Raw genomic sequence first — 64,548 nt, forward strand, 5'->3', positions numbered from 1 at the left:
GGGGGTGTTTGGGAGGGGGGCTAAACTTTAGCCCCCTCCTTTTAGCCAGATTTTAGCCCTTCTCATCCAAACATTAGGGCTAAAATGGAGAGACTAAACTTTAGCCCCCCATAATCCATTAGCCCCTCTAAGGGTGCTAAAATGGACTAAAGGGGCTAAAAGTGGTCCCCCGGACCAATTCTCCCCCTTGCCCCCCTCCCATCTCTCTCCTCCATGTGCCTCTCGCACCCCCCTCTCGCCTCCACGCTGCCTCCGCCCGGCACCCGCTGCACTTCGCCTCCACCTCGCCGGCGCACCAGAGTCCGCACCACCTGCTTCACCTCCGCCGCTTCCGCGGACCCAGCCTTCGCGATTGCAGCACCCCCGCTGCCTCCGCCTCCTCCTCCTCCTCCTCTACGGTAGGATCCGGGCCTCCAACGACGACGACGGCGCCAAGGAGCGAGATCCGCCACCACCTCCACGTGCCTTCTCCGTTGCCTCCGCTCAGCCACGCCTCCTTCGCCCGGCCCAGCTGCTCCTTGGTCTTGACCGAAGCTCAACACCGCGTCGGCATCAACATCAAGAACGCCGCCAGCACGAGTCACGACGAAGCGGCAGCGGCGAGACGAGCACGGGCGGTTGGTGTTCATCCAGGAGGGTCGTACCCGGTTTGAGATCGAGATCCAGCGCGGCGTGTTCCCCCGACGGGTTGAAGGGGACGAACTTGGGCCCCGGGCATGCTTGAGAGAGAAGGGCACGTCGCCGCCACCGCCACCTTCACCCGCCCCCGCGGCCTCCGCCGGTTTCCCCACCGCCATGGCCGCCGCCGCAAGGGAGGGCCTGGATTCATGTGCCTTGGGCTTGGTCGTGGGTCATCAGCCCTGCGACCGCGCCTTCTCGACCTCCGGCACGGTGGTGGTGGTGGGCGACGTGGAGATCTGACTACGCGCGGTGGTGGACCCATGCTTCCTCTCTTACCCGGGCCTCCGCTTCCGCAGACGGCGGCGTGCGCCCTCCGAACGACACGCCTCCGCCGGCACCGCCGCCTCTGGTCGGCCCCGCGGCCTCCGCCCGACCCCGCCGCGTCCCTGAGCGCCGCCACGTCGCGCTCGTGCTCGTGAATAGGAAGATGACGAGGATGGGAAGCAGCACCATGTGCGTGGCCACGGCCGCGGAGGAAGAAGAGCTGCGGGAGAAGTAGCGGAACTTGCCCCTGACGCTAGCTAGGAGGAGGGAAATGAGGGGTATTGTTGTCTTTTGTCAAGCAAAGTGCTAAAGTTTAGCCCCCACCCAAATACCCTAAAGTGCTAAAGTTTAGCACTCCATTTGAGGAGGCTAAACTTTAGCCCAGGACTAAACTTTAGCCCCTTCCTTCCGGTCTAGAACAGTGAACTCGGTAAAAGACATGCCTTAGGAAACTGGACCGGTCGAGCAGTATAAAAACAAAAGACATGAAAGAACCGGTGTGTGAACCGGCGGCGCCTGCTGGCCGCCTCCTGAATATCCGTACGACTGGCAAATGAAGGCTGATTTCTGGGGAATCCGGAACCCGTAAGAAACAGCCCAAGCAGCCCACGACCGGCCCAATCTCATCAGAAACGCACGCGCACGTCGCCGTCGCGTCGCTGTAACCCTAGCCTAGCCGCCCCCGAAGCTTCTCGTCCTTCTCCTTCCGGCGGCCGCGGGCGGCGCGGCGAGTCGGCGGCAACCCCGCCCCCCTACTACTTGCATCCCCCCACCTTAACCCCCGCTCCCCGCCTCCTCCCCCTCAGCAACGCAGATCCTGTCCACCGCGTTCACGAGAGCCACTTCACCGGGCGCGGGATCTGATCGCAATCGGATCCCCTCCACCGCCTCCTCCTCCTCTGGAGGGGCCCCGGGCCCGACGACGACGGAGGCGAGGGTAGACGACGGAGGCGAGGAGGACGACGAGGCGGAGGACGAAGAGCCCATGCCGGCCGCCGGGGCCCGCCGCTCCACGCGCGTCTTCATGCCCAAGGCGCCCAAGCCGCTGCAGCCCCAGGACCAGGCCGACCCCGCCACCAGGGTCCTCCGCTCCGGCAAGCGCCTCGCCGCCGATCGGATCCGCTGGGACGCCAAGGACGCCGCTGCCTTCCACGTCGACGTCAACCAGGACCAGCAGCGCCAAAAAGAGGATCCCCTGAAGCCGGTACTGCCGCCTCTGACGAAATCCTTCGGAATCGTCTACACCAGGAAACGCCGCCGCCGGAGGCACCCCGCCGCCGAGGTTCTCGCCGAGGACGCGGACCGCAGCAGGAGGTTTGGGATAGTATACACCAGGAGGAGGGGCAAGCGACTGAAGGTCGCCCCTCGGCTCACACAGGAGCCGGACGTCTCCTCTGACCTTGCCGCGGCGATTCCATGCTCCTCCTCCCAGGAGTTTGCATCAAGAACTGGCTTCTTGGATGCCCATTTCTTGGCCCTGGATGGTGCTGCAGCTCGCTCTGGGGCTCTGACGCTCGTCGTCCTTGTTGATACATCTTGCTCCGGGAGCTCTCACCGGTTCCTGGGCCTTCTTCTACCTGTGCTGCGGTGGATGCGCTGCAGTCAGCAGCGGGGCAAGGTCTGGAACCTAGCCACTTTCGTCTTGTCTGCTGGTGTTGCTGCTGCTTTTGCATCGCAGGGGGTGCACTTTGTCAAGCTCCAGCGCCGGAGGGCTGTAAGCTTTCTTCAAGCCTTCATCTGGCTATTTTAGTTTCATGTACAATTGGTGTAACATTTATGTTTCTTCTTGCAGTCTGCATTGTTACATAGGCCTCTGGTGCAGTGTGGGTGGTGTGCACTTCATGGTGCCAAGAAATCTGAACCTCTGGTGTCGGTCATTTTCTCGGCACTTCCTTCATACTTTTGGAGCTTGCATTCTGCTGTAGCTCTTGATTCCATGTATCTGCCAGCTGTGATTCGGCAGAGCAGCCCACTGGTTGGGGGAGCTGAAGAAATCTATCCTCACACTCCTTTGTATGTGGATTATGGGGCTCAGAGCACTGGAATTGCCAAACCCACTGCTGACGTTGGCAGCGATGAACCTTGCAGAGCGGTCCAGGACTACGTGCCCCTTGTACAAGTTGCTGGACTAGTGGTGCATGATCTGAGGCTAAAGAAGCATCAAAGGAAGAGGAGATCAATGAGGCATCCCCGAAATCGACGGCGGATTACATCAAAATTACCTGACAATGGAATTGGGATGAAGCAGAGCACAGCTGCCATCCAAACAGAAGTAAAGCTGCCATCAAGTAGGCAAGAACCTCCTGTGGAGCCTGTCCAACCTAAAGCAGCATTAGAAATTTCTCTTGATTTGCTTGAAAACATGGACGAAAGTGATGTTTCGACTCCCATGGGATCAACTAGGAGAAAGAGATCTTCTGTGAAGAGTCCTGTTGACAGAATGAATGAAAGGCTGGCCTTGGCTGAGGTGAGACAGAACATAGATTCTGTTCACAGCAAAGCAAACCTTTTAATCATTCAAGCTGATAGATGCTGGAGGGAAGAAGGTGCTGAAGTTATGCTAGAACTATCAGATACCAATAAGTGGTGTATAGTTGTGAAGATACAAGGTGTTACTAGATACTCCCTTAAGCCTTCAGATTCGAGGTTACATGTCATTAATCGTCATACTCAAGCCTACATTTGGGCAGTTGACGATGCATGGAAGCTTGAGTTCACTGATAAGTGGGATTGGCTGTTATTCAAAGAATTGCATGTTGTAGGCCAAGAGCGCAATTCCCAGGGAAAGACAATCCCAATTCCTGGTGTACATGAGGTTTCTGTTGACATGGAAGGAATTGTGGCAGATCCTTTCTCACGCCCTGTGCCGGACTACATCAGGGTGGTGGATGATGAAGTTGTGCGAGCTCTCTCTCGGGATTCTATCTATGACATGGACTCAGAGGATGAACGGTGGCTCATCCAGTTGAATCATGCAGATTTCAATCAAAATAGCTCTCAACGGAATCATATCTCTTATGAAGATTTTGAGATGATAATAAGCATATTTGAAAAGGATGCCTATAATAATCCCCAAGGAACAAACGATTTGGGTGAGCTTCTTTCCAGATATCCTGCTTTAGGAAAGGATGACAACGTGCATGATGTATATGAATATTGGACAAATAAGAGGTCTAAGCGAGCTGCACCATTGCTGAGGATATTTCAGGTAATTTTGGGGACCAAGTTTAGTTCTCTTATCACTGCTTTCTCATTTGTATTGTCTAGCCTTGACTATATCATCTAATTAATACCATTTACCTATTACCAAGCTTAATTCTTTTTATAGCTTGTTCTTCTTTCTGTCAAGTTTTACTTGTATCATCTAATTGACTAATTGATAAACTGTTTCATTATTCCTTAGGGTGTGCCCTTAAGGCGAGGACATCTATCACAAAAAACTGCCATGAAGAGAAAGAGATCTTTGAAGAGACAAAGAAGCCAAGCTGGCCGTGGAAAGCCTGAAGCTTTATTGCAAGGTAATTACTACTCCCTCTGGACTCTTTTGTTAGGCGCAATGAGCCTCAGCCCAGCTACAAAGACGCGCATCGGGTAGGTTTAATTATGTGCCGGGTGCCACGCTGGAATCACTAATGCTGCGTTCTTTCCAACCCCCATTGGCCCCCATCCCGCGATGCCTTGCACGTGATTGGCCAACGCTAGTCTGCATGGATCCCTCACGATGCAAAACTGCTTCATATTCTCTCCACATGAGTTAATCCATGACTTGATACCTGTATGTGCCCTGCATATCAATCTTTTTGGAAAACCGTAACACACCTAATAAAAGGATCTGGAGGGAGTACTGCATAAGAAACCTACTGTTAGATGTCATTAACAATAAATGTACATCTAATAATGAAATCCAACCAGGAGAGAACTGTTAAATCTCTGCCCTGTATTCTTGTGCTGCCATTTTTCTTCAAAAAACACATTTCTGGTTCATACTGAAAAGTGAACAATATTTCTCTCCCTTTTGTTTTGACATTTGAGACCAATAGCAGCAAGACCTTTCTATCCACTTGACACAAAAGGGAAACCTTGCTCTGCCTAAATAGGATAGGACTTAGAGAACTGGTTAAATGATTTATCATTTTTCACATGATGACTAAGCTTCTATTGAGGAATAATAATCTTGTTTCATCTTTTTGCGCATCATTGTTGACAGACCATGCTGAAGAGGAGGCGGCCTTGCAGAGAGTTGTGCAAGCTGAACGTGCAGCAAAACATGCTGTAGAAACAGCTATTCGTCAGCGCAATAGAGCCCAGTCTCTCATGGCTAATGCAGAACTCGCAACATACAAATCCATCATGGCTCTCAGGATTGCTGAGGCTGCTAGGATATCTGACTCTTCTCGAGATATTGTTTGTACTATCCTTGACTAAAGAAGAATATTGGCTGTTCATTGATTTGTGTGGAGGGCATGGGCAATACTCTCCTTTTTTTTACTTTGGTTAATCGCCCATGGTATTGGCTTTTCGATAAGCTGTGGAGCTATTTTTTCCCCTCCTCTCCTGTTAACTTTGTCAAGCCAATTTTGAGGCGAATGCTGAACTCAAAAACTGTAATTTCTTGTATAAATGGAAGTAGCTAGTTAGAATCTGTATCTTATTTGTACTAATGTTCTGTAGAGATGATGAAAGAAAAAGTAAAAAAGAAAATGTTGCAAGAGATGAAGGGAAATCAAGCATCTGGTTGCATCCCTTTTTGTCTTCAGTGACATGCTGTCTATAATATGTCTTTTCTCCATTTTATCACAATGTGCCATGTTGTGTTACTTCCTGAGTTTATTTACTTTGTTTTGTAAATAAGATTTTACCACACCCTATTGCAATTGAGCCATTGCAATTTGTGCCCATCATTTTGGAAGCAGCAAAGTCACTCAAAGGTGATTGTTTCTGTTGACCATCACTCATCTTGTGCTTGATTGACTTGTTTTCTTGCCTTGGTCCATGTGCTATGTTAAGATCTGTTTCAACCTCATCAGTCATCTTCATTTTTTTTATTGTATTTGCAGTGTGTTCTATGTTTTTAGTAACTACTGGTGGTGGATCTGTAGTTTTTACTGACTAAATGGAGTAAGATGATGCGGAAATTGGTGGAACAGTTGGCAACGGAATCATAGAATCATTGGAGTTGGAGAAGAGACCACAGTAAGGCCTTTCTTTGTCATTCCTGTTTGAGCAACATCTTCACACAATCCATCATTGATTTGATTTCATATGTGTTTACCATTATATTGGTATATTTATATTCTGTTTTGTCTCATGTTCTTGTTTACACTGGGAAGGAAGGCAGTAGGAAATTTTCAGTTATGCTAACGTGCCACTGCACAGCATTAGGTTTTTTCTTTCTTTCTTTTTTTCTGGAATACGCAGGAGAGCATTTAGGTATTTCCTGAAATGTACCCCACATTATGTACCCTGTTAGAAGTAAAGATTATTAAGTGTTATTTGTCTGCTCAATGGTCACAAGCAAATGTTTGGTGTGTTATTAATTCGAAGCTAACTTGCGTGTTTGCTACATTATTTGACTTTGTGCTTTTGTATCCATGTGTTTTTCTGTTGGTACTTTGTTGCATGTAACTCGACGAGCATGCATGTGTATATATATATATTCTGCAAGTTAGCCATTTGAGTTGTAAGGTAATTTGTGAAACCAGTATACTGGTAACTTTTGTACTGTCTTTGTTGATTGTAGTGTTATTGCTGCTTGTTCTAGGTAGTCGGCTCTTCTTTCTAGGTAATCGTCCCCTAGATTAAACTAAACATGTTCAATATTTGGGTCTTCCTGTAGAAATGTGCTGAAGATTTGTTGGAGGACAATTGCACGGCACAGGTCTGAACCCAGGCAGTACAAAAATCTTAGTCTTGAGAATCATCCGACATCTCCCTTCACCCAGAATAGTTTTGCAAAGGTAATGGAGATGCCATAATTGTTGCTATGAACAATCTAGATGGAATTGTTTATCGGCAGACCAAAGGGTGGCCTCCTGATGGTATGTTCTGGCCAGACCAATGGTTACAGGTTTACAGCATATTGTTCTAGATGCGGGTAGTGCACATTAGTGTGGGCTGTGGTCTGCTCCGGACGGCTGGAGACATGCCCCGAAGTAAGGCAGGCATCTCTGTGGCAACTAAGGTGATCTCTTTTGCTCTCGCTCTCCCGCCCTATCTCCCTCCCTCTCCCTCTCTCTGTGTGTGTTTTGACACGAAGGTGGTCTCTCTTGGTACTACTACCTGTTGGTTTTTTGCCATCCGACTTCAAATTTGTTTGAGCTGGGCAATTTACCTGGTATTTGGTCTTTCTGGGTCCTGGAACCGGGAGGCAACTGCAGTGTGCAGTGTCTGAGCACTGAGCTCATGCTGTGATGTCGTCTGTCAGCAGCAGTTCGGCTGCCGCGAAACCTAGGCCTTGTTTAGTTACTAAAGTTTGGAGGTGCTAAATTACTGTTACAACACTGTAGCACACTGTAGCGTTTCGTTTGTATTTGTGAATTATTATCCAAACATTGACTAATTAGGCTCAAAAGATTCGTCTCGCAAAATATAATAAAACTGTGCAATTAGTTTTTAATTTCATCTACATTTAATACTCCATGCATGTACCGCAAGTTTGATGTGATGGGAAATCTTTTTTTTTGCATAGTGCAAAGTTGGAAGTTGGGAGTGAACTAAACAAGGCTGTAGTATGCGTGTACGCAGCGAAAAGTTTACTTGCGTTGAATCTATCATTGTCAGCTGCTGCAGCAGCACTGGATGAGCTTAGGCCTTGGTTCTTTTTTTTTCTCCTTTTTTTTTTCGACACGGCACTGTGTTGAGAAAATTTGAAGTTAGTATCTTTGCGCTGGTGGTTCGGATTGTAGCTCCTGTTTCTTGCATTGTGTCAGTCTCGTCGATCCAAGGAGTTGGGGGGCAAGCACCAACTGGGCCCTTATTGGCGAATTGGGCCTGTGTGTCACGACGGTACGCACAAAGGCCACGATCTGTCACTGGTGCTGAAGAAAAATGTTATTTTCATCATGTAGATCTTTTGGTTGCAAACCTGCCAATAAGCATCCAAAACTAACGTTACACACGAACAAATATCTGTTTTCTTGAGATTTGCTTATCTTCTTGGCATTTACTTTTCTGCCAGCCATACAAAGTTACGGAGTGTCGATCGCAATTTTATACCAGCATGACGTATCCCTCGTAATGATGATGGATTCAATTTCTCGTAACTAAACAGTGTCTTAACCCAAAAACTGTCATATAGAGAAGAAGCAATGATATTTTCATAAATACGAGCGCCATGCTAATTTCATTGCAAGATAAGATCAGTATTACGCTTTGAAATTTTAATCGATTAGTATTAAGGATTTTCAAATACCCAACGGTACTGGGTAGCTCAGTTGGTAAGGTTACTCGTGGTGGAATCTACCCACCAGGGTTTGAGTCATCGACTCGAGTTGGTGCTCGTATTTTTTTTGGATTTAATCAGTGCTATTCTTTTAGTGGTAGGTGATGTGTCCCTTGATAGCGAGACGCTAATGCTATTCTTCCGGTGGTAGGTGACGTGTCCCTTGACAGCGAGACGTCAATGGTGATTTCGTCAATCTTGAGGATTTGCTAGCTCAGTCTTTCGAAAGTCCTCATAGGAGTAGGGTTGTGTACGTGTGTTTGTATGAGCGAGTGTGCATACGTATACGTATATGTGAGCTTCTGTAATTCATTACAGATGCAAAAAAAACCAGTATCCATTCCAAAACATGATAAAGACCAATTTGGAAGGCTCGTTTTCAACCCAAAACCAGTGTAAATAGTAAAATACAGGTCCGAAACCCAAAACTAGTGTAAAATAGAGGTCCGAAAATTGCACCAGTTTTGGATTACAACTAGAAAAATTAAAACATCCTAGCGGGCCACACTTTTTTCCTTGATAACTATCGGGCTGCTCCCTTCCTCTCCATCTCTCCCATGTGTCTTCATGTCGCTTGTTTATTCCTCACGAGATCTCGCGGCGGAGCGGCACCAACCCCTTCCTGATCACCGCCTCTCCCACACTGCCATCTACTGCCACCAGCTCACCATCTTCTATTGTTCTGGTGACCCTCAGTGACGCAGGTCGCCTTCAGTTCGTAATATCCTATCCTCTCCAGGTTGGTTATCGCCGCCTTGTTAGGAGAAAATGTTTATATGACTTTTTTTCACAAGATATTACGAACAGAAGCTAAACTACAGGTGAATTAAATTACAAGGTAAAATAAGTTGCTGGACACCCTTCAAGTGTGGCTTTTGCCACGGACCATTAATAAAAGTTTGGATAAAAAACAATCTTCAAATGGTGGTAGTTTGCTGCAGGGCACTACACCCATCATAATATTCGATTTTAATACAAAGTCATTCAAATTGCATACTCTACCCTTAGCTTCGCAACCCATCATGACTTAACAAGGCATTGACGGCGTTCAGAGCACCCGCTGTGCAGCAACCAGGAGCACCTTCAGTAGCACATTCAACACGTGGAGGACCACCTCAACCCACGCTACTAGTCCAACGCCTCCACTTCCACATTTGAAGAGTGTCCGGTAGCCAATTTTGCCAAATTACAAAGCTATCAAACATGGCTTTAGAGCTGCTTGGTTCGCTTCCAACTTTTGCCCAACCAAAATTGTGACATGCCAAAATTAGAGCTAGTCAATACTAAGGCATGTCAAAGTTAGCCTATAAAATTTAGGTATTCACTTGTGCCAAAATATGACAACCAATACGTTTTCCTCCCGTGAGCTTTAACAAATTTTTAGTGACTTGCCATTATTTTGGTTATAAATATTGATGTGCCGATTTTTTTAATAATGAACTGAATACTGAATACTAGCAAAAATGTGCAGGTGTACTCTAAATTTAGTTGGGCAAATATTGAAAAGGTAATGCTAAGAGCAGAACGTTCGGAATCTTAAAAAAAAATCAGACGCTCCGACATATGTTGCAATAGTTAAATATCGATGTTGTAACTATAGTTCCCACATATTTCACAGTGACATATTGTTTATGTTATGGTGGAAATTTTCTATCCCAAAGTTAAATGATGTAATCATTTTTTTCATATACGTTTTAATAATTCGACTATAGATTTTGATATTTTGTCGCAATTTCCGTCGGACGTCCTTGCGCGTGCCGATATTGAAATCCAACAGGCTCAATTCCGCTCTCCATCCATTTCCCACTACAGCACAGACCCCCAGGAAGAGGAACCCTAAACCCCAGGAATGGCGGATTCCCCCTCGTTCCGCCGCCACCCGCTCGCCTCCTCGGTCGACCTCGTCCGTTGGCTCCCCTCCTCCGCCGCCTCCCCATTCGAACGCCTCCTCGCCGCCGCCATCTACGACCCCTCCTCGGGCCCGGCCGCCTCCAGCATCCGCCTCCTCCCGCTCTCCGACCCCACCTCCCCGCTCGCCTCCCTCCCCCTCCCGTCCCGCGCCACCGCGCTCCGCTGCTCCCCCTCCACGCTCGCCGCCGCCACCTCCTCGGGCTCGCTCCACCTCCTCCCGTCCTCGTTCAACTCCGACGCGGCGGCGGCCGTCCCCGGCGGCGCGGCGTTCCACGTGGGCCCGGTCCGGGGCCTCGACTTCGGAGGCGAGGAGTGGGTCACGGCGGGGGAGGACGGAAGAGTGCATGTTGTCGGTGGGGGAGGGGATGGGAGGTTGGTGGCGAGGAGGGTGTGGGACGGGAAGGGGATGTCAGGGTACGAGGCCGCCAGGTGGGCGTCGCCGGCGGAGTTCGCCACGGGCGGTGCCGGGTGCGGCGTGCAGTGGTGGGATCGGAGGAAGGGGGATGGCGTGGCGGTGCAGTGCAATGGCATCTGGTGAGTGTAAGAAAACCTGGACCTTCAGTGTTTCTGGTTTATCTTCCTGTTAATGATACGTTTCTGGTAGCAGTAGGATTAAAGAATCTTGGTTACTGTGGTTTTCTTGTGGATTAGAACATTGTGGCTTCACCTCTGTATGTCATTACTCATTACCTTTCCAAATATTGGCACATACAGACATTGCTTTGATAACCATATGTTTCAAGCATTTGAGTTAATCAGGCATTAAGAGTAGTAGATAGATTGTTGGTCATCTATATCTTCCACTTGAAAATCCTGGCTCAATGCTAAACATTTCTATTAAATGTTCCATAGCTATGGATAATCTCTGGTGCAGAATTTGATAAAATTATGCGTTTCTTTCAACTTGGTTTTTTGATATGCACTTATGCAGTAGTAAAAGGGACTTTCTGTGATGGTTTGGTGCATGGTGCACGCCTGTTAATTCTGTTTGGTAAATAGAACTGTCATTTAATTTAACTATAGTTGTTTAACAAATTCCCAACAGAACGTTTGTTTTTCTCTCTCATTTGAAATGCTTTTACATGAGTACATTTATAGACATGGTGGTATTTGTGAATTGCAGGTAAAAGTCAAAATCTGGTGTCCCGAAAACATGCTTATCCAACAAAGCATTGCCACGCATTAGACAATTATTACTGGTACTTTAGCAGAAAGTTAGTTACATTGATGTGAACATTATGATTGGATAGTTTACTTTCAAGTTTCAACCAGTGGCTGAAACGTATATTCTAACAAGACCTATGTAACTTTGGTATCTTGATTGAAAAATCTAGATTTTCTGCTACTGCTGCATCTAGTCCGTAGTTGAAATGTGATCTGACCTTTGGCCTCCTGTAGCTGCCCTCTTCAAGACAAGCTGTGGGCAACATTTGCTAGCATATGTAGTAAAATAGATGAACTGCCCTCTCCAAACAATCTTTGCTAGCATATTTCCATTGTATGTATTAACGAAGCACTGTTATCATGCTGACAATGAATGAACTTACGGGTGCAGGGGTCGTGGTATTGTTACTGGCATGGTGCATTCCATTGACATTCATTCATCAAGAAAGCATATCTGTGTGGTAAGAACAATGATTTAATATCATAGCAGAAGGATGTTTACTTCAATTGATAAAGCGTTATTTTAAATGGTAAATGGGGATCTAGCCTCTAGGATAATAAATCATCCATTGCAGCAATAAGGCTGCAAGTTGAAATATGGAATTCAGTCAGGCAGAATATCAAGCAATGGTTTGTTTCTCCTCCAAAATTCCTTTAGATTCGTATATCCCAATTAGGCCTGGATTTAGTTCAATAAGAAGAAACCTACATCAGTGCAAAATTTAGAGCTATCTCGCAAGAGAATTTTAGACAAATGGGAAAAGATCCATATCACTTTGTTGTTTGTCAGTTTCAGTTGTGTTCCTTTCTCACTTCCTCCTAATCATTTGGTTTTGCTTGTATTAAAGCTGCTTCAGAGTTAATGGTAACTAATGCTGTTGTTACAAGTTGGATGCTTTGCTGATCCACATCACCCCTCTTATGAACATGATTACATGAATATATGATAAGCAGAAGCTTACCTTGTGCATAATCCAAAATATTAAAATGGGAAATACAAGACTGACCTATGTACATTGTGAAGTCATTAACTTTTGATTGTTCTGAAGAAGTTTTGCTTTCTGTGCTTTCCTTACATGATGATGCTCTTAATGGAACAGCTTTTTCGTGCAAACAATATTTTGCTTACCTAGTTTTCCGAAACTGATTTGTTATTTTATTCTGAGAGTTGCTTTGTCCTATAAAATCTCTTTGTTTATCTAAATATTTAGTTAAATTGAGATTATTTGGTTAGTGTACCAGTGGCCATCTGCTATAGTGTACATTCTTGCATGTGCCACATACCTAAAAAGTGAGCCTGAGAACTGTGGGATAATGGGCCTAGAGGACTCTGGTGTGATATAGTCCAATGGCAAGGTGATTGGGGGCAGTGGACAGCATTTATTGTGTTAAAACTGGTATACAGGTCACTTCATTGCTGCCGATGAGTGGCACATAGCTCATGTTATGTCTAGTTGTGGTGTGAAGACCCTTGATGGTCTTGCTGTTGGTCCACCCCTGTTGAGTCACTCTAGATGAGTTTTATGGATGTGTTTAGATGAGTCATGAATGCAGTATGAATCACCTCTGAATGTTTGTAGGTTGGAGGCTCCTCTGGGACAATATTTGCCTGGGATCTGCGGTGGCCACAGCAGCCTATACCACTCTCTGGCGTAGGCCTTAATGGAACAGCCGAGCCAGTGTGTGAAAGTGAGGTTTGGGAGGTTCATTTTGACACCTACACCCAGTCTTCCGATATCATCTCATCTGCATCCTCAAAAATATTGCCAGTGATGATGTGCTCAGAGGATGGGATCCTTGCAGTTGTCAAACAAGGTAAGCGAGCAACATGTACCACCATTTTGGTTGTTTGTATTTATGGAAATTGCTTGACATAGCTCTTTTATTTTCACAGATGAAAGACCTCTTGAACTGCTTGCTGAAGCCTGTGCTATCAACTCCTTTGACATAGATCCTCAGAACCCTTCTGTAAGTTCATGTCTTCACCGAATGAGCAAGGTTTTTTTTCTACTTGAAAAATGATATGCCAATACTACTGTGCATTTTGCATAGGATGTGGTTTGCGCACTGGAATGGGAATCGATTGGTGTCCTAACACGCGACAGAGATACATTGGTGGAAGAATGAAAATTTTCTCCATTCAAGGGTCTCCTGTGAGGTGTCCAGCCCTCTGGTTGCAGGAACTTCTATGTCAGAATAAGAATCTTCTGACTTATGGGGGCTCCCCTATTCAGAGAGAGAGTTCTACTTGTGATCCTGGGCCAACCATTGGAGGAAAAAAGCGTGCTTGGCGCACACTGACTCTGCATACTTGACAATGTGTTGTGCCGTTGGAAGCCTTAGGAGCTTCTGTTGTCATGGGTACCTGCTGATTGTGAGGATATTTTTTGGTCTAGCTCCTAGCTGTGTAATTTGGCAATGTTGTATGCTCACTGCTAACAGTTTGATGGAGCAGCAACGCAATTTGGTTGCTTTTCGTTCGGTGTTGGTGGATGTGAGCTGTAACTATTTCGTATGGTCTGCATTGACCCTTGCATTTTAATCGGCCGATGAACATTTTTGCCGCAGCCCAGCTGATCCTGAAATAACGATAGTGTTCGATTTGGGGCGCAGACGTACAGTTTTAAGCCAAGGGAAGATAGCTATTTGCAGTTTGCACCCTCGGCGTACCCAAAATTTGAAATATCACCTTTTAGATCTCAATTAACAGCAGACAAGTCCGAGTGTAATGTCCAGCAGCTGATTACGCCGTAATACAAACAGCATCCTGCTAATGACACTCAGCAACGGGCCCCAGATGGTCGGCGAGGAGTATCATCGCCGTGGAGCGTGCGTCCCGTCCTTCCATCACAAGGAACTGCCCCCTCCGGGCCCACCTGTCACCGGCTGCAAAGCCCGGCGGAAACCCAACTCCTTCCATCACAAGGAACTGCTCCCTCCGGGTCCACCTGTCACTGGCCACGGAGCCCGGGAAGAACTGGTCTTCTTTCTTTTATTTATTACCTTCCTCGCGTATGTATAAGATCGAATCCATTCTTTTTCGAAATTCTTTTTCGAATTTCGAAAAAGAAGAGCTGAGGGTATGGAAGAATTGGTTGAAGCGAAGCTCGGTATTCTTAAAAAAAGAGGGGAAGCAGAACATGGTATGGGTTACGTACTTCAGCGCCGTAGCGCCTGGTATGAGCCTTGTGGAGAAGTAATGACTAGTTCACGGGGCTCATTGGATGGGGGAATCTAATTGACAGCCTTGACTCGTATGATCATTACCCTTCAACTGGGTTATTCTATTCCACTTCTAGTGCACTGGAACTCGTGGTTATGGACCTGAATCCTTTAGTATGGAACATTGTCTTTTCCAAGTAAAACAGACGTAGCTGCCTTCTTTTTGGGCGTGAAGCAAAATCCGGTATTCAAGGAGTTGAACCAGGATTTCTAAATGGATTTCTAAATGGATAGGGACTTCCATTTATTTGTTGAATAGACAGTCTCGCACGGCTCCTAAGTGATAAAAGAAAGAAGAACCGGTCTTCTTTCTTTTTTGATTACCTTCCTCCCTCGCGTATAGGTATTCCCTTCTTAAACTATGAATCTATTCTTTTGGAAAAAGGATTATCTGGAATCATGCATGAATTGGGCGCGGATCCTACTCTGGAAGCAGAAATACCCATATTAATAGCAGGTTGAATTCCGGCATTAAATAGATCCACGGATAAGAATATTTGTTCATCTGTAATTGAGATTACATTAGTAGGAATATAGGCAGAAACGTCTCCAGATTGAGTCTCCACTATTGGTAAAGCGGTCGTACTCCCTTCGCCTAAAAGTCAATTTAATTTAGTGGCTCTTTCTAAAAGGCGTGAATGCAAATAAAAACCAACTTTGTTGACCTTCCGGCAATGGGCAGGCATCAGCTCCTGGTCCGATATGGAATGAACTTATAATCTGATCGCAAATAAAAGCGCTAGTGCCACAACCAGTCCCTCGCGAGATCGCGACCCTTTATCCCGCCCATTGTAGATGAGAATTCAATGAATCTTATGCTACTCATTAAATAGATGATTTCTTTTTATTCAATTCTTTATTCTTACATTAAAGAACTCATTTATATGGGAATTTTGGATAACATTGGATAATATAGGTAGAGGTTGTATGTCCTATTGCAAGAATAGTTTACTCGTCTATTCTCTAATTCACCTTCTATAATTCACCCGATCCGATAGTAACCAACGATCAAAACGTTGGTTCAAAATTCTATTGCTTCCAAAATATCTTTTCTTGGATTCCAGTTTACAAGGGAATTTAGAAAATTCAAATTCTGAAAAAGAATAAGTAGTGATATAACGCAAGGTCTTCAAAAGTAGAACAAATCTTCTCCCCGGCAGAAACCGTCTTTGATGCGGTGCCCTCTTGCCTCCTTTCGCCCTTCAAAAAACTCCCCCCTTCCGCCCCACATATCTTTCGCGATCCCACGCCCGTTCCGTCTCCCGTTCGCTGCCGCGGCATCGGAAAATTCCACCTAGACGGCTAGACCCCGCTGCCGCTAGCGTGCCGGAGGAAGGGACCGGCGAGGATGTTCTACTCGCACACGATCCTCGCGTGGAAGAGCCCGCTGGGCACAGTGTGGATCGCCGCACACCTCGAGCGCAAGATCAAGAAGCCGCAGATCGACGGCATTGACATTCCCACCTACGCAGGTCCGTCGGCCCCGTCCCCCCCGCTCGCTCGGTGATGGTGCGTTGCGCAGAAATCTTGTCCCCGATCAGCATTTGCAATTTGAAGGGGAGAAAAAAAATGCCTTGGTTGGGTTTTGTTTAAATATTTCTTCTTGTCGTAGGGTTTTGCTGAAGATAAAAAGTTCTTTTCTTTCGGTTGGGCTATTCTTGTTTAGATTATTTGCTCCCTGTTAACGGCGTTCAGTTACTGGATGAAGTTTAGTGTAAAGATTTGTTCTTGTCTTAGCATTGTTGCAGAAAAATTGAAAGAAGGTTATTTGATTGGGTTCTGGGAAAGAACAAAATGTCAGGGACTCAGAACTCAGTAAAGTAGCAATTGCATATAGGCTGTTTGTGCAGATGTTTGGGCTTGTTATGCCCAAAGATGTTATCTTTTGAACCAAGCATGCACATTTGAGATTAATGGTGAATTCAATCTGCCAGTTAGATTTTTTATGAAAATTTGAAAAAAGAGGAAGTAATTAGTATTGTCAGAATAGTTCATTGTTTTGAAGTTGTTGACAATCCTTGCCTGCGTAATACTAGTGATTTACTTTCCTTAGATTACTAGCTATGTTTAGGAAAATTAGCTGTAGTGTAATCGGCCTGATTGGAGGCCATTTCTTCTTGCCATATAATTGTCCATTTAAGCAAAGGAATAGACACAGGAAAAGCTGCCAATTCAGTAGCACCAAAATAAGATCGTGTCCAGAGTGTTCGCGTGAGTATTCTTGGGCTTGTGTGTTTGGCCGTGATCCTGCCGGCAACGTGTGCGTTGTCTCTCCGGCGAGGTTCTAACAAGTTTACGGCGCAGCATCTGTGCCGGAAGTTTGATCTCACCACGTTCGAAGACGGCGAGTCTGTAGAGGACTATGCGCTGCGCCTTAACAACATGGCGGCACATCTCGCCGCACTGGATGAAGAATTGAAGGATGCTGATATCGTCGCGAAGATGCTCCGCAGCCTCCCACCCCGTTTCAAGCAGATCACGATCGCCATTAAGACACTCCTCGATGTGTCGACGATGTCGGTCGCCGATCTGACGAGCAGGCTGAAGGAGGCGGAGGAGGCATTCGAGGAAGTGCCGGCGTCGTTGCAGCACGAGGGAAAGCTATACCTCACGGAGGAGGAATGGGACGTACGGCGGAAGAAGCGCGAGGCGGAGAACCACTCCGGCGGCGGCGCAAGAGGTGGTGGTGGCAGCATGAACAGAGGAGGAGGAAGACGCTGGCGCAGTCGTGGGTGTGGTGGCTCGGGTGGGCCGTCAAACTCAGGCCAGCCCACTGGCGACGAATGCAGGCGCTGTGGGAAAATAGGCCATTGGGCCCGTGAGTGCAGGTCGAAGCCCAGAAGAGAGCAGGCTCACGTCGTACAAGAAGACGAGGAGGCCTCACTTCTACTCGTGAAGTTGTCCCCAACTCTGACCTCAACACCGCCGCCGCAATCCACCAGCACACCACCGGCCGGGTCGCTGGCGCCTCCCCCATCGATGGCCGCTCCACTTCCCAGGGTCAATCCGGCGTTGCAAGGAGCCGGCCATGTCGGGCATGCACCCCAGGCCCATGAGTAGACCTTGGACGGCCCATTGAGGGGCGTACTCGGACACGATCAGGACAAGGGATAGGCGTATCCCACTCGAACTAGTCAAGTATGTATATAGAAAACTACTCGGGTCTTACCGAGTAGAGCTCTGTAATAGTACTCGACTAGGACTCGGACTTGTAACCCTGCCCTCCCGTGTATGTAAGGGCGGGCAGGGACCCCCCTCAACATCAACTCTAGTTCATCCAAGATCAATACAAACCAACACACAGGACGTAGGGTATTACGCGATCTAGCGGCCCGAACCTGTCTAAATCGTGTTCCTTGCGTCACCATTGATTCCTTGATTCTCGACGATCCTTACCGCACAAAAGACCACCTAGGGTACCCCCTAGGCGGGTTGCCGATCTAAAAACACCGACAGCTGGCACGCCAGGTAGGGGGACTCGTCGAGTTTCTCAGCGCAAACTCAATGGCAACGGTCATCGTCAAGCCCCTCTTCTTCATCGAAGCGGGCGCCACCTTCATTTTTTTGATCCTGGCTCTGCATCACCGATGGCTCGGGTTCGTTCCGGCACCAGATCATCAATGCTTAGGAGAAGAAAGTAGAAGATCGGGCCAGAAAAAACCAAGATTTCAAAGTTGAAAATTTCGAGTTCGACCACACGTCGGACTCGACTTCGCTTCGGACCAGTTGGTCCCAATCAATCCCCAAGTCGATTTTGACTTCAAAGCGATTCCCGCACGGACTCCGCAATGCAGTCGAAGTTCACCAAGGCTTTCTTACTCGAATCCAACTCGAACTCGGGCGCGATGAGGATGTCAACTCCAACTCGGTTTATCCGCCAGAGATACCATTATCTGGTCCAGCCCAAGGATTGGTAATAACTTCAACATCACAAGGCAGATTCGTACATTGGCCAGGATTACGACCATCTATTCTTGCCCATAACTACGACTTGCGCCTTGTTGCTCATATAGACAACCTCCCATATCAAGAGGGCGTTCCGCTCACTCCCAATCACGAGGAAAGTTCCACAGAGATTGCAACATCAAGCTCCGGAAGCTACTACCCGGACAGGGAAGTCCTTTTTATTACTCAAAATAACAACCCGGGTACTAGCCAGAACAGAACCCCCAGGCAATTAGCACAACTCGACAACATCTCCAAAGATGAGTCTACAGCTGACGCTCCTCACAATGAAACCTCCGAGCAAAGAAACCAAAGAAGGACGTGCAACGCTGCTCAAGCCGAACGACGACAATCCATGGCCACAAATATTCCCATCACAAACCTTAAAAGGGCTTTCGACGCAGTTTAGGCTCAGGAGCACAATACTCCACTCGCGGCGATCGCCTCAATCAATCTTCTAACGACGTTGATGCCTCAAGACAGGGATAACGAAGCCACAACTCAACTCGTGCAGCGCGGCAACGGACTGATCGCACAACTCGCGAAGCAAGCCTACAAGTTACTTGACAAAGAATCACCAATTCCGTCTGTTCCTCGCATCACAGCTCACCAAGAAGGCAGCAGGGGAGCTGTAGACAACAACAATGCCCAAAGAAACGACAATGAAGTTGTCAACCAACCTCGGCAACACAGCCAAGGCCCAAGCAAGCACAAGGCCCCAGCACGCCATAAGGATGTTGGAGAAGTCAGTTGCACCAACTCGGTAAAAAGCATCCGCCCTACTAGGAAGAACCACGAAGTGTCCAACTTTAGTGATTTGCGAGAAATCCTCAACAGCCGGCGCGAGCGAGAAGTCGACAACTACAACCACTTTCCTGCTTTCACAAACCGGGTAATGAAAACAAAACTACCTGAGAAGTTTAAGCCAACTGAAATCACCAAGTATGATGGCAAACAGGACCCAATTCAATGGCTACGATGCTACTCGATAGCCGTCCAAGCAGCCGGGGGCAATAACGACACCAAAGTTATCCACTTCCCCATATGCATGGAACCCGCACCACTGACCTGGCTTGAGTCACTCAAACCCAAGTCCATTGACTCTTGGGCAGACTTGACAAAGGCTTTCACCGACGATCCATGGCTAGACTAGGCAACAAGATTGACTTAAGTCAAGTTAAGCAAAAAGAAGGCGAGACCTTACGCGACTATCTGCGACGGTTCTTCAAAAAGAAGGCTACCATAGTTGACATCTCAGAAGCAGACGTCATCGAGTGCTTCCAGAATGGACTCTACAATCGACGAACATACCAAGACTTCGGTCGCCGACGACCAGCTAATGTCAAAGACCTCAAAGTCATGGTGCAGCAGTGGGCGGATGAAGAAGACAAAGAGCGATAACGTTTCAGCTCCCACCGTAACCGTGGTCGCGACAACAATAACAATGACCAAGATAGAACTCGGCATAATGATACTCGAAACAATTATTCGAGTAATCACAATCGCAAAAGGAAGCCCGACAACACTGTTGCTACCATGACCAGCTCCGGGAAAAAGGGACCCCGTAAAAACGATGAAGGGCCAACCTTCACTGACCTACTCAAAAAGCAGTGCCCATGGCACCCGACTAGCAAGCACTCGGCAATAGACTGCTACAGCATGCGCCGAGTCATGCAAGACTTACCCGCACCACCACCTCCTGAAGAGTACACCAAGAAAGAAGATAAGGACAAGAACAAAGCCTACAACGACGAAGATGAAGAAGGCGACTTCCAGACCACCTCAAAAACCATCAACGTCATCTTCGGCGGTATCTCACGCACCGCATCCAAGCGAGCCAACAAACTTGTACTCAGGGAGATCATGGCCATCGAACCAACGGATCCAACACTGTTGAAATGGTCAGAAGTTCCCATTTCTTTCAGCAGAAAAGATCAATGGACCAAGTTCTCAGAACCAGGCCATTTCCCACTAGTCCTGGATCCAGTTGTGGTAGGCTCAAAGTTAACCAAAGTACTCATCGACGGCGGAAGCGGACTCAACGTTATTTTCACCAAGACATTAAGGAAGATGTGCCTCGACGATACTGAAATGCTTACTCCAACAGATTCACCTTTCTACGGCATCGTGCCTGGATATGCGGCTATACCACTAGGACAAGTTGTCCTTCCAGTTACCTTCGGAACTAAGGAACATTACCGTACTGAGTACATCAGATTCGAAGTCGCCGACTTCGAGACATCTTACCATGCCATACTCGGAAGGCCAGCACTCGCCAAGTTCATGGCCATACCACATTATGTTTATCTGGTACTCAAAATGCCAGGCCCCAAGGGAGAACTAACGCTGCGAGGAGATCTACGGCGATCCTACGAATGCGACATTGAAGTCGTGGAAATTGCCGCGACTTCTCAAGCACCTAGTCCTATGCAACAAATCTTCACAGCTTCAAAGAAGCTCCACCCAACCGAACTAGAGATCCCAGAAAACAAGTCGGGGTCCACAAAGGTGAAACCCACCAGCGAGCAAGACTTCAAACTAGTCGATCTTCGGATGGGCAACCCTTCCAAGACAACCCTGATCGGAATAGGGCTAGTCCTAAATAGGAATCCGCGCTCGTCAGCTTCCTTTAGGCTAACCACGATATCTTCGCTTGGAAACCGGCTGACATGCCAGGTGTGCCCAAGGAGCTGATTGAGCATTCCCTAAATGTTGATCCCAAAGCTACTCCAAAACGGCAACGACTTTGCCAGTTCGCTCAAGACAGACGAGAAGCAATCAAAAAAGAGTTAGCCAAGCTACTCGCGGCAGGGTTCATCAAAGAAGTCTTTCACCCTGACTGGCTCACCAACCCCATGCTCGTTCGTAAGAAAAATAATGAGTGGAGAATGTGTGTCGACTACACCGACCTCAACAAACACTGCCCTAAAAACCCTTTCGGGCTACCCAGGATCGATCAAGTGGTCGACTCCACCGCTGGATGCGCTTTACTATGCTTTCTCGACTGCTACTCTGGATATCATCAGATAAGCCTCAAAGAAGAAGATCAAGCCAAAACAGCGTTCATCACACCTTTTGGAGCTTTCTGCTACAAAACAATATCCTTCGGACTAAAAAAATGAAGGGGCAACTTATCAATGGGCCATACAGATGTGCTTCGAAAAGCAACTTCACGCAATGTTGAAGCTTATGTCGATGACGTAGTCGTCAAAACAAGAAACCAGGAGGAACTCATTGCGGACTTGGAGGAAACTTTCTCTAGTCTACGCGCTTTCCGATGGAAACTCAATCCTACTAAGTGCGTCTTTGGAGTACCTTCCGGCAAACTACTTGCGTTCATCATTAGCCATCGCGGCATTGAGGCCAACCCGAAAAAAATATCTGCCATCACAAACATGCAAGCACCAGCTAGCATCAAGGATGTGCAGAAACTTACAGGCTGCATGGCCGCTCTCAACCGATTCATCTCGAGACTTGGAGAACGGGGACTACCCTTCTTTAAACTTCTCAAACGCCAGGATAAGTTCAAATGGACGAAAGAGGAAGACAAGGCACTAACACAACTCAAAAACTTTCTGTCAAAGCCTCCTGTACTCACCGCTCCTTCTCCGAATGAAGACTTGCTCCTATACATATCAGCTACTACTCATGTCATCAGCACGGCAATAGTAGTCGAACGGTCTGAACCGGGCCACGCTTACAAGGTCCAACGACCTGTCTACTTCGTTAGCAAAGTACTCTCGGACTCCAAAACTCGGTATTCACCGATACAAAAGCTCTTATACGCAATTCTTCTCACCTCCCGGAAATTGCGCCATTATTTCCAGGAGCACAACATCACAGTCATCTCTGACTTCCCGCTCGGCGAAATTCTTCACAACAGAGACGCCACGGGTAGAATCTCCAAATGGGCAATTAAACTCGGAGCTCTCACCTTGGACTTCAAGGCAAGGACAACTATCAAATCCCAAGCTTTGGTCGACTTCGTAGCTAAATGGACTGAAAATCAAGTACCAACACCAGTCGAACGGCCAGAACACTGGGTAATGTATTTTGATGGGTCCCTCAAACTTGAAGGGGCCGGTGCAGGCATTTTACTCATCTCCCCCAAGGGAGACCAGCTCAAATATGTACTACAAATCTTCTAGGAAGCATCTAACAATGAAGCCGAGTACGAAGCACTGCGACACGGCTTCGCCTTGCAATCTCCCTCGGCATCAAAAGACTACTGGTGTACGGTGACTCTCTAGTCATTATTAACCAGGTCAATGACGAGTGGGACCGAAACAAGGACAACATGGACGCTTACTGCAAAGAAGTCCGTAAACTGAAAAATAAGTTCTCAGGCTTGGAATTTCATCACATCGTCCGTGACAACAACGTTGCCGCCGATGTCTTATCCAAAATGGGCTCAACCCGTGCAGAGGTTCCAGCAGGAATTTTCGTACACGAACTGCGTAAGCCGTCCATATCTGACCAAGTCACACCGCCAGCGGTCCAGACTGCTGACGTCTCTCGTGAAATCATGATGATAGAAGTCGACTGGAGGACACCCTTCATCGACTACATCAAAGATCACCAGTTACCATCCGACAAAAATAAGGCTAAACAAATCTCCCGGTGAGTAAAAAATTACGTTCTAGTTGGAGACAAGCTCCACAGGAAAGGTGCATCATCTGGGGTACTCATGAAATGCGTTACCAGGGAAGACGGCCAAGAAATCTTAGAGGAAATTCACAAAGAAACAAGGATTTCAGAGCAGGCTTCTACTGGCCAATGGCTCTGGCCGATGCTAAACAACTAGTTCAGAAGTGCAAAGGTTATCAATTCTTTACCAAACAACAGCACGTAGCGGCCTACAAGCTAGTCACAATACCTCCAACATGGCCATTTGCCTGCTGGGGGCTCGACATGATAGGGCCATTACCAACTACGCCAAGAGGATTCAACCGAGTACTCGTGGCAATCGACAAATTCACCAAGTGGATCGAGGTCAAACCAATCACTTGCCCCAAGGCGGACCGGGTCCTCGACTTCTTAGATGAAATCGTACACCGCTACAGCTTTCCTAGGATTATCACAGAGCTAGGGTCAAACTTCAACAACCATGACTTTTGGGAGTACTGTGAGAATAGCGGCATCGACGTCCGCTATGTCTCGGTCGCTCACCCACGAGCCAATGGACAAGTCGAGTGTGCTAATGGCATGATACTCGACGCCCTGAAGAAAAGACTACATGACGTTGGCAACACCAAAGGCAGCAAATGGCTCATAGAGCTACCCAATGCTCTGTGGGGCCTACGAACCCAACCATGCAAGACTACTGGGCTATCACCCTATTTCCTCGTGTATGGCTTGGAAGCCATACTACCCGCCGACATCATGTGGCAATCACCATCAGTTGAACAATATGACGAAGAACTGGTAGAAGAAACAAGGTGAACAGATATAGACAGTCTAGAAGAAACAAGATGTGCAGCACTAGTGCAATCCGCAAGATACCTTGACGGTTTAAGGCGTTACCACGACCGCAATGTCAAGGAAAGATCTTTCAACTTGGGCGATATGGTCCTCAAATGTATCCAAGACACATCAGGGTTGCATAAACTCAATTCACCATGGGAGGGTCCTTACATCGTATCAAAGGTTACGGGACCTGGATCTTACAGACTCCAAGAGCTTTCAGGAGAACAAGTACCAAACTCTTGGAATATAGAACATCTTTGTTGCTATTACCCATAGCAGCATCTGAGTAATCACTTCAAGGCAATAACTCATGATGACTACTCGGGCTAACCGCCCGACTACCGACTTCAAGATACATTAGTTTTGACAAGAATTATCAACTCAACAAGGATCATTGCCCTGGTACAAAGTTTCCATAAAGTAATTCTTTACTCAGAACCGAAGATACATCATCAAGGTACATACGAGTACAAGTACTCGGAATACACAAGAACTACAAGCAACTGCCTACTGGCGGGCTGCATTTAAGCCTCAGGCTTTTACTATATCACAAGGCCACTCTGGTCTGCCGACTACAATGGGAAGGGCCTACATGCAAGGAAGCTGCGCAAAACGCAGCCATATCCAGGTCCTCTACCCAAGGCAATGCCAGGAACTCCTGCATTGCCACTGCCTTGACAGTGGCAACGATGAATCCCACGCGTCGCGCCTAGAGGGAACCAAGGCTGCTCTTTTGCTAGCCTTGCAGAGCCATCCACTCTACGGCCACATCTCCACCTCTAAGAGAGCGGGATAAAGACCGCGGTACTCATCACCCATCACCCGCGAGTTCCAGTGTGTACCCCACTGGATCATGAGCTGCAAGATGAGGCGCGCGATGAAACCTCCTACGAGGATTCTTCTAGCATCGTGGCTATTCCTACGAGCGCAGGAGTCTGTGGAGGGAAGGTGGCCTCAATCTATGAGGAATCTTCTAGCATCGGTGCACTCTTTGATGGCTCTCTACACTCAAACAAAAGCAACCAAAGGCAATCCATTGCTACTCAGAAACTTGGTTTGGGTCGACCTCGAGATGGATCTATTTATAGCCGAAAGATGCAACTACCACCTACCCAAGAGTTACTATGCGCCTGTGAACAATGAGTCTGACGACTTCTGACTCTGCCCATGTGATGACACTTATGCTACAAAGGACAAAAGAGTACAGTACACCCGTGCATCCACAAAGGACAAAAGAGAACAGTACACCCGTGCCCCTTAAAAGCAGAATACTCGACAGCATTGAGACTACTCGAAACTCAGAATTACTCTAGCCACTTCAATTCGGGCGAGACAGATTAAAAACTACTCTTCGCAAGGCAACCACTTCAAACAACAAAAACAATGAGCAAGCATTAATTTGTCAAAATATTGTTCAAAGTACTCGACAGATTCAACTCTTCTAGAGAGACAAACTCCGACATCTTCGACGTGATAGGCTCCGCCTTCTCAAGGTACCGCGCATATGCTTCTTCTGTGCCATCACCAGCCACTGCCAAGTCTACCCTCGGGTAGTAAGACTTCACGACTGCAAGGACCTGTTTGCAAACAGCTTTGCAGAGTCCCGCCACTTTACTCGGGGCATCCTTCAATCGCTCGACTAGTGATTGCGGCCCTACGCCTTCTTCCACGGGGGCTATGGCGTTCACCAAGTCTTCAGCTGCTATAGTTAGCTCCTGGAGTTCGCCTCAGAGTCTTCCCATGGTCTGGGCATGATCCCTGCTTGCCACCATGGCCATGGCAAGCATCACGCCATTCTGCATCTTCCTGTCTTGCTGATGCTCGCAAGCAGCTTGTGCTTCCGTCAGCGCGGCCCGAAGATGTTCAGCTTCATCCGCCACTCGATCGTGCGTGTTTCTCTAGTCGAGGAATTGGCTCCTTGCAGCCGCCTCTTGCCTCTTGAGCTCTACAAGACAAAACAAGTTCAACCACAACCGACTACAATTGGACATACTCGGAGTATGCAGAGTACTCACCTTGATACTTTTTGTTCAACGACTTATAGCGGTTCTCAAGTTTTTGCATGCAGGACTGCGTGATCCGAACGTTCCACAACAAAAGACTTCTCTCCAACCTCGTGAACCCTCAGAGCTTCTGTCAGTTGCGCATATTCCTGCTCCAATTGATGACTTCGTTCCTAAAAGGGTCCGAGTATGCAAGGCAATACGATAAGTTAAAAGCCTCACAATTACTCGATCTATGTAACAACTCAAAGAAATTCACCTGGAAACTCCGGAAAACATCAACGGCCCTCTGGAACTCTGAGTCAGATGGCAGGCTGAGCACTTGTCTTTGAGTACTCTCCGCAAGATGAGGAGTTGTACCCAAAGTGGAACCTACAACATTTATCATCAATCAACTGCTTGCTACGACTACAATAATAGAACTACAGAAACATACCTAGAGCAGTTGCCTCTGGCTTTTTCGACATCCACTAGAGCCAGAGATCCGCCAGTGGATGTTGATAAGGCAGCACTTCCCGAACCCGATGCGGCGGCGAGAACTTCCACCGAACCGATGACGTCTTGGAGCATGGACATGGTAGCTCCAAGGCGACCGGCGTCAACTTCGGGTACCTCCTCAACAATTAAATCCTCCAAGGGAGCTGAAAATGTAGTCGGGGGATCCGACTCTACCCCTGTCTCCACAGGGATAGTTTCCTCCGCATCCCTGCATCAAGAAATGTCATTATATGACTTCAAGACAACTTAAAGATATACACCGGATAAGCAAGCTCACCGAGTTGAGCGTGGCGGAAATCGCACACGTTTCTTCTCGACAACAGGGGCCAAGTAGTCGGCGCCGCAGGAACAACCTGTAAAGTAGAAGTCAAGACTACAATTCAACTCAGACAAGCGAAACTAGTTGGGACAGAATGCTTACCACTGGCGATCACACTGGACAACAAAGAACCATTAGCGACTACTGGCGATACCTCCTTTGCAACACCAGCTGCTCCAGCAGGCAACCCCAAGACCGCCTGGTCAGTAACGGGCAGCGTGGCGGCCGACGGAGTTGGTGCGGATAGCTCGGGGGCTACTCCAACTTCTGTTGATGGCACCCTTTCTGGCACCATATCAACAGATACATTACCGACGTCCGGGTCGATCACGACTACTCCTTCAGAAGCAGCCTCATCATCACCAAGCGCCGTGTCAACAACCTTTATGAACAAGACAAATTAGTCACAACAATAGCAAGTTCAAATTCATCAGCTACAGATGAGTTCACGACTACATACCTTGGTACCCCGAGACTTCTCAGGGGTTGAAGCAGACTTAGCCGCAGACATCTTGCGGACTACTCTGCGTTTCTTCACAGGAGGAAAGGGTTCATCCTCCGACTCCTCAGCAACAGTTTCTGACTCTTCTTCGGACTGCGTCAAGTAGTCGGCAAGAACTCGAGACTACAAAAAATAAGTCGATATTAACAACAAATATCACACAAGTCAAAAAGTACAAGTCAAGTGCAAAGACATACCACTTCTAGCTCATACTAGGCATCGTACTGATGAAGAGCCGCAGGGATTACTGGTACTCCCTGATAGTTCCTAAAGAACTTGGCCAGCAACGCCTCTACATCATCATCGGATATATCCTCATTGGACATACGCGATGGATCCTTAAGACCTGTGTACTCACTTCCCGAGTAAGCACGTTTTTGAAGCGGCTGGACTCTTCTCTTCAGAAAGCTGGCCGCCACATTGATCCCAGTTAGACCGAGTTCCTTCAACTCAGTAATCTGCTGCATCAAGTGATCAAGCTCGGGGGTGTCTTTGGGTTTGCTCACCCAGTTTTCTGCATGCTTGGGCGCGTGACCAGTCACCACAGGCAAGCGAGGATCATGGTTCCCGATGTAGAACCACCTCTTCTTCCACTCCCCATGGGAATCAGTCAAGTTATACTCAATGTATGCGTCCGAGTTCCTGAGTTGGAACCCGGTGCCTCCAAAGACTTCTGTCCTTTGTGCACTTGGCTGCAGCTTACAGCGGAACAGCTTCCTAAACAACTCGAGACTTGGAGGAACTCCCAAATACACTTCGCAGAGGTGTACAAAAATTGACATATGCAGTACACCATTGGGGTTCAAATGCACAAGTTGAAGCTTATAGTACTCGACAATACCTCTGAAGAAGTCGGAGGTGGGCACTGCTGTCGGTGTTTTAGACCGGCAACCCGCCTAGGGGGTACCCTAGGTGGTCTTTTGTGCGGCAAGGATCGTCGAGGATCAAAGAATCAATGTTGATGCAAGGAACACGATTTAGATAGGTTCGGGCCGCTAGATCGCGTAATACCCTACGTCCTATGCGTTGGTTTGTATTGATGAACTAGAGTTGTTGTTGAGGGGGATCCCTGCCCGCCCTTATATACACGGGAGAGTAGGGTTACAAGTCTTGAGTCCTAGTTGAGTACTATTACAGAGTTCTACTCGGTAAGGCCGGAGTAGCTTTCCATAAACATACTTGACTAGTCTGAGCGGGATACGCCTATCCCTTATTCTGATCATGTCCGAGTACGTCCCTTAGTGGGCTGTCCAAGGTCTACTCGTGGGCCTGGGGTGTATGCCCGACAAGCCCCCGAGTACTTTGTAGTCGCGCGCCACAGTCTTGGGCACTGCGGGCACTATCCGAGTAGCTAGTCGTAGAGTTTGTAGACCGAAGTGCTCGAGTACTGTCGTGTGGCTGGAAGGTACTCCTTTTATTCCTTCGAGTTGCTTCTGTTTCGAGATTTTATATGGTAGTGCGATGTCAATCGTACTCCATATGGAGTAGCCCTCGAGCCTTAGGTTGAGTCGAAGAGTCATGCTTAGGGTCAAACCAGTATTTTATCTATTTTACCCTCGGCGGTCTTTGAAAAAGAAAAAACCGACCAATGGGTACGGTACCCGCAGCCCCCGAGCACTTAGGCGATCTCTGTCGTTGAAGTGGTCAGCAGTCCATTGAAAAGAGTAGCCGTTGAGTGTTTAAGGCGATTAATCTGCAATTAATCTGTCCGTTGCGCAACCGACACGTGGAAACCAGAGCTGGCGGAGATAAAACTGGAAGGCCCCCTTTCGGTTGTTTTTACGCCGCACGGTAATCACATCTGATTGTTGGAGGTATGCCCTAGAGGCAATCATAGAGATGATGATATTCCATTTGTATCCATGATTTGTATGTTGTGTTCATTGAATATCCATTGAAGGCTACTTGAATTGATTTGCAATTATGTGAATTGTATGTGAAACTCTTTACTTGTATGGTTATTCTAAAGTTGTCCCTAGTCGGAGTTCATGTGAGGACACACATGAATATTAGACTAGCACATATATTAGTTGATGACTATGTTTCACAAGTCATGGACATGGAGATGTTGAACTAATAATGTGGACACATGTGGAGACATGTGCTAGGACTGACCCAACACGAGAAGTAGTTCTCTCTTTAAACAACATATACGCTTTGTCCTTAGACCTGAGACTGTCGCATGTATTCTAGATGTGGATCGACCTACTTAGGGGCTATCAAACGCTACGCCGTAACAGGGTAGTTATAAAGGTAGCTTTCGGGTTTGTCAAGAAGCATGCTATGAGACATGGTCAATCAAGATGGGATTTGCCCCTCTCTGATTGAGAGTGATATCTCTGGGCCCCTCGAGTGATCGGATCCGAAAATGCATGGCCATGCTACGTACGGTTAAGAGTTAACCTACAAAGGGATTCCGAATCACAGGATCGAGAAAGAGCGGTCGGCTTGAAGCTAGACCAAATATCGTGAGGCAAAGGGAATAGCATGTATATTATGTTGTGATGGTTCGTCTGATATGATCTTCGTATGCGTATAGGAGTTGGCACGTCTTGCTAGAGGCCGCTACCGACTATTGGGCCGAGTAGGAGTACTCGGGCCATGTCTATACGTATCCTTCCTGGTTATACGCGGTAGAAAATTTTGATTTGCGCTAGCGTAGCCTACCTCGTATCCCAACAGTGGTATCAGAGCTAATGGGCCTCGGATCCAGAGGCCCATCAGGAACCCCTATAAATAGAGGGGTGGGGGCGCCCTAGGGTTTCACACCTTTTGGCTGAACACACTTGCCGCGCCTCCCACGCCCTCGCCTGTTGCAACTCGCGGATCTAGCAATCCGGCTTGCGACGCTTCCTCCCTGCACGTGTGGATACCTTGGAGGTGTTGCGCCTGCAGCACTTGGATGAGCCGCCGACGAGCCGCCGACGAGCCACGACGAGCCGACGACGAGCCACGGCACCGGAGGCGATCTTGCTGTGCACGTGGACGAGCTGCTGAGGAGCTGCTGGACGTGATCGACTACGTACGACTACGTTGATCGACTACGTACGACTACGTGATCGTCTTCACTGCACCGACGCATATCTACATCTTCCGCACCAGTAGTGCGTCGAGTGGTAATCCCGTGATCCTTATACGGCAGCTCTTCCTGGTTATACGCGGTAGAAAATTTTGTTTTGCGCTAGCGTAGCCTACCTCGTATCCCAACAGGCAGTGCCCACATCCGACTTCTTCAGAGGTATTCTCGACTACTATAAGCTTCAACTTGTGCATTTGAACCCGAATGGTGTACTGCATATGTTGATATTTGTACACCTCTGCGAAGTGTATTTGGGAGTTCCTCCAAGTCTCGAGTTGTTTAGGAAACTGTTCCGCTGGAAGCCACAACCAAGTGTCCATAGAACAGAAATCTTTGGAGGCACCGGGTTCCAACTCAGGAACTTGGGCGCATATATTGAGTACAGCTTGACTGACTCCCTTGGGGAGTGGAAGAAGAGGTGGTTCTACATTGGGAACCAAAATCCTCGTTTGCCTGTGGTGACTGGTCACGCGCCCAAGCACGCAAAAAACTGGGTGAGCAAACCCGAAGACACCCCTGAGCTTGATCACCTGATGCAGCAGATTATCGAGTTGAAGGCACTCGGTCTGATTGGAATCAATGTGGCGGCCAGCTTTCTGAAGAGAAGGGTCCAACCGCTTCAACAACGTGCTCACTCTGGAAGTGAGTACACAGGTCTCAAGGATCCATCGCGTATGTCCGATAAGGATATATCTGATGATGATGTAGAGGCGCTGCTGGCCAAGTTATTTAGGAACTATTAGGGAGTACCAGTAATCCCTGCGGCTCTTCGTCAGTATGACGTCTGGTATGAGCCAGAAGTGGTATGTCTTTGCACTTGACTTGTACTTTTTCTCTTGTGTGATATTTGTTGTTAATATCGACTTGTTTTTTGTAGTCTCGAGTTCTTGCCGGCTACTTGGCGCAGTCGGAAGAAGAATCAGAAACTGTTGCCAAGGAGTCAGAGGACGAACCCTCTCCTCCGACCAAGAAGTGCAGAGTAGTCCGCAAGATGTCTGCGGCTAAGTCTGCTTCAACCCCTGAGAAGGCTCGGGGTACCAAGGTGTGTAGTCGTGAACTTATCTGTAGCTGATAATTTTGAACTTGCTATGGCTAATTCGTTTTGTTCATAAAGGCTGTCGACACGGCCCTTGGTGATGATGAGGCTGCTTCTGGAGAAGTAATCGTGGCCGACCCGGATGTCAGTAATGTATCTGTTGACATGGTGCTAGAGAAAGTGCCATCAACAGAAGTTGGAGTAGCCCCCGAGCTATCCGCACCGGCTTCGTCAGCTGCCATGCTGCCCGTTGCTGACCAAGCGGTCCTAGGGCTGCCTGCCGAAGTAGCGGGTGTTGCAAAGGAGGTGTCGTTAGTACTTGCTACTGGTACTTTGCTGTCCAATGTGATCGTCAGTGGTAAGCATTGTCCCTTCTAATTGTATTTGTTTGAGTTGTATTGTAGTCTTGACTTCTGCTTTACAGGCCTTGGCGAGAAGACAGCGCTGGCAGCTGTTCCTGCGGTGCCCAGTACTCGGCCGCCTATCGTCGAGAAGAAACATGTGCGATTGCCACCACGCTCAACCCGGTGAGCTTTCTTGTCTGTTGAATGACTTTAAGTTGTCTTGAAATCATGTAGTCACGTATTTTGGTGCAGAGGTGCAGAGGAAACTATCCCTGTAGAAACAGGGGTAGGGCCAGATCCCCCGACTACATTATCTGTTCCTTTGGAGGATTTAATTGTTGAGGAGGTACCCGAAGTTGACGCTGGTCGTCTTGGAGCTACTATGACAATGCTTCAAGACGTCATCCGTTCGATGGAAGTTCCCGCCGCTGCATCGGGTTCAGGAAGTGCTGCCTTATCAACATCTACTGGCGGATCGCTGGCCGTAGTGGGTGTTGAAAAAGCCAAAGAGGCGATTGCTCCAGGTATGTTTCTGTAGTCTTGTTATTGTAGTTGTAGCAAGAAGTTGACTGATGATAAATGTTGTAGGTGCCATTTTGGGTACAACTCCTCATCTTGCAGAAAGTACTCAAAGACCAGTGATCAGCCTGCCATCTAGCTTGGAGTTCCTGAAGGCCATCGATGTTTTCCCAAGCTTCCAGGTAGATTTCCTTTTTGAGTTGTCACATGGACCGAGTAGTTGTGAGGCTTTTGACTCACCATAATACCTTGCATACTTGGACCTTTTCAGGAATGAAGTGATCAACTAGAGTAGGAGTGTGCCCGACTGACAGAAGCTCTAAGGGTGCACGAAGTTGGAGTGAAGTCTTTTGCTGTGGAGCGTACGGATCACGCGGTTCTGCAGCAAAAACTGGAGAGCCGCTACAAGTCGCTGAACAAGAAGTATCAATGTAAATACTTTGCATACTCCGAGTATGTCTGATTGTAGTCGGCTGTGGCTGATCTTGTTGTGTCTCGTAGAGCTCAAGAAGCAAGAGGTAGCTGCAAGGAGCCAAGTTCTCGACTGGAGAAACGCACACGACCGAGTGGCGGATGAAGCTGAATGTCTTTGGGCCGCGTTGACGGAAGCACAGGCTGCCTGCGAGCATCAGCGGGACAGGAAGATGCAGAATGGCGTGATGCTTGCCATGGCCATGGTGGCATGCAGAGATCATGCCCAGACCATGGGAAAACATCAAGGCGAACTCCAGGAGCTAACTGTAGCAGTTGAAGACTTGGTGAACGCCATAGCCCCCGTGGAAGAAGGCGCTGGGCCGCAATCACTAATTGAGCGATTGAAGGCTGCCCCGAATAGAGTGGTGGGACTCTGCAAAACTGTTTGCAAACAGGTCCTTGCAGTTGTGAAGTCCTACTATCCGAGGGCAGACTTGGTGGCGGCTGGTGATGGCGTGGCTCGCAACTGCACAGAAGAAGCATATGCGCAGTACCTCGAGGAGGCAGAGCCTATCGCGTCGAAGATGTTGGAGTTTGTCTTTCTAGAAGAGCCTTGAGTTTTGTATGTACTCTTGAATCTGTGTCGAGTAATCTAAACAATACTTTTGAACAAATAAATATTTGCCCATTGCTTTAGGTGATTGTCTTGCGAAGAGTAGTTTTACTTCGTGCTGGCTGACCCGAAATCCTAGGGTCGGCTTCGCCCGACCCTTTGGGGAAAACTCCGCTTCGCCCGACCCCTTGAGGGGGGAAACTCCACTTCACCCGACCTTGAGTCCTGGGGTCGGGTGAGCCTGACGCTTTGGGGGAGGAGCTCCGCCTCGCCTGACCCCGAGGGGGGAAACTCCGCCTCGCCTGACTCTGAGTCCTGGCCCTTGAGCAGATGATCAGAGTAGTCCAAGCCCCCGAGATAATGGTGTGAGCGTATGCCGCGCTTGACTTGGAGTAGTTCCGAGTGTCGAGTAGTCGCAATGCTGTCGAGTACTCTGCTTTTTGAGGGACACGGGTGTACTGTACTCTTTTGTCCTTTGTGGATGCATGGGTGTACTGTACTCTTTTGTCCTTTGTGGCATAAGTACCGTCACGTGGGCAGAGTCAGGAGTCGTCAGACTCATTGATCACGGGCGCATAGTAATCCTTGGGCAGGTGGTAGTTGCATCTTTCGGCTATAAATAGAGCTAGTTGGAGAGCGAACCAAACCAAGTTCCTGAGTAGCGATGGATTGCCTTTGGTTGCTTCTGTTTGAGTGTAGAGAGCCATCAAAGAGTGCATCGGTGCTAGAAGATTCCTCGTAGATTGAGGCCACCTTCCCTCCACAGACTCCTGCGCTCGTAGGGATAGCCGCGATGCTAGAAGAATCCTCGTAGGAGGTTTCATCGCACGCCTCATCTTGCAGCTCGTGATCCAGTGGAGTACGCGCTGGAAGTCGGGGGTGATGGGTGATGAGTGTCGCGGTCTTTATCCCACTCTCTTAGTGGTGGAGGTGTGGTTGTAGAGTGGATTGGCTTCGCAAGGCTAGCAAAAGAGCAGCCTTGGTTCCCTATAGGTGCGTCATGCCGAATTCATCGTTGTCGCTATCAAGGCAGTGGCAATGCTGGAGTACCTGGCGTTGCCTTGGGTAGAGGACCTGGATATGGCTGCGTTTTGTGCAGCTTCCTTGTGTGTGGGCCCTTCCCATTGTAGTCGGCAGACCTGAGTGGCCTTGTGATATAGTAAAAGCTTGAGGCTTAAATGCAGCCCGTCAGTAGGCAGTTGCTTGTAGTCTTCGTGTATTCCGAGTACTTGTACTCGTATGTAACCTGATGTATCTTCGGTTCAGTAAAGAAATACTTTGCGGAAATTTTTTACCAGGGCAGTGATCCTTGTTGAGTTGATAGCTCTTGTCAAAGCTGAGGTATCTTGAGGTTGGTAGTCGGGCAGTTAGCTCGAGTAGTCATCATGATTTATTGCTTTGAAGCCATTAATCAGATGCTGCTATGGGTAATAGCGACAGAGATGTTCTATATTCCAAGAGTTTGGTACTTGTTCTCCTGAAAGCTCTTGGAGTCTGTAAGATCCGAGTCCCGTAACCTTTGATACGATGTAAGGACCTTCCCATGGTGAATTGAGTTTATGCAACCCTAACGTGTCTTGGATACGCTAAAGGACCATATCGCCCGAGTTGAAAGATCTTTTCTTGACATTGCGGTCGTGGTAACGCCTTAAACCATCAAGGTATCTGGCAGATTGCACTAGTGCTGCGCATCTTGTTTCTTCTAGGCTGTCTATGTCTGTTCGCCTTGTTTCTGTTGCCAGTTCTTCATCGTATTGTTCAACGGATGGTGATTGCCACATGATGTCAGCGGGTAGGATGGCCTCCAAGCCATATACGAGGAAATAGGGTGATAGCCCAGTAATCTTGCATGGTTGGGTACGTAGGCCCCACAGAGCATTGGGTAACTCTTTGAGCCATTTACCGCCTTTGGTGTTGCCAACGTCATGTAGTCTTTTCTTCAGGGCGTCGAGTACCATACCATTAGCACGCTCGACTTGTCCATTGGCTCGCGGGTGAGCGACTGAGACATAGCGGACGTCAATGCCGTTATTCTTGCAATATTCCCAAAAGTCGTGATTATTGAAGTTTGACCCTAGGTCTGTGATAATCCTATTGGGAAAACCGTAGCGGTGTACGATTTCATCCAAGAAGTCGAGGACCCAGTCTGCCTTGGGGCAAGTGACTGGTTTGACCTCGATCCACTTGGTGAATTTGTCGATTGCCACGAGTACTCGGTTGAATCCTCCTAGAGTAGTTGGTAACGGTCCTATCATGTCGAGCCCCCAGCAGGCAAATGGCCATGTTGGAGGTATTGTGACTAGCTTGTAGGCCGGTACATGTTGCTATTTTGTGAAGAATTGACAACCTTTGCATTTCTGAACTAGTTGTTTAGCGTCGGCCAGAGCCATTGGCTAGTAGAAGCCTGCTCTGAAAGCCTTGCCATCTAGTGCCCTCGAGGAGGTGTGGTTGCCACAGATTCCTCTATGAATTTCCTCTAGGATTTCTTGGCCGTCTTCTCTGGTGACACACTTCATGAGTACTCCAGACGATGCACCTTTCCTGTAGAGCTTGTCTCCAACTAGAACGTAATTTTTTACTCGCCGGGAGATTTGCTCAGCCCTATTTTTGTCGGATGGTAACTGGTGATCTTTGATGTAGTCGATGAAGGGTGTCCTCCAGTCGACTTCTATCATCATGACTTCACGAGAGACGTTAGCAGTCGGGACCGCTGGTTTGGTGACTTGTTCGGATATGGATGGCTTGCACAGTTCGTGTACGAAAATTCCTGCTGGAACTTCTGCATGAGTTGAGCCCATTTTGGATAAGACGTCGGCGGCGACATTGTTGTCGCGGACGACGTGATGAAACTCCAAGCCTGAGAACTTGTTTTCCAGTTTATGGACTTCTTTGCAGTAAGCGTCCATGTTGTCCTTGTTCCAGTCCCACTCATCATTGATCTGGTTTATAACAACTAGAGAGTCGCCGTACACCAGTAGTCGTTTGATGCTGAGAGAGATTGCAAGGCGAAGGCCGTGGAGTAGTGCTTTGTACTCGACTTCATTATTAGATGCTTCCCAGAATATTTGCAGCACGTACTTGAGCTGGTCTCCCCTGGGGGAGATGAGCAATACGCCTGCGCCGGCCCCTTCGAGTTTGAGGGACCCGTCAAAGTACATTACCCAGTGTTCTGACCGTTCGACTGGTGTTGGCACTTGATTTTCAGTCCATTCAGCTACGAAGTCGACCAAAGCTGGATTTGATAGCTGTCCTTGGCTTGAAGTCCAAGGTGAGAGCTTCGAGTTCAACCGCCCATTTGGAGATTCTGCCCGTAGCGTCTCTGTTGTGAAGAATTTCGCCGAGCGGGAAGTCAGAGATGACTGTGATGTTGTGCTCTTGGAAGTAATGGTGCAGTTTTCGGGAGGTGAGCAAAATTGCGTATAAGAGTTTTTGTATTGGTGAATACCGAGTTTTGGAGTCCGAGAGTACTTCGCTGACGAAGTAGACAGGTCGTTGGACCTTGTAAACGTGGCCCGGTTCAGACCGTTCGACTACTATTGCCGTGCTGATGACATGAGTAGTAGCTGAGATGTATAGGAGCAAGTCTTTGTTTGGAGAAGGAGCGGTGAGTACAGGAGGCTTTGACAGCAAGTCTTTGGGTTGTGTTAGTGCCTCATCTGCCTCTTCCGTCCATTTGAACTTGTCCTGGCGTTTGAGAAGCTTGAAGAAGAGTAGTCCCCGTTCTCCAAGTCTCGAGATGAACCGGTTGAGAGCGGCCATGCAGCTTGTGAGTTTCTGCACATCCTTAATGCTAGCTGGTGCTTGCATGTTTGTGATGGCAGATTTTTTTTTGGGTTGGCCCTAATGCCGCGATGGCTAATGAAGAACCCGAGTGATTTGCCGGAAGGTAGTCCAAAGACGCACTTAGTAGGATTGAGTGTCCATCGGAAAGCGCGTAGACTAGAGAAAGTTTCCTCCAAGTCAGCAATGAGTTCCTCCCGGTTTCTTGTTTTGACGACTATGTCGTCGACATAAGCTTCAACATTGCGGTGAAGTTGCCCCTGCATTTTTTAGTCCGAAGGACATTGTTTTATAGCAGAAAGCTCCGAAAGGCATGATGAACGCTGTTTTGGCTTGATCTTCTTCTTTGAGGCTTATCTGGTGATAGCCGGAGTAGCAGTCGAGAATGCATAGTAAAGCGCACCCAGCGGTGGAGTCAACCACCTGATCGATCCTGGGTAGCCCAAAAGGGTCTTTAGGGCAGTGTTTGTTGAGGTCGGTGTAGTCGACACACATTCTCCACTCATTATTTTTCTTACGAATGAGCATGGCGTTGGCGAGCCAGTCAGGGTGAAAGACTTCTTTGATGAACCCTGCCACGAGTAGCTTGGCTAACTCTTTTTTGATTACTTCTCGTTTGTCTTGAGCGAACTGGCGAAGTCGTTGCTGTTTTGGAGTAGCTTTGGGATCGACATTTAGGGAATGCTCAATCAGCTCCTTGGGCACACCTGGCATGTCAGCCGGTTTCCAAGCGAAGATATCGTGGTTAGCCCAAAGGAAGCTGACGAGCGTGAATTCCTATTTAGGATCTAGCCCTGTTCCGATCAGGGCTGTTTTAGAAGGGTCACCCGTCTGGAGGTCAACTGATTTGAAGTCTTGCTCACTGGTGAGTTTCACCTTTGTGGACCCCGACTTGTTTTCCGGGATCTCTAGCTCGGTTGGATGGAGTTTTTTTGAAGCTGTGAAGACTTGTTGCATGGGACTAGGTGCTTGAGTAGTCGCAGCAATTTCCACGGCTTCGGTGTCGCATTCGTAGGATCGCCGTAGATCTCCCTTGGGGCCTGGCATTTTGAGTACCAGGTAAACATAATGTGGTATGGCCATGAACTTGGCGAGTGCTGGCCTTCCGAGTATGGCATGGTAAGATGTCTCGAAGTCGGCGACTTCGAATCTGATATACTCAGTACGGTAATGTTCCTTAGTTCCGAAGGTAACTGGAAGGACAACTTGTCCTAGTGGTATAGCCGCATATCCAGGCACGATGCCGTAGAAAGGTGAATCTGTTGGAGTAAGCATTTCAGTATCGTCGAGGCACATCTTCCTTAATGTCTTGGCAAAAATAACGTTGAGTCCGCTTCCGCCGTCGATGAGTACTTTGGTTAACTTTGAGCCTACCACAACTGGATCCAGGACTAGTGGGAAATGGCCTGGTTCTGAGAACTTGGTCCATTGATCTTTTCTGCTGAAAGAAATGGGAACTTCTGACCATTTCAACAGTGTTGGATCCGTTGGTTCGATGGCCATGATCTCCCTGAGTACAAGTTTGTTGGCTCGCTTGGATGCGGTGCGTGAGATACCGCCGAAGATGACGTTGATGGTTTTTGAGGTGGTCTGGAAGTCGCCTTCTTCATCTTCGTCGTTGTAGGCTTTGTTCTTGTCCTTATCTTTTTTCTTGGTGTACTTTTCAGGAGGTGGTGGTGCGGGTAAGTCTTGCATGACTCGGCGCATGCTGTAGCAGTCTATTGCCGAGTGCTTGCTAGTCGGGTGCCATGGGCACTGCTTTTTGAGTAGTTCAGTGAAGGTTGGCCCTTCATCGTTTTTACGGGGTCCCTTTTTCCCGGAGCTGGTCATGGTAGCAACAGTGTTGTCGGGCTTCCTTTTGCGATTGTGATTACTCGAATAATTGTTTCGAGTATCATTATGCCGAGTTCTATCTTGGTCATTGTTGTGGTTGTGGTCGCGTTCACGGTTGCGGTGGGAGCCGAACCGTTCTCGCTCTTTGTCTTCTTCATCCGCCCACTGCTGCACCATGACTTTGAGTTCTTTGACATCAGCTGGTCGTCGGCGACCGAAGCCTTGGTATGTTCGTCGATCGTAGAGTCCATTCTGGAAGCACTCGATGACGTCTGTTTCAGAGATGTCAACTATGGTAGCCTTCTTTTCGAAGAACCGTCACAGATAGTCGCGTAGGGTCTCGCCTTCTTTTTGCTTAATTTGACTTAAGTCAATCTTGTTGCCTGGTCTGGCCATTGAGCCGGCGAAGTTGTTGGTGAAAGCCTTTGTCAAGTCTGCCCAGGAGTCGATGGACTTGGGTTTGAGTGACTCAAGCCAGGTTAGTGGTGCGGGTTCCATGCAGATGGGGAATTGGATAACTTTGGTGTCGTTATTCCCCCCGGCTGCTTGGACGGCTAGCGAGTAACATCGTAGCCATTGGATTGGGTCTTGTTTGCCATCATACTTGGTGATCCCAGTTGGCTTGAACTTCTCGAGTAGTTTTCTTTTCATTACCTGGTTTGTGAAGGTGGGAAAGTGGTTGTAGTTGTCGACTTCTCGCTCGCGTCGACTGTTGAGAATTTCTTGCAGATCACTGAAGTTGGAGACTTCGTGGTTCTTCCGATTAGGGCGGATGCTTCTAACCGAGTTGGTGCGGCTGACCTCGCCAACATCCTTGTGGCGAGCTGGGGATTTGCGCTTGCTTGGACTTTGGCTGTGCTGCCGAGGTTGGTTAACTTCATTGCCATTTTTTGGGCCATTGTTGCTGTCTGCAGCTCCCCTGCTACCTTCTTGGTGAGCTGTGATGCAAGGAACAGATGGAATCGGTGACTCTTTATCAAGTAACTTGTAAGCTTGCTCCGCGAGTTGTGCGATCAGTCCGTTGCCGCGTTGAGCTGTGGCTTCGTTATCCCTATCCTGAGGCATCAACATTGTTAAAACATTGATCGACGCGATAGCCGCGAGTGGAGTATTGTGCTCCTGAACCTGAACTGCGTCGAAGGCCCTTTCAAGATTTGTAATGGGAATATTTGTAGCCATCGACTGCCGTCGCTCGGCTCGAGTAGCGTTGCGCATCCTTCTTTGGTTTCTTTGCTCGGAGGTTTCATTGTGAGGGGTGTCAGCTGTAGACTCATCTTCGGAGATGTTGTCGAGTTGTGCTAATCGCCTGGGGGTTCTGTTCTGGCTAGTACCCGGGTTGTTATTCTGAGTAATAACGAGTATCTCCCTGTCTGGGTAGTAGCTTTCGGAGCTTGATGTTGCAATCTCTGTGGAACTTTCCTCGCGGTTGGAAGTGAGCGGAATGCCTTCTTGATATGGGAGATTGTCTATATGGGCGACAAGGCGCGAGTCGTAGTCGCGGTCAAGAAGAAATGGTCGCAATCCTGGCCAGTGGACGAATCTGCCTTGGGATGTTGAAGTTATTACCAATCCTTGGGCTGGACCAGATAATGGTATCTCTGGCGAATAAGATGAGTCGGAGTCGACGTCTTCGTCATGCCCGAGTTCAAATCGGGTTCGAGTAAGAAAGCCTTGGTGAACTTTGGTTGCGTTGTGGAGTCCGTGCGGGAACTGCTTTGAAGTTGAAACCGACTTGGACACTGGCTGGGACCGACTAGTCCGAGGCGAAGTCGAATCCGATGCATAGTCGAACTCGAACTCGTCGATTTTGAAATCTTAGTTTTTTCCGATCAGATCTTCTGGTTTCTTCTACTGAGCATCGACTATCGGCGACGCAAAGCCAGGATCCGAAAACGAAGGTGGCGCCGGCTTTGATGAGAAAAACGGGCCTGATGATGACCTTTGCCATTGAGTTCACGCTGAGAAACTCGACGAGTCCCCCTACCTGGCGCGCCAGCTATCGGTGTTTTAGACCGGCAACCCGCCTAGGGGGTACCCTAGGTGGTCTTTTGTGCGGTAAGGATTGTCGAGGATCAAGGAATCAATGGTGACGCAAGGAACATGATTTAGATAGGTTCGGGCTGCTAGATCGCGTAATACCCTACGTCCTGTGCGTTGGTTTGTATTGATGAACTGGAGTTGTTGTTGAGGGGGGTCCCAGCGCACCCTTATATACACGGGAGAGTAGGGTTACAAGTCTTGAGTCCTAGTCGAGTACTATTACAGAGTTCTACTCGGTAAGGCCCGAGTAGTTTTCCATAAACATACTTGACTAGTCCGAGCGGGATACGCCTATCCCTTATTCTGATCATGTTCGAGTACGCCCCTTAGTGGGCCATCCAAGGTCTACTCATGGACCTGGGGTGTATGCCTGACAACTGCCAACCCCCTCTCCACAAAGTGCACGAGCATCACTCTCTCGCCTGGATGTTCCTCAAATTGCCACGCATTTGGAAATGCGGGGTGCCACTCAAGAATTTCCTTTGGCTGCAGAAGCTTCGCATCAACTAGTGCTTGCACGGCTTCCTCCTTCATCACTGAATGTTGCCACGTTGCTCCAGGTGGCAGCGGTGTAGTCTGGTTTGTCGGCCCCACCTTCAGCGCCGGCAGCACCAGTTCTTTCCCCTTCTTGGACTTCACCTTGCCCGTCACCGGAGCCTTGCCCTGGATCTTCTCGGGTTTCTTGCCCATCTTCTTGGTGCGCATCCGATGGACTCAACCTCAAGCTAAAACGGCACTCACCCTCGGATGTCTCTCAAAGGGCGGCTATAGCGGCAGCGACACTTGCAACGACGCAAATATGGAGCAAGAGAGTAGGGGAGGAAGAAAAGTAGATCTGATTACCATATGGCATAAATCTAACCGAAAGGGGCCCCTCCAGTTTTATCTCCACCAGCTCCGGTTTCCACGCGTCAGTTACGCAACGAATGGATTTTAAATAGATTAATTGCAGATTAATCGCCTTAAACACTCAACGGCTACTCTTTTCAATGGACTGTTGACCACTTCAACGATAGAGATCGCCTAAGTGCTCGGGGGTTGCGGGTATCGTACCCGATGGTCAGTTTTTTCTTTTTCAAGATTTCCAAGGGTAAAATAGACAAAAAGCTGGATTGACCCTAAGCCTGACTCTTCAACTCAACCTAAGGCTCAGAGGCTACTCCATATGGAGTGCGATTGACATCGCACTACCATATAAAAATTCTCGGAACAGAAACAACTCGAAGGAACAAGAAGAGTACCTTCCAGCCACGCGACAGTACTCGAGCACTTCGGTCCGCAACCTCTACGACGAACTACACGGATAGCACCCGCAATGCCCAAGACTGTGGCGCACGACTACAAAGTACTCGGGGGCTTGTCGGGCATGCACCCCAGACCCACGAGTAGACCTTGGACGGCCCACTGAGGGGCGTACTCGGACACGATCAGGATAAGGGATAGGCGTATCCCACTCGGACTAGTAAAGTATGTATATGGAAAACTACTCGGGCCTTACCGAGTAGAACTCTGTAATAGTACTCGACTAGGACTCAGACTTGGAACCCTACCCTCCCGTGTATATAAGAGTGGGCAGGGACCCCCTTCAACAACAACTCCAGTTCATCCAAGATCAATACAAACCAACACACAAGACGTAGGGTATTACGCGATCTAGCGGCCCGAACCTATCTAAATCGTGTTCCTTGCGTCACCATTGATTCCTTGATTCTCGATAATCCTTACCGCACAAAAGACCACCTAGGGTACCCCTAGACGGGTTGCGGGTCTAAAAACACCGACAGGCTAGGAGCATGGCGGTGACGGATCTGGGGTGATGGCGTCGGGATTGCGCGCCCAGATCGAGATCAGAGAGGAGAATGTGTTTGCTCACCTTGGAGAAGAGAAGGAGCGGGAGGCAGAAACCTGGGTCCTGGACACCGGCACCACCAACCTTATGTTCGAATCCAGGGCCGCCTTCTCAAAGCTGGACACGGCGGTGCTCGGCACCGTGCTGTGGGGCAACGACTCGGTGGCGCAGATCGAGGGCCGAGGCACCATCGCATTCGTTTGCAAGAACGGCGAGCTCCGGTCATTCTCCGGGGTCTACATCATCCCACAGCTGACGACGAAAATTGTCAGCATCGGCCAGCTCGACGAGGACGGCTATAAGGTCGACATCGATGTTGGGGTGATGAGGTTCTGGGAGTCCAGCGGCCAGTTACTGGCAAAGGTGAAGCGTGCGACCAATCGGTTGTATGTACTTCGCATCTAGATGGCAACGCCGTCGTGCCTGGCGGTGCGTGGACGCGACGGCGAGGCAGCGTGGCGCTGGCACGAGCGTTTCGGCCACATCAACATGGCAGAGTTGAGGAAGCTGGCAAGGGAGGAGCTGGTGCGCGGCCTGCCGGAAATCGGGCAGGTCGACCAACTGTGCGAGGCTTGCCAGGCCAGCAAGCAGAGGCGGAATCTCTTCCCGGCGCAGGCGGAATACCGTACATGGTAGCATCTCGAGCTGGTACGGTGACCTGTGCGGCCCCATCTCGCCGGAGACACCTAGAGGGAACAAGTACTTCTTGCTGGTAGTGGATGATCTCAGCAGATACATGTGGGTAGCCGCAATCCCATCAAAGGATCGTGCCGCAGCTGCCGTCAAGGAGTTTCAGGCACGGGCGGAAAGCGAGTCCAGCGTCAAGCTCAAGGCACTCCAGACTGACCGTGGAGGAGATTTCACCGCTGCCGAGTTTGCGGAGTACTGCGTGGCTAAGGGCGTGCATCGTCAGCGTACCGTGCCCTACAGCCCGCAGCAGAACAACGTCGTTGAGCGTCGGAATACCACAATGGTGGCAACGGGGAGGAGTATGCTCAAGGCCAAGGGCCTGCCTGGCTGATTCTGGGGTGAGACGGTGAGCATCGCTGTGTACTTGCTGAACCAGGGTCCGACAAAGAGTGTGGATGGGATGACCCCGTTCGAGGCGTGGCATGGGAAGAAGCCGGCTGTACATCACCTCAGGACATTCGGCTACATCGCCTACGTCCGGAACACGATGCCGCACTTAAAGAAGCTCGACGACCGCGGCCGCAAGATGATCTTCGTCAGCTACGAGTGCGGCACAAAGGCGTACCGCGCCTACGACCCCATCATAAAGTGCGTCCACGTGACGCGAGATGTGGTGTTCGACGAGCAAGCCTAGTGGGACTGGGGCACTGGAGGCAACAACAGCGAGCCAAGCAGCGGCGATGACATCTTCACAGTGGAGTACGCAACCACAGGCCCAGCCACGCTAGAGGATGATGACGCCGTCAAGGCTCCTGGAGAGGGTGTGCTGGGAGAGCAGTCGCCGCTCCCCGATGTGGGCAGGGGCGAACCAGAACCTGGTCCATCGGACGGCATCGACAACGAGAACCTTGATGCCGATCATGACGATGACGTACCTCTCCGGTTCTGAAACATCGATGACATTATTGGGCCAGCCTCGCCACGTGGCTTAGCGCCGCGCGCACTGATGGTAGAAGAGGTACACATGGTGAGCGCCGATGAGCCTGCCTCATTCGCCGAGGCAGAATGTAGCCCCTGCTGGAGGAAGGCGATGATGGAGGAGATGGAGTCCATCGAGGAGAACGACACATGGTGCGTTGCCGACCTCCCACCTGGCCGCAAGGCGATCAGGATGAAATGGGTGTTCAAAGTGAAGAGGGACGAGCACGGGGCAGTGTCCAAGCACAAGGCGCGCCTTGTGGTGAAGGACTATGCACAGCGGCGCGGTATCGACTATGATGAGGTGTTCGCACAGGTGCCCAGGCTCGACTCAGTGCGCCTGCTCATCGCCCTCGCGGCGCACGAGGGGTGGGAGGTACACCACATGGATGTCAAGTCGGCGTTCCTGAATGGCGACCTACAGGAGGAAGTCTACGTCGAGCAGCCGGCAGGCTTCATCATTGCCGGCAAGGAGCACAAGGTACTCAAACTGCAAAAAGCGCTGTACGGCCTGCATCAAGCCCCGTGCGCCTGGAACGCAAAACTGGACGACACTTTGTTGTCGCTCGGTTTCAGGAGTTGAACAGAACACGCCATCTACGTCAGGCGGATTGGCAGTGCTCAGCTGGTGCTCGGGGTCTATGTCGATGACCTTGTGATCACCAGTTCAAGCCCTGGTGACATAAGGGTGTTCAAGAAGGAGATGGAGGCCGCGTTCAAAATGAGTGACCTCGGTCTGCTTCACTACTACCTCGGCATTGAAGTGAAGCAGAGTGAAAGGGGGTCTCGCTGAGTCAAGGCGCCTACGCCGGCAAGATCCTTGAGAGGAGCGGCATGGCCGGGTGCAATCCCTGCCAGGTGCCCATGGAGGCACGCCTGAAGCTAAGCAAGCACAGTTCAAAGCTGCCGGTCGACGTGATGATGTACAGGAGCATCGTCGGGAGGCTGAGGTATCTGGTTAACACCCGCCCTGATTTAGCTTTTGCTGTTGGGTATGTTAGCCGGTTTCGGGAAGATCCACGGGAGGACCACCTTGCTGCTGTGAAGCACATCCTGCGCTATGTGGCAGGGACCCAAAATTGGGGGCTCTGGTTTGACAGGAAAAAGGGAGATCAGGTACTGTTGACAGGGTTCAGCGATGCTGATTTTGCAGGAGATATTGATGCAAGGAAAAGCACAACAGGGTTCATTTTCTTCTTGGCCAGCAGCCCAATTACCTGGCAGTCCATAAAGCAGAGAGTGGTGGCTCAATCCAGCTGTGAATCGGAGTATATCGCAGCAGCTAATGTGGCTTGTCAGGCACTATGGCTTGCTCGAGTGCTAGCAGAAGTGCAGGGGTCTGCGCCGAGTGTGCCACTGCTGAGGGTGGACAACAAGTCTGCTATTGCATTAATCAAGAATCCGGTACTCCACGGACAGAGCAAACACATTGAGGTGAAGTATCATCTAGTCCGGGAGTCCACTGAAAAGGGCCTGATCGAAGTGAAGTTCATCAGGAGCGAAGAGCAACTGAGTGATATTCTGACAAAGCCACTGGGCAGAGTCAAGTTTCATGAGCTTCGCACAAAGATTGGCCTGTTCCATATTGATAGCAAGCACGGCAAGGCTTAGAAGGAGATTGTTGACAGTAATCCTTGCCTGCGTAATACTACTGATTTACTTTCCTTAGATTACTAGCTATGTTTAGGAAAATTAGCTGTAGTGTAATCGGCCTGATTGGAGGCCATTTCTTCTTGCCATGTAATTGTCCATTTAAGCAAAGGAATAGACACAGGAAAAGCTGCCAATTCAGTAGCAGCAAAATAAGATCGTGTCCAGAGTGTTCGCGTGAGTATTCTTGGGCTTGTGTGTTTGGCCGTGATCCTGCCGGCAACGTGTGCGTTGTCTCTCCGGCGAGGTTCTCACAGAAGTTTCGTTTTTCCTTGTCAGTTGACCCAAAATCAGTAATAATGTCTTGCAATTTCGTGAGACAATGATTTTGGAAGAATGGGAGATGTCTGAGAAATTTTTGATCCTTGTGGTCACCTTTAATCACTGAAACAATGTCCCTTTAGATAATCGGCATTCATGGTGGTGCCATTCTACATTCGAGATATTTTGATTGATTTTTTGTGGTTATGTCCCTGTGTTTATTCTGCAAACTTTTCCATAGTCATCTAATATACGCCTTCTGCCTTTGCAGAGAGTATAATGTTTCCTGAGGTTCCAATTGCTTTAAGATTATCAGGGCATCTTCTCCTAGGCCTAGTTCGCATTTATTCATGGAAGGTGAACTACCTTTTTCAAGATTGCAATCGAATGATAACTACAATCAGAACTACCTTCGTTGCTGTGGAAATAGACCTTCCAGTTGAGGTGGAGCCTGCACCGTTTGATTCCATCAGATTGCCACTTACATTAAATCTTGACGACTTAAACTTAGATGATGTAATTTCTCAGAGGAAGTAAGCAATTTTTTTGTTCTTTTCTTTTTTTTTTCTTTGCCATGACCATGCAATCTCATTGTAATACTCTTGTTTCATTGAACTTTCTTCAGTACACCCGCTAATGATCAGAAGACTCTTGATCAGATTACTTTGGCAGGTAAGGGAAGTTCAATAAAGTAAATGCTCATGGACATTGCAATTCCTAATTCCTGTGTTTACGATGTCGCTGGTGTTGCAGAAGAAAGAGAATATGTGATGATAGATCTCGATGAGGTATTCATTATTGTCCTAGCTTGTTTCCTTTTTTGCATTCTTTTGTAATTCTCAAATAACTAACATTTTACTTATGCAACGCTGCAGGATGATAGAATAGAACCACCAGCTTGTGGTCTATCACCATATATGGGGCCTGAACCATTTGAGGCAGGGTATGTTTCTTGAATATTCTCTCTCTTTCTTTTCAGTGAAGTAATGTATCCTTTGCAATCATGTCCAGGACATTCCCTCGGTTCGATGATGGTTTTGGAGCAAATAACACTCTTAGTGATGAGATTCCTCTAGACCCTTCTCCTGGCAACATGCTAGAAAAGCCTAACATTGAAACTCCGTCAGATGGAGCACAAGATCCGCCAGAAATAATGCGAGAAGCTCCACAGGAGGAGCCTGACCACTTAACAGATTCAGTTTTTGGTAATGATGACCTCATGGTGGTGGACAAGTATTCTTCACCGTTTGTGCAGAACAAGGTTATCACCCCTCCATCAATGAATGGAATTTCTTCCGCTGGTCAACAAATATCTGGGATATACGTACCCTTCACAACTCCTAGCACACATGATCTTATTGATGATGTCGGGCCCCTAAATTCTGGTTGGTATTTGTTTGGTGACACATTATGCATCTGATGTCCGTCTGTCTTCACTTTTGCATTTTAGTATAATTGATTGAAGCTGTTTTGTAATTCCACCAGCATGAGTTGTACGTGGTATGCTAAAAGGTCAATAGAAATGCATTTTATTGCAATGATAAAAAAATCTCATGATCCAGCTTCCCTCTTTTCAGATTTTAGGCAACCAGTTACCTGAATTGCGTCTTGAACCATCACCACCTCTGCCTCAAGCACAAGATAACAAGAGAAAGAGAGATGATGTTTGACTATCAAATAATGCTAGATGGGGAGTAAGTGATTCTTTCTGACCCACATTTGAAATTACATTCATATCTATTTACTTTAGTAGTCACAACAGCAGGCTGCCATGATTTTGGAGTAACTTAAAAAATGATTTGACATTTTTTTTCTGAACTTTAGAATGAAAGAATTAGATAATCTTGGATCAGTGTGTTGGTTCAAAACGTCTACTTCAATACCGTGTTCAAATTTTCTTCCCATAATAAACTGATAATAATTATATCACCTTGATGATAGGACATCACCTGCTCAGATACAACCACATTGACAACTTTTGGTTCACAGGTGAAATAATTCTTTATCATGATTGTATTTGATACATTTGATGAATTGATGCTTCACCATGATATGTGTTCATTGTCATTTTCAGAAATACATACGTGGATCAAAAAGAATGTTAAACATACATGGAAGGCATGGAGGACCAACGAAGTTCATTGGGGGCCAAGTCCAAGTATTCCCAAACTAGGCCACCACGTCACTTTAGGTCCAAGGAAAGAAAGAGATCAAATCCAACATGTTTTGGGGCTGGATTCGGACTGCAACACTACGCTGGACTTCGTTTTGGGCGTTCAAGTATTCATGAAATCCTTATGCAGCCTATTTTTATATGGATCCAGACTCATGTCCATATGTATTTTTAGGCGGCGACAATGATCAAATTACGACCGTGAGGATTTTCTGTTCAAGGTGCTGCGTCGCCTTATTTTGGTCTAATGAGCCTTGTATCAAGTTGGGTCCATTAGGAACACATCCTAGGGTTGGAGCACGACCCCAACACCCTTGTAGTCATCCTCCCACGGTCTTATACCCCTTAACTGCCACTAGGAACACTTGAGTTTTATTTAGATGTAAGTTTAACCATTGCTACTTCCTTGTAGACATATCTGTCGAGTAGACCATCTGTTCTACTTGATTCAGAATCCCAACTTTGTGATTTCGAATTGGTTTTTATCTCAATATTTGCAATTGAGTTGATTGTTCTACTTGTTCTTACTTGTTCCTTGATTGCTTGCAGGAATTACCCTGGTGGTTTGGTTGATCGTGCTCCATGAGATCGCGACGACCATTGGTGGTGGTGTATCGGTTGCTCAGGCGCAACATCCTTGGATGGGTAGTCGGGCCGTGAACGTCGTATCCATCCACAAATCGAGTTATCCCCCTTCTCTCATCGAAAGATCAGGATTCAACCTCACTGGTTCATATCAGTTGGTATCAGAGCCTGTGGGATTGAATCATGATATTTCGATGAGAGAAGGGGGGATAAAATTGATTTGGGAATGGAGACGACGTTCACGACCCGTCTACAACCATCCAAGGATGTTGCACCTTAGCAATCGATGCATCACGTCTAATGGTCGTCGCGATCTTGTGGAGCACGATCAACCAAACCACTAGATTAATTCCTACAAGCAATTGAGGAACAAGCAAAAATAAGTAAAACAAACAACTCAATTGCAAATATGGAGATAAAAACCAGTCTGAAATCACAAAGTTGGGGTTCTGAATCGAGTAGAATGGATGGTCTAGTTGACACACGCGTCTATAAGAAAGTAGCAATGGCTAAACTTACATCTAAACAAAATCCGAGTGTTCCTGGTGGCGGCTAAGGGGTATAAGAACGTGGGAGGATGACCACAAGGGTGTTGGGGTCGTGCTTCAACCCTAGGACATGTCCCTAATGGACCCAACTTGATACACGGCCCATTGGGCCAAAATAAGGCGACACAACACCTTGGATAGAAAAATCTCTGGATCGTAATTTGATCATTGCGGCCACCTCAAAATAGATATGGACATGAGTCTGGATCCATATAAAAATAGGCTGCATAAGGATTTAATGGAGTACTTGAACACCAAAAATGGAGTCTGGATGAAGTCGTGGCGGCTGTCGCAAGTTGGTGTAGTGCTGCAGTCTAAATCCAGCCTCAAAACGTGTTGGATTTGATCTTATTTCTTTCCTTGGGCCAAAAGTGACGTGGTGGCCTGGTGGAGGATGTTGGGAATACTTGGACCACCCCTAGTAAACTTCTTTGGTCCTCCATGCCTTCCATGTATGTTTAACACTCTTTTTGATCCACATATGTATTTCTGAAAATTACAATGAACACACATCATGGTGCAGCATCAATTCATCAAATGTATCAAATACAATCATGATAAAGAATTATTTCACCTGTAAATTAAAAGTTTCCAATGTGGTTGTATCCGAGCAGGTGATATCCTCATCACTTGATCTCCCCAGGCAATGATGTAACAAATGAAAACATCCAACCTGTATTGAATATGATACTTCATGATACATGGTTGTGCCTTCTGAAATATGGCCCAACCCAAAGGATACTTTTTAGTTCTTTGTTTATGTTCTATTATGGTTATTCTTTGGCTGTGGACATCAAGGGCATCAGCTCCGTCATTCTTGTCACCAAGACTGGCGAGCACCAACTCTTCACCGGTGTCTTCTACATCCCCGTGCTGAGAAATTCAATCATCTGCCTTGGGCAGCTGGATGAGAGTAGCTCGTGTGTGGAGATCGACAGTGGAGTGCTCCAGATCTGGGATCAACGATAGTGCCTACTCGCCAAGGTGGAGAGAGGGTGTAATCGCCTCTACATCCTCTACGCGGCGGTGGCGCAGCCCCTCTGCCTTGCTGCTTGCCGCAACGATGAGGCTTGGTGGTGGCACGAGCGCTTTGGGCACCTCCAGTTTGAGGCCTTGAAGCAGCTCAACACCAAGGAGATGGTGCGGGGCATGCCGTGGGTCGACCATGTGGAGCAGCTCTACAACACCTGCATCATGAAGAGGCGAGCTTCCGAGCCAAGGAGCGGCTCGAGCTCGTGCACGGCGATTTTTCTGTGGGACGGTGACGCCAGCTACACCTGGAGGTCGGCGTTACTTGCTACTACTCATTAACGACGTCTCCCGATACATGTGGTGGTCCTTCTCGACACCAAGGGAGCTGCTCCGGATATCATCAAGCACGTTCAAGCTACTACAAAGAACGAGTGCGGCCGCAAGCTGCGCATGCTGCGCATCGACAATGGTGGCAAGTTCACAACGGCTGAGTTCGCGTCATACTGCATGGACGAGGGGATCCAACGCCACTACTCCATACCATACACCCTGTAGCCGAACGACGTCGTCGAGTGGCGCAACCAGATGGTGGTGGCCATGGCCCGAGCCCTTCTCAAGTAGAGGAGGATGCTGTCCATCTTCTGGGGAGAGTTGGTGCTGACGGCCGTCCACATCCTCAACCACTCGACTACCAAGGCCCTCGATGATATGACACCATACGAGGCTTGGCATAGGCGCAAGCCGGCGGTTGCCCACCTCCGTGTCTTTAGCTGCCTCACGTACGTCAAAGAGCTGAGCCATGTCAGCAAGCTCGATGATAGGAGCACTCTAGGGGTGTTCATCGGTTATGCTGAGGGGGTGAAGGCCTACCGCATCCTCGACCTAGAAACACAGCGTGTGCGCATGTCGTGTGACGATGTATTCGGCGATGTGGCGGAACCGCCCAACTTAAACTGGCTTAAATGCGCCTAATTGCTGCCGACGCAGCAATTATCCGAAACGCACTTAAAACAGTATAAGTCCGGTCGTCCGTCAAGGATTCTGTTCACAGAACTCCTTGAAAACCTCCACGGTGTGTTTCATAGCCATACATCAGGATAGTATCCGCGATGGGATAGCATCAACAAATATTACATTTTTATAAAGATATTAAAGGTACGAAATATTACAACCATAGATTGAAGAAAACTTAACAGTGCAAGTTAATCCCTTACTAAGAGTTAATATAAACCAGTCCAGGGTAAGCAATTAAACGTCTAAGTTTATTCTAGAGTATCATGAGACTCATAAGATACCCTAGATCTTCGGGGCTTCCTCTTCGGTGGGTCCCTGCTAGGTTTCTGAAAATAACAACAAGGGATCCCCTGAGTACGATGTACTCAGCAAGTCTTACCCGACTAACCAATATAATAGCTTTCTTTGGAAGTGTATGCTAGCTTTTTGGTGTACTTGGCTAATACAATTTTTGCCGAAAGCTTACTACAAGTGATGCCTTAGTTTTATCTTTTATTTGGGTTAAGTTATTACCTAACCATTCTAGATGATGAGAAAAGAGTAAAGACAACAATAAGGTATTTAAGCCATACATCACTCATTTATTAGAAAGGTATATCATTCATGAATTTACACTACGATGCTCAACAGTGATCAAGTGCATTCATAACCGAGAATTGCGGCGATCCGGATCCATTTACATCCTGCAGGAGAGTACCCTGATCACCAGCTATATACGACTGTACAGGTCATACGTAACAACTTTTCGATTAGCAAATCCAATGATTGGGAATAAGACTACCCGGACCCAGGGACGCACCCCCACATGGGACCCCACGTCTGGCCCGATCACCATGTGAGTTTCAGGCTACGCCCCTGCCAATCTCCAGCACGTCAAGCACGGGTACGAAGTATTCCCGATCAGAGAGTTTACTAACCTACTGGGCTTTACTGGTCCCATACCCAGTAAGTGATCAGATGCTTATCACTTGATCAAAGGTTAAGACAACGAATCGGGCCTTAACCAAATTAATCTAGCAGACAGAACTACATCTCTAGCTTCTGTCCGCTACCCAATTCCAAGTTAACCTTCCATATATCACATGTATGACTCAAAGTTTTTCCTTAAGGTTGGTAAACCAAGCATTTAAGCAACTAAGCATTTCTAGACTTGGGTTATCTTCTAAGGTTTGAACAAGTGGCAAAGATGTCCTTAAATCAAGGTATGATTATACACAAGAATAGGTTTCAAGCAACTCCTAGACTTAGTGCATACATATAGCAAATAACCGATAATTGGACACATGAAATAACGACTCCAAAATAGATAGGTATAAATGCATCGGGGCTTGCCTGGGATCAACAAAGGTTAGTTCTTCGGAAAACCTCTTTAGTAAAGGAGGCACTTCAACACTTCGCGAACGTTGTCCATCTCCAGCTGAATTCCACGAATCCTACTTCAGGAGTTTGGACATCTACGATTCAGTATATGTAAGAGTTAGAGATGCAAACTTTTGAATACAAGACTATACAACTTTCCTTCATGATAAAGTTGCAAGCCAACAAGGACTATACAATTTATCATGATAAAGTTGCAAGCCAACACACAAAAACCCGAAAAGATTAACCTACCATTTTTATTTCCTTTACTAATCCTACCCTAGACCTTTTCTTTTATTTTTAAAAGCATTATAATAATTTTCTAATCTCAAAACTTATTTCCTATGACTTAATAATGGTTTGTGGATAATAAAGCATTACTCAAGTTTTATACATTTAATAAAGTTTAAGCATTTATTTAAATACCTTAAATAAAAAGGCATTAAATAAATACCTAAATTTTTATTATTTTTCCTAGGGTTTAAGAATTTTAATGCATAAAGGAAAATAAAACAATCCTAATAAAATTAGTTTCACTAATTTTGGGCACTTCTAGAATTTCCTGTGAATTAAATGGTGAAAACCGCATTTAATCTATTTATCTAATAAAAGAAAACCTAAGGTTTATTCAAAAACCCCCGGCCCAAACTTTTCTCACCCAGCTTGCTTCTACCCACCATCAGTTCCACCTAGGGCCCATCCGGCCTCCTATTCTCCTTCCTCTCTTCTTCACTAACAAGTGGGGCCCACGGCCGGCACCCTTCCTCGGGCCGAGAAGTGGCCCGCCAGCTCTTAACCGCCAGCTCTTCACTAACGCGTGGGCCTTTTTTTGGGCCGGCTCCCCCTTCTCTCCTCTTTCTCAACCCCGGCCGGCCCACCTTTCTTTCTTTTCTCCCTCCGATGCTCGGCTTGCTAATCCTGGCCCATGGCCTATTTTTCACTCGCCGGCCCACCTTCTTTCTTCTCTACTTTCACCTGGGCCGCACGGCCCACTTTCTTTTCAAACCAACAGTCAGCCCACCGGCTCCCCTTTTCCTTTTACACCGCGCGGGCCAGCTGGGCCGGTACCTCCCCTTGGCCCAAGACGGGCGGCTGGCCCTCTTCTTTTTCTTTCCCACTCCCACCTAGGCCTCCCCTACCGCAACTTGGCATCCCGGCCCAAGCAACACTGACCGGCCTGTCTTCCCCCCCCCCCTTCCCCTCACAACCTCCCTGGTGCATGGGCCCCTAGCGCCAAGGGCTTCTTCCTCCCTGCGCCAAAACAGGGGCGCAACAGCAGGGGGGGCGGGGCTCGCCGGCGGCGCCTCCCCGGCGGCGTGGCCGGGCTGGGGGCATCCCCAAGCCGAGGCTCCCCCACAGGCGGCGGCGGCCCTCCTGGAGGTGGCCTGTGCCGGGCTCTCCACGAGCGGCGGCACCACGGCCGGCAGCCGGCCGGCGCAAGGCCCGGTGGCGGCACAAAAAGGGTCTCCGGCGCGACCTACGGACTCTACACGACCTAGATACTCTATGAGGACCGACGATTGAAAGGAAAAGGGCCGGCACGAAGAAGCTCACCGAGAGGACAGTGGTGGTGGCAGGCGGACCGGTACGACGGTGATTCGGAGCTCGACGGCGAGGAACTACTGAACGGAGCAGCGTGGGGCGTTGAGGAGGAGCTGACGGAACCTTGGGCGGGTGGAATCGCAAAGAGGAGCGACGGCGTGGGTGAATCGGCCGGCGGCGGGCGCTGGTTTGCTTGAGCTCGGCTCCTGACGATGTAAAGCGGCAGGGTGAACGGATAAGCGCGGGAATAGCAACGTCGTAATCTTTCACCGTGCATAACGTCCAGCTTGGCTCATGGTAGGTGGTGTGGCGCGAATGTGGCCGTCACGCTAGCCAACATGCGCGAGAGCCGGCGGCAGCACGGCATTGTCTGTCGCCTCTGTTCCTGCTGTTCTTCTTTCTTCCTTCCAAACCGACATGTTCATGCCTCATTTGCTCAAAATGTTCTATCTCAACTCGTAGAACTCTTTTAAGTAAACTTGTAGAGTAGTCCAAGTACTCCATTTGATAGATTAACCTCTAACCGAAATAAGCACCCTAAGATCGAGATTTTGAAGCTCAAAGTTTCTGTCAGCATGTACTGTTACTGAACATTCAGTTTCGACAGTCCTAAACATGGTCATTTACCCTTCTTTGGCACCAATTTCAGTAGCCCAAATGTATTCCATATAGGCCAACCACTCACCATTCGTGCTCTATATCTAATAAGGATTCCATTTTGCACCAGAAACCATATAACTTTTACACTAGATTTTTCTGAAATTGGCTCCAAACATTACTAACCAATGCTGTTTTCCAGACTTAGAATTATTTCAGCAAGGAGCCCGAAATCTGTTCATTTGCTGACTTTTGGCTCCATTTTGAATTCAAATCTTCCACTTTCTCTGGACGACAACATTTCATTTACCTTCTCCATAGTCCATATTTCACTAATGTCCAAAAACATCTACTCACTTACAAGGAAAATTCTCCAGAAATTGGCTCCAAAGTCATGTACTCAATATAATTTTCAGACTTAACCAATTTCAGCAAAGCCGCCTATCGTGACAAAGTGCCAACTTTAGGCCTCCATTTGAAATGGTTCCCTCTGCTATTCCCGATCAACAACACCCAATTCTAGGATTCCAAAGTTCATACTTCAACATGGTATAGTTGTCCTGATTTACTTATTTGAGAAATTTATCAGAATTCAATTTCCAAAATAGACTCTTAGGCTGTTTTTCTGAATTCTTGTTTTCGGACGGTGAACAGTAAGTTCAATTTTCCCTTTTCTTTCTTTAATTCCTTTCAGATATTTAGGACCATTTATGTTTCATCTTCTTGATCTTCAAGTTCTAATTACTCTTATACTTCTATTCCATATTTTTGCCGAATTTTTCTGGATTTCAAATTCAAAATTCAAATTTCGGCCAAATTTGACCCGAATTTGATTTTCGATCAATTTCTTTTTCTTTTCTTCTCGAATTGCTTCCAATTCTTCAAAGTCACTTTGATGACTAAAATGGCGGGTGTTACAGCCTCTCCTCCTTAAAAGAATCTCGTCCCGAGATTCCAGGGGTTAAATTCTCGGCGTTGAGAATGGAAAGGAAACTGTCTCAGACATAATATTTTTCTCTTGTCTGTATAAGGAAAGTGAGGTGGTGGCTTTTGTTCATCTGACATTGATAGTTTCAAATAACTCAGAATATTTAGACTCTAGGTCTTCAGCCTGTCCCAAGTAGCTTCATCTGTAGCATGATTCTCCCATGGCACCTTGTAGAATCTGATACTCTTAGTTCGAGTATTGTTGGTCTTCCGATCCAGAATTTTCATACGGACCAATATATTTCGGAGCTAATTTTCCTTTGACTCCAAATCGGTGTATTCCTTTCATCGGGGATACTCCGAAATGTACAAAGTCTCAAAATAAAATTCCCAAGATCTTCTTCTTTTATCCGAATAACTTTTCTGTCAGGACTAAGTTATTTCAAGGTTTACAATTTTTCTGAACTTTTTCCTCAACTTTAAATGACTAGATCTGGTCCCAAATGTACTCTTTTTCTTGATTCCGACCAAAATAAAAAAGCAAACATTCTTCCCATTTCTACTAGAGGCAAACATTCATCCCATTTCTTCGATAAGGTAAGAGCACAGGCTCGAAGCATATATTTTTCTGTCTAACCAAGCATCCTTTGCTCTTAATAAGGGTAGTTCCCATTGTCTCATGCATTTATTCCCAGAATCCAGAGACGAATTGAGAACCTCAATTAAAGACAATTGTCTTGGGTACTCCATGTAACGATACTACCCGATACATATAAAGTTCTACATGAGCGGGCATACGGTAAACGGTCTTGACAGGAATGAAATGAGCCGACTTAGTGAGTTGAGCTATGATAACTCATATGAAATCATACCCCCTTGAGGTAGTAGGAAATCGTACCGTAAAATCCATGGAAATGTCTTCCTATTTCCATTCAGGAATGGTTAAAGGTTGCAATAAGTCAACCGATTTCTGATATATAACTTTCACCTTTTGACACGTATCACATTCAGATACCTACTCGGCTCTTTCCCTTTTCATTCTTGTCCACCAAAATCATTGCTTCATGTATTAATACATCTTAATACTCCCCGGGTGCCTAGAGAATCTTAACATCAAGCTTCATCTAAGATCTTCTTTCTCAAGCCCATCTTCTTGAGTACTATTATTTAGTTTTTGAAAATAGAACACCCTCTTTTCATCCTGGTAAAACAAGTAACATCACTTTAGCTTACTCATTTCCGAAGTATTCTTATTCCTTTGTCCTTCTTCTGAGCTTGTTCTATCTCTTTCTTTAAGGTATCTTACAAGATAAGGTCATGCAGGGTACATTAGTTTTGTTCGGATGATAAAATCTCTAGTTTATATTCTTTGATCAGTTTCAGCCATCTCATGCCTCATATTCAGATCTGACTTTGATAGCGTCCGGCCATTTTAAGAAAACTTCTTACTTCACAAATAGTTGTTACCAATTTCCAATCCATTATGTCCTTCAATTCCTTTCTGGAACCTTCTTTAGCCAAAATTCTGTTAGGATACGAGGTAGGCTACACTAGCGCAAATCAAAATTTCTACCGCGTATAACCAGGAAGAACTGCCGTATAAGGATCACGGGATTACCACTCGACGCACTACTGGTGCGGAAGATGTAGATATGCGTCGGTGCAGTGAAGACGATCACGTAGTCGTACGTAGTCGATCACGTCCAGCAGCTCCTCAGCAGCTCGTCCACGTGCAGCAAGATCGCCTCCGGTACCGCGGCTCGTCGTCGGCTCGTCGTGGCTCGTCGGCGGCTCGTCCAAGTGCTGCAGGCACAACACCTCCAAGGTATCCACACGTGCAGGGAGGAAGCGTCGCAAGCCGGACTGCTAGATCCGCGAGTTGCAACAGGCGAGGGCGTGGGAGGCGCGGCAGGTGTGTTTCGCCAAAAGGTGTAAACCCTAGGGCGCCCCCACCCCTCTATTTATAGAGGTTCCTGATGGGCCTCTGGATCCGAGGCCCATTAGTACTCCTAAACCTAATCCAACTCGGATCAGATCCGAATTGGGCTTCCAGCCCCTTAAGTGTGTGACCCTATGGGTTCGGATACGTATAAACATGGCCCGAGTACTCCTACTCAGCCCAATAGTCGGTAGCGGCCTCTAGCAAGACGTGCCAACTCCTATACGCATACGAAGATCATATCAGACGAACCATCACAACATAATATACATGCTATTCCCTTTGCCTCACGATATTTGATCTAGCTTCAAGCCGACCGCTCTTTCTCGATCCTGTGATTCGGAATCCCTTTGTAGGTTAACTCTTAACCGTACGTAGCATGGCCATGCATTTTCGGATCCGATCACTCGAGGGGCCCAGAGATATCACTCTCAATCAGAGAGGGGCAAATCCCATCTTGATTGACCATGTCTCATAGCATGCTTCTTGACAAACCCGAAAGCTACCTTTATAACTACCCTGTTACGGCGTAGCGTTTGATAGCCCCTAAGTAGGTCGATCCACATCTAGAATACATGCGACAATCTCAGGTCTAAGGACAAAGCGTATATGTTGCTTAAAGAGAGAACTACTTCTCGTGTTGAGTCAGTCCTAACACATGTCTCCACATGTGTCCACATTATTAGTTCAACATCTCCATGTCCATGACTTGTGAAACATAGTCATCAACTAATACATGTGCTGGTCTAATATTCATGTGTGTCCTCACATGAACTCCGACTAGGGACAACTTTAGAATAACCATACAAGTAAAGAGTTTCACATACAATTCACATAATTGCAAATCAATTCAAGTAGCCTTTAATGGATATTCAATGAACACAATATATAAATCATGAATACAAATGGAATATCATCATCTCTATGATTGCCTCTAGGGCATACCTCCAACAAATTCACACTTGCACTAGAGTCAATCTAGAAGATATCTAATACCCATAGCTCTTACATGCGCATCATGCTTAGCCTGCGGGAGTGGTTTTGTCAATGGATTAGAAATGTTCAGATCCGTGTGTATTTTGCATATCTTGATCTCACCCCGGTTAACGAAGTCTCGAATGAGATGAAATCGCCGCATTACGTGTTTGTTCTTCTGGTGGTTCCTTGGCTCCTTTGCTTGCGCAATTGCCCCATTGTTATCACAGTAGAGATTCAATGGGCTGGACGCATTCGGGAACACACCAAGCTCAATGAGGAAATTCCTTATCCAAACACCTTCCTTCGCGACTTCCGAAGCCGCGATGTACTCGGCTTCTGTCGTAGAATCGGCCACCGTCTCCTGCTTGGAACTCTTCCAACTAACAGCACCACCATTCAGCGTGAACACAAATCCTGATTGTGACTTTGAATCATCTCTGTCGGTTTGGAAACTAGCATCGGTGTAACCTGTTACAACGAGCTACTGCTCACCTCCATAAACGAGGAACATATCTTTAGTCCTTCTCAAGTACTTAAGAATGTTTTTCACCGCTGTCCAGTGACTCTCACCTGGATCAGATTGGTGTCTGCTTGTCATACTTAGCGCATATGAAACATCTGGGCGAGTACTTATCATTGCATACATGATAGATCCAATAGCCGAAGCATATGGCACTCTACTCATGCGATCCCGCTCATCAGCAGTCGAAGGACACTGAGTCTTGCTGAGATGCATGCCATGTGACATAGGCAAGAACCCTTTCTTTGCCTCTTCCATGCTGAACCGCTTCAACACTTTGTCAATGTAAGTATCTTGGCTTAAACCTATAAGCCTTCTCGATCTATCTCTATAGATCTTAATGCCCAGAATATATGCCGCTTCCCCTAAGTCCTTCATCGAAAAACTATTTTTCAGTGAAGTCTTTACGGACTCAAGCATAGGAATGTTATTTCCAATCAGTAATATGTCATCCACATATAAGATTAGAAATACTACAGAGCTCCCACTAACCTTCTTGTAAACACAAGATTCTTCTTCATTCTTGGTGAAGTCAAACCCTTTGACCACTTCATCAAAACGAATGTTCCAACTCCTAGATGCTTGCTTCAATCCATAAATGGATCTCTGAAGCTTGCATACCTTTCCAACATTTTTCGGATTGACAAAACCCTCGGGCTGTATCATATACACGTCCTCAGCTAGGTTTCCATTCAGGAAAGCTGTCTTGACATCCATCTGCCATATCTCATAATCGAAATATGCAGCTATAGCTAGAATAATCCGAATGGACTTAAGCATCACTACGGGCGAGAAGGTCTCGTCGTAGTCAACTCCTTGAACTTGTTGAAAACCTTTTGCAACAAGTCGTGCTTTATAGATGTGAACATTTCCATCCATGTCCTTTTTCTTCTTATAGATCCACTTGCACTCTATGGCTTTAACACCATCAGGCGGGTCAACCAAGTTCCAAACTTGATTGTCTCCCATGGACTCTATTTCGGATTGCATGGCACTCTGCCATTTTTCGGAGTCTGGGTCCATCATTGCTTCTGCATATGTCGCAGGCTCATCATTGTCCAACAATAATATTTCCCGCATTTCGCGGAGCCTTGCCAACCTTCGTGGTTGTGGCGGTGCTTCTCTTGCCATGGGTATCTCAACTTGTTCTGCTACGTTAGCATCACTCATTGATTCTTGCCCGATTGGCTCGTCTTGAACTTCATCAAGATGCACTATCTTTCCACTCTTTTCTCCTTTGAGAAACTCTTTCTCTAGGAAAACCCCGTTCCGAGCGACAAACACTTTGCCTTCTGATCGGTTGTAGAAATAATATCCCAAAGTTTCCTTTGGATATCCCACGAAAATGCACTTATCCGACTTGGGTGTGATCTTGTCCGACTGAAGTCGCTTGACAAACACTTCACATCCCCAAATCTTTAGAAAAGACAAACTAGGAACCTTTCCAGTCCATATCTCATATGGTGTCTTAACTACGGATTTAGATGGTACCCTATTAAGTGTGAAAGCTGCTGTTTCTAGAGCGTATCCCCAAAATGACAACGGTAGGTCCGACTGGCTCATCATTGATCGAACCATGTCTAACAAAGTTCGATTACGTCGCTCGGACACACCGTTTCTCTGAGGTGTTCCAGGCGGCGTAAGTTGTGGAACAATTCCGCAACTCTTTAGATGATTGCTAAACTCGTGGCTCAAATACTCGCCTCCACGATCAGATCGTAAGGCCTTAATTTTCTTGCCACGCTGATTTTCAACTTCATTCTGAAATTCCTTGAACTTTTCAAAGGTTTCAGACTTGTGCCTCATCAAGTAGACATAGCCATATCTACTAAAATCATCAGTGAAAGTTATGAAGTATTGGAATCCTCCTCTAGCCGTCGTGCTCATTGGTCCGCATACATCACTATGTACGAGTTCCAACAAGTCTACTGCTCTCTCAGGAAATCCTGTGAAAGGCGTCTTGGTCATCTTGCCTAGCAAGCAAGCCTCACATGTCTCGTATGATTCAAAATCAAACGAAGTTAGAAGTCCATCAGAATGGAGCTTCTTCATGCGCTTATCACTTATATGACCCAAACGACAATGCCACAAGTAGGTAGGACTCAAATCATTAGGCCGAGGCCTTTTAGCACTTACATTACAGACAGGTGAACCATCAAGATTTAAAACAAACAATCCATTCACAATGGGTGCAAAAGCCATAAACATATTATTCTTAGAGATCACACAACCATTGTTTTCACTCGCAAATGAATAACCATCCTTCATCAAACATGAAGGAGATAAAATGTTTCGACTTAAACTAGGAACAAAATAACAATTATTCAACTCCATAATAAATCCTGACGGGAGGTGGAGTTGCATCGTCCCGACGGTCAAAGCAGCAACTCTTGCATTATTGCCCACGCGGAAATCAACTTCTCCTCTTTCCACGCTTCTACTTCTTATCATTCCCTGCATCGAATTGCAAATATGAGCAACCGATCCGGTATCAAATACCCAAGAATTAATAACTGTATCAGCGAGAAATATGTTGTCTATAACATTAACAACAAGCGTACCTGAGGTAGAAGTACTCTTACTTCTGCCATTCTTCAAGGAAGCTAGGTACTGCTTGCAGTTTCTCTTCCAGTGACCAAGTTCATGACAGTAAAAGCACTCTTTGTCTGGAGCAGGTCCAGGTCCAGCTTTAACCTTGGGCGCTGGGTTTGGCTTGGACGTTCCAGCCTTGCCCTTCTTCTTCCAAGAATTGCCCTTCTTCTTAAAGCTGGGCTTGTTCTGTATCGCCATCACATGGCTGGTACTAGCGCTTTTCTTGATGTCAGCCTCTGCTGTCTTGAGCATACCACACAGTTCATTCAAACCCTTCTCTGTTCCATGCATATGGTAGTTTGAGATGAAGTTCCCATAGCTAGGTGGAAGAGATGAAAGAATGAAATCAGTGGCCAACTCTTGGCCCAGTGGGAAGCCTAGCTTCTCCAACCGTTGAGTGTAACCAACCATCTTGATTACGTGTGGTCCTACTACTGCGCCTTCTGCTAGCTTGCTCTCAACAAAGGCCTTAGACACATTGAACCTTTCAGTCCTGGCCTGTGTTTGGAACATGTCTCTAAGCGCCACGATCATATCGTGCGCCTCATGGTTTGTTTCGAACTGCATCTGCAGCTCGGGTTCCATGCAAGCAAGCATAAGGCAGCTTACTTCGAGGTTAGCATCACATGCTTTCTTGTAAGCATTCTTAGCAGCAGCGGGTGCATCATCAGCAGGTTCTTCTGGTAGTGGGTTGTCTAGAACATCTTCCTTTTTCTCAGCCCTGAGAACAATTCTTAGGTTGCGGATCCAATCCGAGTAGTTTGTTCCATTCAACTTGTCCTTCTCAAGGACCGAACGCAAAGCAAACGATGTGGTGGTGTTGCTAGGTGCCATTAATCTACAACAAAAGTAATGCAAAATACACTAAGACAAACGTATCCATGATAGAGCAAATTACATTAAACTATTTTAACAGAATCTACTCCCACTAAAATCAATATCCCTCTATTGAAACTTAGTGATTCAGGATCCACAACTAACAAGTCTACTAGTGAGCTTTAGCATCACCGCTAGCAAACGAGGTAGGTCGGTAAGCAACTTTTGCTAATCATATCACATATGACTCCTGTTGTTGGGTGACATCTCTATGTCTCGGCGCCCAACCTTTATGCCCCAAGGTCCTTAACCGTTAAGATGACCTCGTTAAGTTAACCAACCCTTATGCGTGTAAGTGTCCGACACAAACCCGTCTAGTCAAGGAAAACTAGTGGCACCCTAATTTCATAGACCCACCACTAATTGTACAAGACATGGGACGGCGCAAGTTTTAGTTGGGAGGGCATACTAACTTAAACTTTGTGAGGGATCGTTCTACTTCTAACATCATAGCATGCAGAAAGTAAAACATAAAACAGAATAGCATTCACACAGTTGTGACACAGTATGGCCCGTTTTTCTTATGGTGATCTCCATCTCCATAGAACCTGTTCACCATGGTGATCTCCATCTCCATGTTCCATGTGCGCCATCCTCCTGGTGATGAGTCCTCCAAGAACTAGACCATGCTATTACGCCTAATAGCTAGTAAAGAATCTAGTAATGAAGATTACATAGTTGCTTGGATCATCACAGATTGGTACGCAGACCATTAATTACAATAAAGTGACAACACATATGGCTCCTGCCGTGTTGCCGTACGCGCGACACGCAGGTCACGAATGAGTTACACACATGCATCACATACACAAGGGGGCCATACTGATCACAAGATACATACATACATCCTGCAAAATAGAGTTAGGCGTCCTAACGTTCCAAACTTGGGAGGCCTGAAACTCCATCTTCCAAGCCGAATTTGGCAAATCTAATTTCGCCGAAAACGGCGAAGCGGTTGAAATTCACGTGTAACTTTTTCTGTAGATCAATTTTCGTATAGAAATCGCCCCGATCCGAGATCGTACCGAAAAGTTACGGCTGATTTACCGAAGCATGCGCATACGGCAAAATCCCGACCCCGGCAGTAGATCACATCTACTATTGCACATCTAATGCGCCTGGCGTATGACCCTGGATCTCGATTTGACCAATCATATTGATCTTCCCTCACTGCAACTGGATTTACGTGTATCACTTAACTCCGATGGCGGAAACCGACCGGTAGGAGTATGTCGTTACACTACCATTGCAGCAAGGGCACGAAACCAGGACATAGATCAAACAGAGAACTCGCATATCTCCATATGCACACATCCCGAATCCAAAACTAAGCAGCTAAGGCTCTGATACCACTGTCGGGATACGAGGTAGGCTACGCTAGCGCAAATCAAAATTTCTACCGCGTATAACCAGGAAGAACTGCCGTATAAGGATCACGGGATTACCACTCGACGCACTACTGGTGCGGAAGATGTAGATATGCG

The 64,548-nt window shown here is 47.4% G+C and overlaps 3 protein-coding genes across 3 annotated transcripts; all 3 read left to right on the plus strand.

The window, feature by feature from the left end:
• Window positions 1-1,575: 1,575 nt before the first annotated feature.
• Window positions 1,576-5,739, plus strand: LOC101764508. The gene is made up of 4 exons (XM_004973069.4): window positions 1,576-2,659; window positions 2,738-4,153; window positions 4,349-4,463; window positions 5,153-5,739. Exons 1-4 carry the CDS (start codon window positions 1,931-1,933, stop codon window positions 5,368-5,370), a joined length of 2,478 nt encoding a protein of 825 aa, XP_004973126.1. The 5' UTR covers window positions 1,576-1,930; the 3' UTR covers window positions 5,371-5,739.
• Window positions 5,740-10,170: 4,431 nt separating this feature from the next.
• On the plus strand, window positions 10,171-14,028 carry LOC101764922 (nuclear pore complex protein NUP43). The gene is made up of 5 exons (XM_004973070.3): window positions 10,171-10,831; window positions 11,853-11,922; window positions 13,042-13,276; window positions 13,356-13,429; window positions 13,514-14,028. The coding sequence occupies exons 1-5, from the start codon at window positions 10,236-10,238 to the stop codon at window positions 13,586-13,588; spliced, it is 1,050 nt and encodes a 349-aa protein (XP_004973127.1). The 5' UTR covers window positions 10,171-10,235; the 3' UTR covers window positions 13,589-14,028.
• Window positions 14,029-16,031: 2,003 nt separating this feature from the next.
• LOC111257692 (double-strand-break repair protein rad21 homolog) lies at window positions 16,032-51,059 on the plus strand. The gene is made up of 8 exons (XM_022827731.1): window positions 16,032-16,155; window positions 46,714-46,975; window positions 47,068-47,114; window positions 47,199-47,230; window positions 47,318-47,385; window positions 47,454-47,703; window positions 50,547-50,690; window positions 50,733-51,059. Exons 1-8 carry the CDS (start codon window positions 16,032-16,034, stop codon window positions 51,057-51,059), a joined length of 1,254 nt encoding a protein of 417 aa, XP_022683466.1.
• Window positions 51,060-64,548: the final 13,489 nt, after the last annotated feature.

This window comes from Setaria italica, chromosome VI (assembly GCF_000263155.2).
Source record: "Setaria italica strain Yugu1 chromosome VI, Setaria_italica_v2.0, whole genome shotgun sequence".
NCBI classification, from domain to species: Eukaryota; Viridiplantae; Streptophyta; class Magnoliopsida; order Poales; family Poaceae; genus Setaria; species Setaria italica.

What these genes read in the sequence shown, in the direction of transcription:
- LOC101764922 (XM_004973070.3), top strand. Translation starts at nt 10,236, where the DNA reads ATGGCGGATTCCCCCTCGTTCCGCCGCCACCCGCTCGCCTCCTCGGTC. An exon ending in GTGCAGTGCAATGGCATCTG is followed by an intron (nt 10,832 to 11,852) that starts GTGAGTGTAAGA and finishes TTACGGGTGCAG; the next exon opens with GGGTCGTGGTATTGTTACTG. An exon ending in TAGATCCTCAGAACCCTTCT is followed by an intron (nt 13,430 to 13,513) that starts GTAAGTTCATGT and finishes CATTTTGCATAG; the next exon opens with GATGTGGTTTGCGCACTGGA.
- LOC111257692 (XM_022827731.1), top strand. Translation starts at nt 16,032, where the DNA reads ATGTTCTACTCGCACACGATCCTCGCGTGGAAGAGCCCGCTGGGCACA. An exon ending in CACCGTTTGTGCAGAACAAG is followed by an intron (nt 47,704 to 50,546) that starts GTTATCACCCCT and finishes GTGGACATCAAG; the next exon opens with GGCATCAGCTCCGTCATTCT. An exon ending in GTGTGGAGATCGACAGTGGA is followed by an intron (nt 50,691 to 50,732) that starts GTGCTCCAGATC and finishes CTACTCGCCAAG; the next exon opens with GTGGAGAGAGGGTGTAATCG.
- LOC101764508 (XM_004973069.4), top strand. Translation starts at nt 1,931, where the DNA reads ATGCCGGCCGCCGGGGCCCGCCGCTCCACGCGCGTCTTCATGCCCAAG. An exon ending in AGCTCCAGCGCCGGAGGGCT is followed by an intron (nt 2,660 to 2,737) that starts GTAAGCTTTCTT and finishes TTCTTCTTGCAG; the next exon opens with TCTGCATTGTTACATAGGCC. An exon ending in GCCTGAAGCTTTATTGCAAG is followed by an intron (nt 4,464 to 5,152) that starts GTAATTACTACT and finishes CATTGTTGACAG; the next exon opens with ACCATGCTGAAGAGGAGGCG.